The sequence below is a fragment of the Coffea arabica genome, chromosome 11c, assembly GCF_036785885.1.
Source record: "Coffea arabica cultivar ET-39 chromosome 11c, Coffea Arabica ET-39 HiFi, whole genome shotgun sequence".
Taxonomy (NCBI): Eukaryota; Viridiplantae; Streptophyta; class Magnoliopsida; order Gentianales; family Rubiaceae; genus Coffea; species Coffea arabica.
The window spans coordinates 8376010-8448098 of record NC_092330.1 but is presented as its reverse complement, the minus strand read 5'-3'; the positions used below and the strand labels follow the sequence as shown (position 1 = coordinate 8448098).

The 72089-nt window shown below is 38.7% G+C and overlaps 1 protein-coding gene and 2 long non-coding RNA genes across 3 annotated transcripts in view; all 3 read right to left on the bottom strand.

Moving 5' to 3' along the window:
- The window catches only part of LOC140016456 (uncharacterized), a 3522-nt gene extending 1177 nt beyond the window's left edge, over positions 1 to 2345 (bottom strand). Inside the window, exon 1 of the mRNA XM_072069980.1 lies at positions 1 to 2345. This exon is cut by the window's left edge and continues 1177 nt beyond it. Within this exon, the coding sequence (XP_071926081.1) occupies positions 1 to 2345 (2345 nt within the window).
- A 16401-nt stretch (positions 2346 to 18746) lies between these two features.
- On the bottom strand, positions 18747 to 22741 carry LOC113713373 (uncharacterized). The gene is made up of 2 exons (XR_011822876.1): positions 22081 to 22741; positions 18747 to 18928 (listed from the first exon to the last, which is right to left on the bottom strand). It is a non-coding gene; the product is annotated as an uncharacterized lncRNA (long non-coding RNA).
- A 2060-nt stretch (positions 22742 to 24801) lies between these two features.
- On the bottom strand, positions 24802 to 28649 carry LOC140016650 (uncharacterized). The gene is made up of 3 exons (XR_011822857.1): positions 27999 to 28649; positions 25652 to 25707; positions 24802 to 24961 (listed from the first exon to the last, which is right to left on the bottom strand). It is a non-coding gene; the product is annotated as an uncharacterized lncRNA (long non-coding RNA).
- Positions 28650 to 72089: the final 43440 nt, after the last annotated feature.

Sequence of the window (72089 nt, the reverse complement as noted above, 5' to 3'; positions counted from 1 at the left end):
TGTATGACAAACCCTGGAACCCACTGAGCCAGACGCGTTTCATCCCATCCATCCCTAGTAATAAATTCCGAGACAATAAAATGGGGTTTCAGGGAACGATCCACCACCGTCTCTAAAGGCTCATGGAAAACCCACCTATCCTTCCAAAAATCCACAAGGCCTTCCCCTAAAGACCACCTAATGTTCTGCTCCGCCATATGTCGAATGGCCACCAGACGCCTCCAGGTACCTGTTGCCCACTCTACCGAAGCTTCCGCTGGATGGATTCCTTTTATGTACTTGACATGCATGAATTTAGCCCAAATCGACTCTCCAAGCCTAAAACGCCACCAAAGTTTAACCGCGAAAGCCTGGGCCATGTCCTTGAAGGACCGAAAACCCAGCCCCCCTTCATCAATTGGAAAGCACAACTTGTCCCAGGAGGACCAATGAATGCGCCTCTCCCCCTTATTATCCCAAAGAAAGGAGTTACAAATTTTCCCTAACTGTGTAAGTACCACCTTCGGAGTATTTAACACCTGAAGTAAGTACATGGGCAATGATGCTAGTACATGCCGTGCCAAGACTAACTTACCCCCAAAGGAGAGCAACTTAGTACTCCAGTGGCCAAGTCGATCCCGCATTCTCGAGAGAATATCATCAAACAAAACACCCCGTCTTCGACCTTTATATATAGGAGCACCCAAATAGATGAATGGAAAAGCCTGCTTGCGAAAGCCTAGAACCCTAGTCACCAACTGCTCCTGATCGGGCGTAGCCCGCAAGGGCAAAAAGAAAGAGCTCTTGTTGACATTCACCCTTTGGCCTGACGCCGTCTCATACTCCAACAAAAAACCCTTTATCGCTGACAGGCATTCCTCTGAGCATCTAGTGAATAGAAGCATGTCATCCGCAAAAGCCAGATACGGGACCGGGCACCCTGCCGTAGCAAAACACCTGCCGGGTTGCAGCCCCAGCAAGTGTTGCAACCCACGACCCAAAAATTCGGCCACTAACACAAAAAGGCCAGGGAAAACCGGGTCACCCTGCCTAACACCCCTTGAGGATCTAAAGAAACCAGCAGCCTCACCATTCACCAATACTGAAAACCAATTGTTGGACACCAAACGAAAGAACATGTCAACCACCTGCTCCGCAAAACCAAATTGCCGAAGCATGTACAAAAGGAAAGGCCATTCGACCCTGTCATATGCCTTCTCCATATCTAACTTTAACATAAGGTTCGGATGGCGCAAACGCCTATCTAAATCTGCCACCAGCTCCTGCGTCAGAAGGATGTTATCCGTTATCCCCCGTCCTGGTACAAAACCAGTCTGCCACGGGGATACTAAGGCTGGGAGAACCCGTCCCAACCGATCTGAGACGAGCTTAGAAATTATTTTAGAACAGACATTGCAAAGACTAATTGGGCGGAAATCCTTCCATTGCATAGCGCCTGCGATCTTAGGCAATAAAATGATAGATGTGCTAGTAAAACTCCTAGGCAAGCGCATACCCTGGACAAAGGCCTGAACCGCCTCCAATAAGTCAAACTGGATAATATCCCAACAGGCCTGATAAAACCCGGCCCCAAACCCATCTGACCCTGGTGCACTATCAATGTCCAAAGCGAAAACCACCCCCTTTAAATCGGCCATGTCAGGCAGAGCAGATAACATGTCATTGTCTGCCGGAGACACCTGAGGGATCGAGAAAGGCATCACCGGAGAATGCCCCCGCTGGTGTTCCGAAGCGAACAAAGCCGAAAAGAACTCGACTGCTGACTGCTGTATGGCTTGAGTATCCTCCAACCATGTACCCGAGCCATCCCTAATGCGGGCAACAAAATTAAAATTACGGCATTGACGACAGTGGGAATGGAAAAATGCTGAATTAGCATCCCCAACCTGCAACCATTTAATGCCCGCCTTCTGTCTCCAGTATTCAGCCTCCAATGCCAAGCTCCTGGCATAAGCAGCCTTTGCCTCCTCCAACGCTGCTCTGGCCGCAGAATCCCTCTCAGAGTCAAACTGCTCCTCCCGCTGCTTCATTAAAGCCTCGGCCTCCCGGACCTTGCTAAAAATATTGCCAAATACTTGGGAATTCCACACCTGCAGGCAGCCCTTAACAGCCCTCAGCTTATTATAAAATTTCGGCATACCCTCACCCTCCACCGGCACCGCCCAACCCTGCTGAACCACCTCCAAAAAACTCGAGTGTTTCCTCCAAACATTCAGAAATCTGAACGACCGCTTGCTGTGATTCTCATTGTGACAATTAATCAAGAGTGGAGCATGGTCTGACCGGCCCCTGGACAAGTGAGAGACATGCGAGAGCTCATACCCATCCGCCCACTCCTGATTCATTAAAGCCCTATCTAATCTCTACCATACCCTACCATTCGTCCAAGTAAACAACGCCCCATCAAAAGGCACCTCGGACAAACTGCAATTGCCAATAGCGTCATTAAACTCCTCCATGTTCCTGGCATTAGCTGGAGACCCTCCCACTCGCTCTTCCGTATTGGAAATGACATTAAAATCCCCTGCCACTAACCAGGGACCGACACCTTCCCCCGCCAAACCTTCCAGTGCCGTCCACAAATCACGACGACCTACCCTCGAGCACCGAGCATAAACCGCCGACAAATGAATGGAGCACCCGGAAGCGAAAAAAATGTGCATGTGAAGGAGTTGATCGGCTAACTCCCTGAAGCTCAATGACAACTCAGTGAACCAAAACACCCACACCTTATTGTGCAAAGCACCCACCGCCTTATCAAACCCCAGGAACCGACGAACCACTTCCAATTGAGGACTATCCGACATGGGTTCCAGAAGTACCAAAAGTCTTATTTTATTATGTGTGCAGATCTTCTTTAAATATCTAAGCGAGTCTTTGCGAGAAGCCCCACGTATATTCCAAACAACCAACTTAATGGGATTTAACATGAGATCGCAGAGAGTAATAATTTTGAGATTGAAGGCGAACCTGTTTAATAGGAGCTCTCACCGATCGGCCACCCTTGTGCGGAGTTGCATGCCGACCATACTCTGCGCCCTCGGATTGTTCCAACTCGTTCAGCCCCTCCGCAGGACCATCGGACAGCCGCCTATGCAACACCCTTTGAAACTGCTTTAGCTGTTCCCACGGCGCTACTTCGCCCGGAATATCCCCGTACGAGCAATGCCGTCGGTGACCTAGTTTAGCTGGCCGAATCTGGCTCACTGACCTAGAAGGAGTACGGTCAAAATCTTGCACTTCCAAGTCTGATAGCGTGTGCAACACTGCAAAGGGATTAGAGGAAACCGCAACCAAACTCTGCGTCTCCCAATCCTCCGGACCTTGCTCCACTTCCTTTGCATCCCTCGAAGAAGATTCAGGTATAGTAGCAAGCACATCAGCAGCATCCACAAGTGGATCAGTCACAGTACCAACCAATGCCTCCGTTGCTACCGAAACAGAACATGTCGATAGCGCTGGTGCTTTCCGAGCCCAATCCAATTCTTGGCTGTGCACCACCCGCCCCATCGCAGCCGTCGCATTCTCCAGCCCAGAGGGAGCAATCACCTCTGTATCCATCTTGGCGTCAATCTTCCCCTCGATTCCCCGGCCCAAAACCAAGGCGCCATCAGTACGCTGTTGCGACTCCACCTGTTTTGTCAATGTCTCCCGCTGCTGGAGACATTGCCCATTGTTAACCTTAGGCCTATAAACCTCCATTGCCTTCCCTGTCCTCTTACGCAAACCTTTGGGAGGTTGAAGATCCGGATTCCTCCTATAACACTCATCTTCTTCATGCCCAAACCGACTACAGAACCCACAAAACTTCGGCCAGCTCTCATATTCCACATCCTGCCAGAACCCCTCCTGGTCTTCCCCAATCCAAATTCTGTGTGGAGGCTGTTTCGAAACATCCATCTCTATCAGTACCCGCGCGACCGAAGGACGCCGAAGAGCCAATGTCGCCGCGTCAATCTTCAAACAACGCCCTAGCAAACCAGCTAATTTGGCAATATACACTGCATTAAACAAAGGCAAAGGAAGTGCTGGGAGTGAAACCCACACCGGAGCATATGTTGAGTCCTGATGAACTTTGAAATCCAACGTCCACTTTGATAGCAGCATCTGCGCTCCCTTCACGAACCAGGAACGGCGTACAAACAGCCGAGTGTAATCCTCCTCAGTTGACGGCCTGATCAAAACGTGATTCAAATCCAGGAGACCCACCTCACAGGCTCCCTTGAGACCTAACGAAACGAAAAATCCTCTAATAACCTCCATTGGCGGCCGACGAAACGGAAATCTTCCAACCAGTGCATTCTTAAACGGCGTAGAGAGAAGGTGTAAGTCACTCTGGGATAAGCGCAGCGCCGGCTCCCCTCTATGACTCGAACAATAGCCCAGATCTGGAATCCTTGACACCTCCAGGCGACCCGAACCAGATAGCACGTCGGCAAAAGACTTGGAAGATGCTGCACAGCCGGGTACTCCTCCTGTGGCCGGCGGCGGCCACGGAGGACCCTCCATGCAAAAACCCTAAGATACTATATTTAGAAACCTATCTATCGAGAGAGTTTCAGATCCTATGTCTTAAAAAACCCTTTTAGTTATTGGACTAACAACTATCACTTGATTACTTAAGCACAAAAACACCTATTTTAAAACTTTTGCGCAAGTGTCAAATTTTCCAATCTTATTGTATCATTGAATCGATTATTGACTCCAAACATGTATTCACTATTTTTACTTAATGAGCTTCCAAAAATTAATTTTTGAAACAAGTCATTTCAAAAATATAACGAAACTATAAATTCATGTATTTAGGTCTAATGAAGTTAGAAAAGAATATTCGAAATAAATGGGCAATTAAATAGTTAAATAATGCTCAAAATAGAATTTAAAATATTAAATTTTTGAGAGTTCTCACATCCTCTTCCCCTTAAGAAAATTTCGTCCTCGAAATTTACCTTGATTGGTGAACAGGTTTGGATATTCTTCTCGAATTGCTTTCTCGACTTCCCAAGTCGCTTCCTCTAGACCGTGGTTCCTCCAAAGAACTTTCACCAACGGTATCTATTTATTTCTCAATTTTTTCACCTTCCTATCTAGAAGTTTCACCGGTTTCTCCTCATAGGTCAAAGTTTCATCAATTTCAATACTTTTCGGTTGCAAAATGTGAGAGGGGTCTGCATGATATTTCTTAAGCATGGACACATGGGATACATTATGGATTCGGGATAAACTTGGCGGCAACTCCAACTTGTATGCCATATTTCTCACGCGCTGGATAATCTTATAAGGTCCTACAAACCTCGGTTGTAGTTTCTTTCCTTTTCCAGTCATCAAACTTGCTTTCAGAGGTGTAATCTTAAGGAAAACTAGATCTCCAACCGTAAATTCCAAATCCTTCTTCCGATTATCTGCATAGCTGTTTTGACAGCTCTGTGCGGTTTGAATTCTCTGGCGTACCAACTTTACCTTTTCATTAACTTTCTCAATCCAAGGCACTGTAGACGGGTCTAAAATCTTCCGTTCACCTATTTCATCCCAACAAATCGGAGACCTACATTTCCGACCATAAAGCGCTTTATACGGAGTCATTTGTATAGAGAACTGAAAACTATTATTATAGGCAAATTCCACCAGAGTCAAAAACTTACTCCAATTTTTTCCAAAATCCAGAACACAAATTCTCAACATATCCTCAAGAGTTTGGATTGTCCTCTCAGATTGTCTATCGGTCTGAGGATGATAAGTGGTACTGAAATTCAATTTAGTCCCCAACACCTCTTGCATCTTTTGCCAGAACCTTGATACGAATCTCGGGTCTTTATCGGACACAATACTCACGGGGATTCCGTGTAACCTGATAAGCTCATCTAGATATAGCTTAACTAACCTCTCCAATGGATACTTTATGTTAATCGGCAGAAAGTGAGCTGATTTGGTCAGTCTATCCACTATTACCCAAATAGTATCATGGCCTCTTTGTGTCCTTGGTAATCTTGATACAAAATTCATGGTGATATTTTTTCATTTCCACTCAGGTATCTCCAACGGTTGTAAAAGTCCCGATGGTTTTTGATGCTTGGTTTTAACCTGTTGACAAACCAAGCAAGTCTGAACAAATTGGGCAATTTCTCTCTTCATATTCTCCCACCAATATAGACTGTTCAAGTCTTGGTACATTTTATTCCCTCCAGGATGTACCGTAAACTTCGATCGGTGTGCCTCTTCTAAAATCTCCTTCTTAAGTTTCTCATTTTTGGCACCACTATCCGATTCCGAAACTTCAAAATAGCATTCGATCCCAGGTTAAAATCCGACTTTTCTCCTTTTTCAACTTTTTCCGACCATTTTTGTACTTCAGTGTCCTTTTCTTGAGATCCTTTGATACGCTCCAACAAGGTGGAATTCATTACAATATTCCCCAAAATGACCTTTCTCGATTCCAGTCGAGAGTTCCAATAACTAACTGTCTCCAACAAATGGAGTTCCTTAATCATCAACCCAGCCATTTGCACTTGACGATTCAAAGCATTGGCCACTACATTGGTTTTTCCTGGATGGTACTTTATAGTGCAATCATAATTTTCTAGAAATTCTATCCATCTACGTTACCTCAAATTCAGTTCCTTATGTGAAAATAAGTACTTAAGACTTTTGTGATCACTAAAAAGCTCAAATGTCACTGTATACAGGTAATGTCTCCATTTCTTTAAAGCAAATACCACCGCTGCCAATTCCAAGTCATGGGTCGGGTAATTTCCCTCATGCGATTTCAATTTCCTAGAGACATATGCTATCACCTTGTCATTTTGCATTAAAACACATCCCAATCCTTCATTAGAGGCATCTGTGTAAACCACAAAATTATTCGTTCCATTTGGTAGAGTTAATACCGGGGCTGTGGTTAAACGTCTTTTCAACTCCTGGAAACTCTCTTTGCACTTAAGACTCCAAATAAACTTTCCACTCTTCTTGGTCAGCTCGGTCATTGGTCCAGCAATTTTAGAAAAATCTTGGATAAATCTCCGATAATACCCTGCTAATTCAATAAAACTCCGAACCTCAGTAGGGTTTTCCGATCGTTTCCACTTCGAGACAGTTTCAACCTTAGTTGGATCCACTTTAATCCCATCCTTAGAAATTATGTACCCCAAGAAAGTCATTTCTTTTAACCAAAACTCACACTTGCTAAACTTAACATACAACTGGTGCTCCCTTAGAGTTTGCAAAACAATCCTCAAGTGCTTCTCGTGATCTTTCACATTCTTAGAATACACTAAAATTTCATCAATGAAGACCACCACAAATTGATCCAGATAAGATTTAAAAACCCTATGCATTAGATCCATGAAAGTTGCAGGAGCATTAGTTAACCCAAATGGCATCACTGCAAATTCAAAGTGCCCGTACCTCGAGTTAAAAGTAGTCTTGGGTATGTCCTTCTCCAAAATCCTCAATTGGTAATAACCCTGTCTCAAATCCAACATCGAAAATACTACCGCCCCTTGCAATTGATCAAACAATTCATCAATATGGGGCAACGGGTACTTATTCTTAATTGTGACATCATTCAAACCTCTATAGTCTATACATAGTTTTAAACTCCCATCCTTTTTCTTTACGAACAAAATCGGAGCTCCCCACGGAGAATCATTCTCTTTTATAAAACCCCTATCCAACAAGTCCTGCAGTTGCAATTTCAATTCCTTCAATTCAGCTGGTGCCATCCGATATGGTGTATTAGAGATAGGTGCTACTCCCGGAGTCACATCAATCTTAAAAGTTATTTCCCGTTCCGGGGGTAAAGACTCTAACTCTTCATGAAAAACATTTGAAAAATCTTTCACTACAAGCACGTCTTCCAAATTCACCTTATCACTAGGGGTGTTAATAAAAAAAATCAAATACCCTTAAACTCCTTTACTTAATAATTTTCTAACCCGAATCCCTGAGATAAGTGCAGACGAAGCCAATTTACCCCTTACATTCAATTTCAGGGTTGCCTCCTCTAGAATGCACAATTCTACAATCTTTGTTCGACAATTCAACTGGGCATTATAACGGACTAGCCAATTCATTCCTAAAATCACATCATATCCCTTAATGGCTAAACTTATCACGTCGGCCAATAATTTTCACTCCCCAACACAGACTCCATAGTCTCTATACACCAGGTTAGTAGTTAAACTTTTATCCCCAATAGGTGTTTTAACCTCCAGATCATACGGTAACTTAATTGGTTTCAAATCTATCACACTCATAAAATTAGGATCTACAAAAGAATGTATTGCACCCGGATCAATTAAAACTCTAGCTAAACGATGAAAAATTAGAATTGTACATTCAACTATTTCAGTCGCTTCAGGGATTTGTTGATAATCCAGTGCACAAACCCTATCCGGTATTTTTGGTCGACTTCCTTCAGCACTGGTCTGCTTAGAGGTTGACTTTTCTGGTTTCTGAGAGTTACCTCCTGTTTTTGGTGATTTCGAACAGTTGGCGATTTGATGTTTAGCACTACCACAAAACAAACATTTCCCCAACTTCCTCCAGCAGTCATTTTCAGAGTAGTTGGATTTACCTCAGTATCCACAAGTAACTTAAGGAGTTACAGCCGAACCAGTGGAAGGCGCTCCTCTAGCCTGAGCCGGTCTACTGCGACTTCCTCTGGATAAAGCTCCCCTAGAAGCTCCAGTGGCCCTTATTCCTCCCATTCCTCTTCCTATTTTGGAAGGTTGTGCACTCTTACTAGTCTGCCCAGATGCAGAGTTAGAGAAATTCCTCTTTCTATTGTGAAATTCTCTCACTTGCAGTCTTGCACTCTCAACCCTTTGTGCCTTCTCTAAAGCCTTAGTAAAGGTAGAAATTTGGGTTGCGGCCAAACTCTCCTGAATTTCCACATTAAGTCCCTGTACAAACTGTCTAATCCTCTTCCGTTCATTGACTACTAGTTCAGGAGCGTCCTTAGAAAGTTTAGTGAACTTCCCTTCATACTCTGCCACACTAAGGGCTCCTTGTTTCAATTTAATAAATTCATCCTCTCTCTTTTCTTGAATCAAAGGTGGAAGAAACTTTTCATTAAATTCCCTTATGAAGTTCTCTCAGGTCCAAGGGGTTTGAGCTCTTTCCCATTTTCCTTTTATCATATCCCACCAAGTACGAGCTACTCTCTCAAATTGGCAAGCAGCGAAATTTACTCACCTATCCTCAGTGCAGTCTAGGGCGGCGAATATATTGGTCATCCTCTCTAACCTATTCTCTGCTATTTCAGGATCGGGTTCACCAAGAAACTTAGGTGGGTTGAATTTTAAGAACCTCTCTAAGACTCTATCCTCCCCTCTTTCTTGTCCCCCAGGTTGGTTAAACAGTCCAGGACCTGGTCTATCAGCTAAGCGTTCTAGGATATTAGTCATCCTATTAATGGCAGTAGCCACTTGATTACCCTCAATGTTTTTCTGTCCTTGGGTGGGTCCAATTGCCGATCCCTGGTCATCCCTTTGGGGTTGGGCCTGTCTAGTCCCTCGCCCACGATCTCGACCACGTTTTAGTCCTTCCATAATCTAGGCGTGCCTAGTGCAAGAAATAAATCAATTATGCGATGCAAAGCAGAAAGCAGGAACCAATCAAGAAAATATTGAAAATAACAATAATTTACATTCATTAGCATATCAAGTTCACAATTAGCAAGTCATGTGGTAGTTACAAAAAATATAGCACACAAGTGCCACAAGAGTACTTTTAGTCACAGAAGAATAAAGTAAAAACAAGTGCCTCAAAAGCAGGCCACACAGTCATGTAAAATACAATGGTCTCAGCACTTAGCATCACCCCTGCTAATTTTAGTTGTACCAGTCAAAAGGGTCAAAAGAAAAGTCAATCAATCTAGACCTAGTCCACAGTAGGACTATCGGGTGGAACTTTTTCCTCAGGATCTTCCTCAGGATCAGGGCTCGGAACTACCTCCATCGCCTCATCCACCAATCTAGATGTGAGGACTCGCAAAATTTACTTATTTAATCTCCTATTTCTAGCTTATTTAATTATTTATTTGGTCTTTTACTCCGAATATTATTTTCTAAGCTCTTGAGACCTAATTACATGGAAATATAGTTTCATTATATTTTTAAAATGACTTGTTTCAAAAAATTAATTTCCGGAAGTTCGTTTAGTGAAAATAGTGAACACGTCTTTGGAAATCTTGACTAATTGAGAGTACAATAGGTTTGAAATATTGGAGACATGTACAATGGACCTAAATTAGGCATTTTAATGTTTAAATACTCAAGTGACAGTTATTAGTACTATCGTTATAAGAATTTCTCGGAAGTTTCGCGTTATTGCGCTTAAATTGGAAGTACGCGTTTTACGCGCGCGATTTAATTTAGGAACTTTAAACCCTTATTTTGGGACAATTAAGAGTGAATAATAATTTATATGAATATAAGTGCATTAGAGGTTTAGTGTACTAGTGAAACAAACGCAAGAGGAATCGAGCCGAATCGCGCCAAACGCACCCTAATGTGAGTTGACTAATGGGTGATTTGTGGCCACAAGTTATTATCTTCTCTTGGAAGCTAAAATCTGATCACTCTCTCTCTCTCTTGAGCTCCAAGCAGCCGGCCATCTCTCTCTCTCTCTCAACCTCCAAGTTTCAAAATTTCTTCTCACAAAAACCACCACCAAATCATCTCCAAATTCAACCAAACTTGCACCACACTTAGCTTAACACTAGGAGATCATTTTGAGCTGCAAAAGGGTGCTGGAAATCACGGTTTCTTGGAGCATTTTGAGGGCCAAAAATTCTGATCTAGTACATTAAGAAGGTATAACATGATCCATCACCTTAAACTTGATTTATAGTAGTAGATATGCATCTCTAAGTACTTGCATGTAAGTAGATGACTTGATATTGTTGGAAAAATGTGAAAGTGGGCTCTATGAACTCCCACTCTTGGGTTGTTGCTGATTTGATGTTGGATGATGAAATTAATGGTGGTTTAGTGCTTATATTAGTAGATTAATGTTGTATTGTTGGTAGAAAATCAAAGGAGGTGCTTGGAGCAAAAGTGACCGTTTTACCCCTGCCTTGTCCGACCGTTTTCGTGCCAGATTTTGAGATTCTAATGAATTGATTATGTTGTTTATCTATTATTGTAAGTGTGTACAAAATTTCATTGAAAAATAACATGATTTGGTTGGTCAAATGAGTTGATTTCCAAAGTTAGCAAAACTGGAAAATGAATCCCGTATTGCCCAGGCAGTCATTTTGTAACGGCCATAACTCTTTGTTCCGATGTCGAAATCAAGTGCCGTTTGCGGCATTGGAAACTAGACATTCCTAGCTTTCCATCGGTACCAATTTCACATTCTGGTTCCACTTGAGTGAGCCACACCATTCGATTGAATATCACTGTCCTGTTTCGTTGCTCTCCAGGAGACAGGACAGAAATTGCTTCTTGATGCTCAAAAACGAGCTATTTGTGAATGGAATTTGAAAATGGTTTCTTCTGAGAAAATTCAGCTTTAGAAGAGAGCTTTCCAACGCCATCAACCACGCCCAATTCCAAGTTGAATGGAGTGAGTTGTGGCCAAAGTTTGAAACTGCTACAGTGATAGAATTTTCCACTTGGACAGATTTGTAACTAACAATGATTTGGGACTTGTTGTTTTGGAAACTTTGATGTCCGACATCTACCAAACTTTAGATTAGATGTTCCTTGGACTTTGTTTCACAAATAAACCAGATTTGGGTTGGTTGCTTTGGACAAAATGTTTAAAAAGGAAAGAAGAGCTAGAAGACAGTTTTACCTTGGGAAATTTCCTGAACTTTGATGGTTTAGTTAACTACCTTCCCGTGTGAATTTTCAAATGAAATTTGATAGAAGAGTAATCCTCATATGGAGGTTTAATTGTACAAAATTTGGTAATATTCTAAGACCATTTTGATATGCAAATGATGTCACAAAATTCGCTCATCGAATCTGGAAAACTTTTCGTTTTCTCTTAGCCAAATGGTCAAATCTGATTTGGAGAGTTTTATTTCTAGAATTTGGATGTCAATGGTCTTTAAATTGCTCAGTGGATGTTTATGAACTCTTGGTTTCAATAATGGAGAGATTTGGAACTGATTTCATGGTACAAAAAGTTTGTAAACGAAAGAAAAGTGAGAAGGTAGTTTAGCCTTGAAACTCTTCATAAACTTTGGTTGTTTTAATGACTACCTTACCGTGAGAGTTTTTGTACGAAACTTAGTAGAAATGTTGTTCACACATGGAAGATTTAGTGTACCAAGTTTGATGTATTTCTAATGCCAACTTGATGACCAAATGATATTTCAAATCTAGTTTTAAACCTGGAAAATAGCCCAACAGTCTTAACTTTTTCAGCAACTTTGAGGTACTATATCTTGGTGCTCGAAACTCCGTTTCTCGTTCCGCTTGTTTTGTTATACTCTTGGATTGCAACACTAATTGATTTCCAAATTTCAAAGGTTAGTTCAAAACAAGTGAATTTTTCCGAATTTCTAAAGTTGGCCAAAAACCAACTTAAATCTGTCTTGGTAATTCAAGTTACCAACTTTGAGCCAAAATTTGAGTGCCTTTCACTTACATTCGTGGAAAAGTGTCTTCTAAGAACTTTTAGTACTTTGAAAGAGGATTCCAACAGTACCAAGTTTTCCAATTTTGGACTTGTGGAGAGTGAAATATGATTTTTCAAATATTGCTTGTTAAATCTGGAATTTTCTAACTTAAAGGAAACTAAGGGTTTCAAACCCTCCATTTTCCTTCAATATCATTTGATCGTTTTACATTTGATTTCAAAGATGGAAATCAGATTTGTCTTGTATTTTAAAACCCACTTTTGAACCTCGAGTTACACGAACTCTTAGACTCGTCTCTGCGTTAATTTCTTAGATTGTACTAGTGTACAATTTTCCTCGATAATTAGAATGATTTTGAGTGGTAGTTGATTATTGTTTGCTCAGGCACTCGAGGGAATCTCCCAGAGGAACTCGGAGCGGACACCTAAAACGCTTGTTTGAGAACTACTCGCTTGTTTTGACTAGGTGAGTGTTCCATATAGGAATACGTAATTGGAATAAGTCTATGACATGCTTAACCCATGGTCATTAAGTATTTACCACACTCATGCACATTTGAATAATGTATACTTGAATTACTCGACATGAAACACCTGAAGTAGGTATATTTGAACTATTCGATATGAAATGCTTAAAGAGCATACTTATGTGATTACTTGAAATACTAGATATGAAATGTTTGGAGAGCATATTTACATGATGTGTTTAAATGATTAATTATGCTATGGAAGCATAAGTCGGTTGGAGTAAATCTCCTCGACTCTTACGTGGTGAAAGTGAAAAACGGCCAATGGCGGCCTATTGAAATGACATATGTCTACCAATTAACCGTAATTACTACCGTTAACCGTTTACCGTTTACCGTTAACCGTGTTTACTTACCGTTTTCTAATCTATTTGGTTACTTGCTTACTTGGTTATCTGCTTACGTGATCACCAACTTACTTGGTTACTTGACCACCTGATTACTTGATTATCATGAATCACATGTTATATGAAGCTGTCCATCATTATTAGGCGAGTGTGTACTTTACCTCACTCGACCTACTCAAATGATGAATTTTACCTTTTGTCGAATTACTTGGTTACCTGTGCATGTTGTAAGCTCTAAGCTGAACTTGGGCCCTGCCCTTGGTTACTGACCTACTCGAGCCAGGACTGGGCTCGGTCGGGTAGGTTGGAACCCTGGGCCACCGTTTCGGTATACTCGAGTATTACCACTGGAGGGATAAGGCGATGGCCAGACCGTACCGTGGGGATCAGAAGTCATAAGGTGCAGATGACCGACAGAGTTCCACTGGAACACCGTATCCTACCGTATATGTTACCTTGTATCATGATAATTGTTTCATGCTAAAATGCCAACATGAAATCCTGAACTATGCCTGTGATATGCTCCATACCTGTTACCTGACCAATGTACTTATATCATGATACCTGTCTCATGATAAATGTCTCAAATTACTCGTACAATGATTATCACCTCATGATAACATGCCATTGTGCAACCTTGAACCATGCATATGATATACCCAATTTACTTGATTTATTTGAACTGTTAGAGTGTCTTGGAACCTCACTGGGCTATGTAGCTCATCCCACGTTGTGGTTTTCTTTTACAGGGTTCGAGACCAAGGGTGCTCGTGAGTAGTACTAGATTGTTTTCTTTTGAAAACTTTAAGTTATATTATAACGGATGGCTATTGTACCCTTTTCCGTTGGGTTGTATTTAAGCTTGGAAGCTGCATAATTGTAAGTGTGAGATATTTGGAGTACTTTAATTATGCATTGAGGTTACTTAAAGTATTTCAAACTTTTGAATGATGGATTGTAGTGAGTCCTGGCGAGAGCTGGGCAGGCGTCCCGCGGATACCCTTTGGTTCGCCTTAGGGAGAAGTGGGGGCGTTACAGTTGGTATCAGAGTTTAGGCTTCAGATTTTGTAGTGTATCCTAGGCTTAAATGTTTAGGATGCCGGACTGTGGGACTATTCTGAAAGTTAAATGATTTCTTGTAGTGATGAAATTTAGAGCCACTTCACGTGGTCTCTACAAAGGAGCAAGATAGGGCCAAGTGGTGTTTGGTCCTTACTATGTGATTAAGTAAAGACTTAAGTGCCCTTCTAGAAATGTAAGTTGTGAATCATGAATGTTATAGGTTGTAAAACCTTTATCTTGATAATTGGAGGGAATTTGATATGTATGTTGGGTAGGAATCTCGAATGTGGTGATTTACTCTTGGGACCGGCCGGCTCGAGATGTGAATTATCCTATTTTGGATTCTTGAACCCGAGTACTTGGGAGAGGAAAGCAACCATAGGGACTTTATATCTCCATTTGTGGGGAATAAGAATGAATCGATATTTCATGTGAATGGTTACAGGAAAACAATAATTGTTTGGTTAAGATGGTACAATAATTAAGAGTGGAAGATGAAAAATATCGTAACCCAAAAGATCCTTGTGTTGGGATTGAAATCGAGCATGTTAGGGAACGAGAATCGTCTAGTTCCAATTAATCTAGTGAATCTCTACTGGTGATCTTTCATAGTGAGACGATGGGAGTAGAACTTAAGAGTTTGCGCCTTGGAGATGAATGTACTTGTGATAATCACTTGTTTATTTTTGTTATTGACTTTGACTTGGCATGAACTTTACTTGGCCATAATTTGTGTTATGATTTAATGAACTCTAGTTTGTGTTTACTTGCATAGTGATAATGTTATTTATGAAAGTGTCTTCATCCCCTTTAAATGTTGCTACTGGTATATGAGTGTAGTTCAATTTTAACTAAGTGTGAGGGTTATGCATGTGCGTATAGATTAGTTGTGGACATGAAAACTAGAGGACAACGAAAGGGACGTCAACCTAGACAACCCCGAAATGAAAGAGTAGCTAATGGGTCCGATATCGATCAAAACGTTGAGCTAAGTACTGGGAGAGGAAATGACCAGATAGGACAAGTTTTAACTCGCATGACGGATATCCTAGAGCTCTTGGTAGCTCAACAAGGTCAAGGTGTTGGACAAGGAAACCAACGTGGAAACCAAGAGATAGGGGAGGATCGAGCTTTAGAGCGGTTTCAGAAATTCTCTCCGCTCAAGTTTGCTGGAGGGCCTGATCCAGAGGTGGCTGAGAATTGGTTAGAAAATATAAGAAATATATTCGATGCCTTGGATTACACAGAGGAGAGACAAGTCACATTTGCTGTATTTCAACTTGAAGGAGCAGCCCGAGCATGGTGGAATGTTATAAGAAACAAGTGGGAAAGAGATCAAACTCCGAGAATTTGGATAAACTTCGTGCGTGAATTTAATGAGAAATTTCTTCCTCCACTTGTCCAAGAAAAGAGAGAAGATGATTTTATAAAGCTTCGTCAAGGAACTTTAAGCGTAGCTGAGTATGAAACACGCTTTACGAAGTTATCTACATATGCCCCAGAATTGGTGGCTACTGAACGGAAGAGAATAAGACGGTTTATCCAAGGATTAGATTTGGAAATCCAAGATGCCCTTGCCGCAGCACAGGTTGAAACATTTAGTGACGCTCTTGAAAAAGCGCAAAGGGTAGAAAGCACAAAATTTCAACTGAGAGCTTTTCAAAAAAGGAAAAGAGATACATCTGACAGTACACTAGGAAAAAATGGACCACCACCCAAAGTTAGAAAAGAAGTGGATGAAGTAGGACTGTTACTTCCTGCACCACTCATGATAAAGGAACCAAAAGGAACTATGTCACGAGGGACTTCAGTAGGACAAATACGATCAAAGAAAACCTCGCAAGCAAGTCAGGTCACAACACCTCGTCCGACTTGTGGATATTGTGGAAGGACGAATCACACTGAAGAAAACTGTTGGCTAAAGGGACGAAAGTGTATGGGATGTGGGAGTACCAATCATAAAGTTCATGACTGTCCAAGGAGGTATCCACGAGAAACTACTGCTCAACAAGGAAATGGAACTGTTCCTCGACAAGTCAATGGAAGGAGAAACCGACCAATGGCATCTGAAAGAACGCATGACATGAACACACCACACGGTTCAGAGTTGTCTGAGATTACAGAAGGTATGAATTTCGAGGACGAAATTCTTTTAAGGAGGGGAGGTTGTGAGGACTCGCAAAATTTACTTATTTAATCTCCTATTTCTAGCTTATTTAATTATTTATTTGGTCTTTTACTCCGAATATTATTTTCTAAGCTCTTGAGACCTAATTACATGGAAATATAGTTTCATTATATTTTTAAAATGACTTGTTTCAAAAAATTAATTTCCGGAAGTTCGTTTAGTGAAAATAGTGAACACGTCTTTGGAAATCTTGACTAATTGAGAGTACAATAGGTTTGAAATATTGGAGACATGTACAATGGACCTAAATTAGGCATTTTAATGTTTAAATACTCAAGTGACAGTTATTAGTACTATCGTTATAAGAATTTCTCGGAAGTTTCGCGTTATTGCGCTTAAATTGGAAGTACGCGTTTTACGCGCGCGATTTAATTTAGGAACTTTAGACCCTTATTTTGGGACAATTAAGAGTGAATAATAATTTATATGAATATAAGTGCATTAGAGGTTTAGTGTACTAGTGAAACAAACGCAAGAGGAATCGAGCCGAATCGCGCCAAACGCACCCTAATGTGAGTTGACTAATGGGTGATTTGTGGCCACAAGTTATTATCTTCTCTTGGAAGCTAAAATCTGATCACTCTCTCTCTCTCTTGAGCTCCAAGCAGCCGGCCATCTCTCTCTCTCTCTCAACCTCCAAGTTTCAAAATTTCTTCTCACAAAAACCACCACCAAATCATCTCCAAATTCAACCAAACTTGCACCACACTTAGCTTAACACTAGGAGATCATTTTGAGCTGCAAAAGGGTGCTGGAAATCACGGTTTCTTGGAGCATTTTGAGGGCCAAAAATTCTGATCTAGTACATTAAGAAGGTATAACATGATCCATCACCTTAAACTTGATTTATAGTAGTAGATATGCATCTCTAAGTACTTGCATGTAAGTAGATGACTTGATATTGTTGGAAAAATGTGAAAGTGGGCTCTATGAACTCCCACTCTTGGGTTGTTGCTGATTTGATGTTGGATGATGAAATTAATGGTGGTTTAGTGCTTATATTAGTAGATTAATGTTGTATTGTTGGTAGAAAATCAAAGGAGGTGCTTGGAGCAAAAGTGACCGTTTTACCCCTGCCTTGTCCGACAGTTTTCGTGCCAGATTTTGAGATTCTAATGAATTGATTATGTTGTTTATCTATTATTGTAAGTGTGTACAAAATTTCATTGAAAAATAACATGATTTGGTTGGTCAAATGAGTTGATTTCCAAAGTTAGCAAAACTGGAAAATGAATCCCGTATTGCCCAGGCAGTCATTTTGTAACGGCCATAACTCTTTGTTCCGATGTCGAAATCAAGTGCCGTTTGCGGCATTGGAAACTAGACATTCCTAGCTTTCCATCGGTACCAATTTCACATTCTGGTTCCACTTGAGTGAGCCACACCATTCGATTGAATATCACTGTCCTGTTTCGTTGCTCTCCAGGAGACAGGACAGAAATTGCTTCTTGATGCTCAAAAACGAGCTATTTGTGAATGGAATTTGAAAATGGTTTCTTCTGAGAAAATTCAGCTTTAGAAGAGAGCTTTCCAACGCCATCAACCACGCCCAATTCCAAGTTGAATGGAGTGAGTTGTGGCCAAAGTTTGAAACTGCTACAGTGATAGAATTTTCCACTTGGACAGATTTGTAACTAACAATGATTTGGGACTTGTTGTTTTGGAAACTTTGATGTCCGACATCTACCAAACTTTAGATTAGATGTTCCTTGGACTTTGTTTCACAAATAAACCAGATTTGGGTTGGTTGCTGTGACGACCCCACTTCCCCCTAAGGCGAACCAGAGGGTTGGCGGGCCGTCTGCCCAGCTCTCGCCAGGACTCACGCACGCACACTAACCCGGATCCTTCCGAAGAATAACCTAATCTGTTACAAAACAACTTTTCCCAGATAGGATCATCCTTAAATCTACATTAACTTCAGAGATAGCAGTAAAGAAGATAGCCAGTCGACGGCTCTTATACATCTCACGCGTTACCTCTAAGGTATAAGGTCGTACCAATCCGGATATATACTGTCACACACCACGATTACAACCATACAAGCCAAACATAATAATTAGGGTTTAAACATTTTCCAGCTTCAAGTGGCAATCCAAAATAACCAATACGTTTTTCAATTCACAATACAATACAACGGTAAACTGCAGTCTTAAGATTCAAGTACAAATTAAAAGAAATCAGCACTGCTCAGATTTCTCAAACTTCAAGACCTGTCAAGGAAAACAATTAAACGTGGGGTGAGCTAAAGCTCAGTGGTGCCCCAAAAACATGCAATCAATTAAAACAATTAGCACGTATTGATTCGACTGAAGTAAACAAATAGGAAGGCGATAATACCCAAGTGTACCTTAGACTGGTCGAGGGATTCACCCAACGACGTTACGTCCTGAACTTACATTATTATTATTGACTCGTCGAGGGATTCACCCAACGACTTTACGTCTAGCACTTGATTTACTCTTATTGACTCGTCGAGGGATTCACCCAACGACTTTACGTCTAGCACTTGATTTACTATTATTGACTCGTCGAGGGATTCACCCAACGACTTTACGTCTAGCACTTGATTTATTATTATTGACTCGTCGAGGGATTCACCCAACGACTTTACGTCTAGCACTTGATTTACTCTTATTGACTCGTCGAGGGATTCACCCAACGACTTTACGTCTAGCACTTGATTTATTATTATTGACTCGTCGAGGGATTCACCCAACGACTTTACGTCTAGCACTTGATTTACTCTTATTGACTCGTCGAGGGATTCACCCAACGACTTTACGTCTAGCACTTGATTTATTATTATTGACTCGTCGAGGGATTCACCCAACGACTTTACGTCAAGCACTTGGATTCACAAAAAAAATGCTTTACACAAGTCACCACTCGAACGACTAGTGTGGTAAAGTACACACCGCTCACTTCGATGGATCAAAACCAATTTTTGCGATTATCACACTTAAATTCAAGGAAGCACTTAATCATGTAAGAATAGAACAAACAGGGACACTCACCAAGAGTGAAATTCAGATGTCAAATTGGGATTCGAGTTCCACTTCCTCACGATACCCTAAAATAACAAATATTGAAACTATAAGTTTTTACTCCGTTTTTAAGCTTATAGACATTGAGGTATAATTACATACTACTAATTCACTTTCCCTTAGGAAATCAAGAGTCCCTTGGGTTAATACGTGACAAAGTAGAAGGATTGTTTCCTATAGTTTTCATTAAGATACTTTTCCTGAAAAAAATAACTTGTATTACTTTCTTGAAATAAATCGACAAATCTCTTAATATCCACGTTAGGAAGTTACTTTGAACATTTCTTTAAAGCTATGGTTTTTGCAAAATTATTACTAAACTATTTTACCTAAAAATAAGGTTTCTTGCCGAGTAAGTTTCTCAAGCTTTTCACTAAAATTAGTAAAACTCGTATTTTGGAACTTTTCCTATAGTTAACTATCCAAGTGCAAAGCTTAAGGAAAGAAAAGGAGTTAAAATAAGACTTAAAGTTTTCAAAAGCTATAGAACTTATTTACTATAGCTATCAAGGCTAGTTTGAGCTAAAGGAAATTATCGAGTTGGAAAATTTTTAGGCAAAGCACTAGATATGGAGTTTTATAATATAATACTAGCTGGAAAAATATTTTTGATTAATTTGACCACAGTTACTCGAGTTCGCTAAGTCGATACAACTTCCACAGCTCCGATTCCGTTTCGAAATCATAATATGAATCAAAATGTGGTAAAAATCACATAACAAATTACTAGGACTTCGTCAATCATTAGCCTTAAATTTCAACAAGTGCATTTCCGAATAAACTAACATGATCAACCAAGGCTTCATCAATCATTAGCACTTGGTCTCAGCAAACCCAACATAAGCAAGTAAAAGTAAAAGTAAAGCTTCCAAGACATTCCAGCAATTCACTTTCATCACACCGTGGTACTTATAAAGTCATTCAAATGGCCAAGGGCTTCATCAATCATTGGCCCTTGACGACATTAGTTACTTCCAACTACAATTGAATCAAGAATTTGAACCACAAGTAAGATAAAATCTCAATCCAAATTCAAGTTTAGTTTCTCAAAGAAACAGGATATTCATGCAAAACAGTCTACTTTAAACATTCACAGACAGCGATACACATGGAGGAAAAATACGAAATCTCTATAGGTCAAAGGCCTATGATTCTAGTTTCAAATACCACTGACGGCGCCTTAAACGGATTTTCCTACACCAAGATATAAACATTTTATCGAGACTGGTCAGGGACATCCGAAAATCTGGAGTTTCATTTTCCACTAATGAAAAACTCCTTTTTTTTTTTTCTTTTAACACCAACATGTTTTTATTTCAAGCCGTCCATGCATTCCTTATAGATTCCCAAACAACATATTCCAGGCATTTTAACCATTATATTTTCAAGAAAATTTCCAGAATCCAAGTTGATAATTCAACTCAATATTCGGCAATCACAAGAGAATTTCCAGCAATTGTATACTAGCGTTTTTGGTTCCAACTTTATATGTACTAATTGGTTCGTTGCTAAACAAATTGTATATCTTGAAATTTGCATCTCTTATGAAATTCTGAGCCACCATAATCCAAGGAAATAAAATAAATTTCCAGAAACAAATTACAATTTTCCCAACGATATTGAAATTCTGGATCATACCCCTTCGGCTATCACCCAAAATTTCCAGCAACCAATCTACTTTAGTTCGAATTTTTCCTTGGTTTAAGTATGGTATTAGGTACTCAATTCAGCGTTTAAACACTTAGCTAACTAGTTGACATTTTTAACTCAAAAATTGAATTCAATTAGCAACTACAAATTTCCCAAAAATCCAGAAATTCTCCCATGAGCCTCGGTGATCATGCATGAACCACTTTCAAATTTTCCTTTTTATTTTTTTGGTTTAGGCCATCTCATTGCTACATGCACAGCTTAACTGATTAGTTATTGACTAATTAAGCACAGGGATCAATTCAGAGGGTCACATTTAGGCAAGTTAAACTTACATTTTCTGCTCAAGCTCACGGCAACATTACTACATCAAAACAGAATTTCTTATGTTCCTTGGTTCATCATCCGAAAGTTCCAAGTTCCCATGCAAAGCTTTGAACAATTTAATTAGTTAGTGATTAGTTAATTAAACATCACAACAAGCTCAGAATAACAGAGTTTGATCATCTAAGGTAGCATCATTCCAATCAGTCTCGGATGAAGCACTATCGCACATCAGAAAATTTTTGCAGTTTTTGTAACTACCATCCGAAGTCTAATAATCAACATGCAAGATTTTAAGTTAGCTCCAGAACCCTCTAATCAACTCAAACTAGATCAAGAAGTACCTCTGCTAATGCTCCGTTCACGCACGAACAAATCTGGGCAGAATTATTTCCCTAGGCTCGCGACTGGTTTGGGGTTGTCTTGGCTGAGCAGATGGTGGAGCTGTGGTGGTTGTTGCGGCTGGAAAACTGGGTGTAGCTTGCGGATTTCAGCTCTCCTACCTTGCTCCAGCTGCTGATCCGAAAGGGAAATGGTGTTGTGGAGCTGAGGTGAGAAGTTGGATTGTGAAGAAAAGTGGAGGTGGAGCCGCGGTTTTGGCAATGGAGGTAGAGTGCTTGTGCGGTTGTGTGTTGGAGTGGGAAAGAAATGTATTGGCCGAATGTGAGGTGGTGACAGACGGTTATTTCGTGAGGTTGTGAGGGTAATTTTGATCTTTTCACTTGCTCTCCTAATATCCACTCCTAATATCCACTTAAGTCCCTATTTCTAACTTAATCTAATTCCAAAATTTATCCCAAATGTAATTTGAATACTTAATAATATACTAATCTCGCAAAGATTTGATTATCGAGATTTTAACGTCCTAAGTATACTAAGTGTACTTGTAATGGTTTTGTCTAAAATTATCAAATGCAACTTAATACTAAGGTTCCTATTAACTCTTAACATTATTAACGATTAAATTAGCTATCGGAATTCAAAGAGTTTGTTTTTAAGCAATAAAATTACTCTAACTCGAGAAATATTAATTTAGTGTAACAAAACCGAATAATTCAATATTGGGCACAATTATATTATTTTTTTTTTACATAGAAATTATCTTTACACTTTTATTTCAAAACAATTAATTACAATACTAGAATTCAAAAAAGAAATTTAATTCTTAGATCAATGAAATAGTTTACCATCGAAATATGAAGTTAATGTAACAAAACTAAGAAGTTTGGTAGTCTAGCACAATTCTTTTATTTTGCACATAACGTTTATTTCTATGTACTTATTTAAAAACAATGGGACTTAGTGCTAAAATTTATTAAAGAATTAAAATGCAAATAAAATATGCACTGATATTTATATGTATATTTTCAGGGTTCTCACATCCTCCCCTCCTTACAATGAATTTTGTCCTCAAAATTCACACTTTCTTGAGAAACAAATCGGAATACTTTTTCTGTATTTCTTCTTCTTACTCCCAAGTTGCTTCTCCGGAAATCCAAAATTCTAACACTTTTGCTCTGAAATCAAGCTTAGCATGATGATGAGTTAAAAAATTCATTCCTATAATAACATCATAACCTTTTATATCCACTCTGATTAGATCCACTAGTATTTTATGCCCTCCGATCCAGAATTCGCAATTATTATGAGTTAAGCTACTGATTATATTCTTATCACCCATTGGTGTTTGGAATTGAGTTGGTTCGAGAATTTATTTATTTATTTTTTTTTCAACATTATAACAAAGTAGACGTGTAGTCATCAAGTTTCATACACACAATATGAGTCACATTGCACACCAATTTCATACAACTTCAAGAGCCAAACAATTCACGAATACATTCAATATTTTCATACATAACTCAAACTTCAATCTTTATAAACACGAAAGAAAACAATTCAATAATACGCAAATTATTATAACCACATAACTAATAGCTCAACCCCTTAGTTTAGATTCAACTTAACCTTAGTGGATTGTAGATCTACCACGTCTAATATTAAATCGAATAACATGATCATTACTTAAGTACATCAATGACTCTTAAGTATTCTAAATGATCTCAAACATTTCATACATTGGCTTTTCTAATAACCTAACAACTAGTTATCTTTATCCTTTTGGACGTTAGTCCCGAATAGTCCTCCAGTAAAACTTAAGGAACCACAATGTCATCGATAACTCACCTCACATGGCAAATTCGTCAACTTATCTCACCTCAGTTTTAAAGACTCTCCTCAAGGTTTAAAGCTGTTCACAACTGCATAGTTCCTGTCTAAACTACTATTTCACTCAATTCTATGTCTAAACCATTATTTTGGGTAAGAGATGGCATATATTCCATTTACCATTGAATGACTAGTAAAATTATTCATCTTAAGTACAGAATTGGCACTAATCTTCAAGATCTCACTATTGGCTCTTCACTTTTATCTTTCAAAAGCTAAACTTGATACTTTCGGTTCTACTTTTCTGGATTTGATCTCTAATCACATCATAATGCAATATACTAAATTCTTCCAAATTTGCAAATACATCATTGAATGAAATATCTGGTATTCGGGTACAAGAATCCGACAATAGGATAATTTACATCTCAGGCTGGCCAGTCCCAAGAGTAACTTACCTACATTTGAGATTCCTACCCAACATACATATCTAATATCCTCAACTATCGACTTTTGTTTCACACTTAACAAGCCAATCCCCACAGTCCGAGAATCCTTTCCCGGCACGAGCTCGATAAGAGCTCTGATACCACCTGTGACGACCCCACTTCCCCCTAAGGCGAACCAGAGGGTTGGCGGGCCGTCTGCCCAGCTCTCGCCAGGACTCACGCACGCACACTAACCCGGATCCTTCCGAAGAATAACCTAATCTGTTACAAAACAACTTTTCCCAGATAGGATCATCCTTAAATCTACATTAACTTCAGAGATAGCAGTAAAGAAGATAGCCAGTCGACGGCTCTTATACATCTCACGCGTTACCTCTAAGGTATAAGGTCGTACCAATCCGGATATATACTGTCACACACCACGATTACAACCATACAAGCCAAACATAATAATTAGGGTTTAAACATTTTCCAGCTTCAAGTGGCAATCCAAAATAACCAATACGTTTTTCAATTCACAATACAATACAACGGTAAACTGCAGTCTTAAGATTCAAGTACAAATTAAAAGAAATCAGCACTGCTCAGATTTCTCAAACTTCAAGACCTGTCAAGGAAAACAATTAAACGTGGGGTGAGCTAAAGCTCAGTGGTGCCCCAAAAACATGCAATCAATTAAAACAATTAGCACGTATTGATTCGACTGAAGTAAACAAATAGGAAGGCGATAATACCCAAGTGTACCTTAGACTGGTCGAGGGATTCACCCAACGACGTTACGTCCTGAACTTACATTATTATTATTGACTCGTCGAGGGATTCACCCAACGACTTTACGTCTAGCACTTGATTTACTATTATTGACTCGTCGAGGGATTCACCCAACGACTTTACGTCTAGCACTTGATTTATTATTATTGACTCGTCGAGGGATTCACCCAACGACTTTACGTCTAGCACTTGATTTACTCTTATTGACTCGTCGAGGGATTCACCCAACGACTTTACGTCTAGCACTTGATTTACTCTTATTGACTCGTCGAGGGATTCACCCAACGACTTTACGTCTAGCACTTGATTTATTATTATTGACTCGTCGAGGGATTCACCCAACGACTTTACGTCAAGCACTTGGATTCACAAAAAAAATGCTTTACACAAGTCACCACTCGAACGACTAGTGTGGTAAAGTACACACCGCTCACTTCGATGGATCAAAACCAATTTTTGCGATTATCACACTTAAATTCAAGGAAGCACTTAATCATGTAAGAATAGAACAAACAGGGACACTCACCAAGAGTGAAGTTCAGATGTCAAATTGGGATTCGAGTTCCACTTCCTCACGATACCCTAAAATAACAAATATTGAAACTATAAGTTTTTACTCCGTTTTTAAGCTTATAGACATTGAGGTATAATTACATACTACTAATTCACTTTCCCTTAGGAAATCAAGAGTCCCTTGGGTTAATACGTGACAAAGTAGAAGGATTGTTTCCTATAGTTTTCATTAAGATACTTTTCCTGAAAAAAATAACTTGTATTACTTTCTTGAAATAAATCGACAAATCTCTTAATATCCACGTTAGGAAGTTACTTTGAACATTTCTTTAAAGCTATGGTTTTTGCAAAATTATTACTAAACTATTTTACCTAAAAATAAGGTTTCTTGCCGAGTAAGTTTCTCAAGCTTTTCACTAAAATTAGTAAAACTCGTATTTTGGAACTTTTCCTATAGTTAACTATCCAAGTGCAAAGCTTAAGGAAAGAAAAGGAGTTAAAATAAGACTTAAAGTTTTCAAAAGCTATAGAACTTATTTACTATAGCTATCAAGGCTAGTTTGAGCTAAAGGAAATTATCGAGTTGGAAAATTTTTAGGCAAAGCACTAGATATGGAGTTTTATAATATAATACTAGCTGGAAAAATATTTTTGATTAATTTGACCACAGTTACTCGAGTTCGCTAAGTCGATACAACTTCCACAGCTCCGATTCCGTTTCGAAATCATAATATGAATCAAAATGTGGTAAAAATCACATAACAAATTACTAGGACTTCGTCAATCATTAGCCTTAAATTTCAACAAGTGCATTTCCGAATAAACTAACATGATCAACCAAGGCTTCATCAATCATTAGCACTTGGTCTCAGCAAACCCAACATAAGCAAGTAAAAGTAAAAGTAAAGCTTCCAAGACATTCCAGCAATTCACTTTCATCACACCGTGGTACTTATAAAGTCATTCAAATGGCCAAGGGCTTCATCAATCATTGGCCCTTGACGACATTAGTTACTTCCAACTACAATTGAATCAAGAATTTGAACCACAAGTAAGATAAAATCTCAATCCAAATTCAAGTTTAGTTTCTCAAAGAAACAGGATATTCATGCAAAACAGTCTACTTTAAACATTCACAGACAGCGATACACATGGAGGAAAAATACGAAATCTCTATAGGTCAAAGGCCTATGATTCTAGTTTCAAATACCACTGACGGCGCCTTAAACGGATTTTCCTACACCAAGATATAAACATTTTATCGAGACTGGTCAGGGACATCCGAAAATCTGGAGTTTCATTTTCCACTAATGAAAAACTCCTTTTTTTTTTTCTTTTAACACCAACATGTTTTTATTTCAAGCCGTCCATGCATTCCTTATAGATTCCCAAACAACATATTCCAGGCATTTTAACCATTATATTTTCAAGAAAATTTCCAGAATCCAAGTTGATAATTCAACTCAATATTCGGCAATCACAAGAGAATTTCCAGCAATTGTATACTAGCGTTTTTGGTTCCAACTTTATATGTACTAATTGGTTCGTTGCTAAACAAATTGTATATCTTGAAATTTGCATCTCTTATGAAATTCTGAGCCACCATAATCCAAGGAAATAAAATAAATTTCCAGAAACAAATTACAATTTTCCCAACGATATTGAAATTCTGGATCATACCCCTTCGGCTATCACCCAAAATTTCCAGCAACCAATCTACTTTAGTTCGAATTTTTCCTTGGTTTAAGTATGGTATTAGGTACTCAATTCAGCGTTTAAACACTTAGCTAACTAGTTGACATTTTTAACTCAAAAATTGAATTCAATTAGCAACTACAAATTTCCCAAAAATCCAGAAATTCTCCCATGAGCCTCGGTGATCATGCATGAACCACTTTCAAATTTTCCTTTTTATTTTTCTGGTTTAGGCCATCTCATTGCTACATGCACAGCTTAACTGATTAGTTATTGACTAATTAAGCACAGGGATCAATTCAGAGGGTCACATTTAGGCAAGTTAAACTTACATTTTCTGCTCAAGCTCACGGCAACATTACTACATCAAAACAGAATTTCTTATGTTCCTTGGTTCATCATCCGAAAGTTCCAAGTTCCCATGCAAAGCTTTGAACAATTTAATTAGTTAGTGATTAGTTAATTAAACATCACAACAAGCTCAGAATAACAGAGTTTGATCATCTAAGGTAGCATCATTCCAATCAGTCTCGGATGAAGCACTATCGCACATCAGAAAATTTTTGCTGTTTTTGTAACTACCATCCGAAGTCTAATAATCAACATGCAAGATTTTAAGTTAGCTCCAGAACCCTCTAATCAACTCAAACTAGATCAAGAAGTACCTCTGCTAATGCTCCGTTCACGCACGAACAAATCTGGGCAGAATTATTTCCCTAGGCTCGCGACTGGTTTGGGGTTGTCTTGGCTGAGCAGATGGTGGAGCTGTGGTGGTTGTTGCGGCTGGAAAACTGGGTGTAGCTTGCGGATTTCAGCTCTCCTACCTTGCTCCAGCTGCTGATCCGAAAGGGAAATGGTGTTGTGGAGCTGAGGTGAGAAGTTGGATTGTGAAGAAAAGTGGAGGTGGAGCCGCGGTTTTGGCAATGGAGGTAGAGTGCTTGTGCGGTTGTGTGTTGGAGTGGGAAAGAAATGTATTGGCCGAATGTGAGGTGGTGACAGACGGTTATTTCGTGAGGTTGTGAGGGTAATTTTGATCTTTTCACTTGCTCTCCTAATATCCACTCCTAATATCCACTTAAGTCCCTATTTCTAACTTAATCTAATTCCAAAATTTATCCCAAATGTAATTTGAATACTTAATAATATACTAATCTCGCAAAGATTTGATTATCGAGATTTTAACGTCCTAAGTATACTAAGTGTACTTGTAATGGTTTTGTCTAAAATTATCAAATGCAACTTAATACTAAGGTTCCTATTAACTCTTAACATTATTAACGATTAAATTAGCTATCGGAATTCAAAGAGTTTGTTTTTAAGCAATAAAATTACTCTAACTCGAGAAATATTAATTTAGTGTAACAAAACCGAATAATTCAATATTGGGCACAATTATATTATTTTTTTTTTTACATAGAAATTATCTTTACACTTTTATTTCAAAACAATTAATTACAATACTAGAATTCAAAAAAGAAATTTAATTCTTAGATCAATGAAATAGTTTACCATCGAAATATGAAGTTAATGTAACAAAACTAAGAAGTTTGGTAGTCTAGCACAATTCTTTTATTTTGCACATAACGTTTATTTCTATGTACTTATTTAAAAACAATGGGACTTAGTGCTAAAATTTATTAAAGAATTAAAATGCAAATAAAATATGCACTGATATTTATATGTATATTTTCAGGGTTCTCACAGTTGCTTTGGACAAAATGTTTAAAAAGGAAAGAAGAGCTAGAAGACAGTTTTACCTTGGGAAATTTCCTGAACTTTGATGGTTTAGTTAACTACCTTCCCGTGTGAATTTTCAAATGAAATTTGATAGAAGAGTAATCCTCATATGGAGGTTTAATTGTACAAAATTTGGTAATATTCTAAGACCATTTTGATATGCAAATGATGTCACAAAATTCGCTCATCGAATCTGGAAAACTTTTCGTTTTCTCTTAGCCAAATGGTCAAATCTGATTTGGAGAGTTTTATTTCTAGAATTTGGATGTCAATGGTCTTTAAATTGCTCAGTGGATGTTTATGAACTCTTGGTTTCAATAATGGAGAGATTTGGAACTGATTTCATGGTACAAAAAGTTTGTAAACGAAAGAAAAGTGAGAAGGTAGTTTAGCCTTGAAACTCTTCATAAACTTTGGTTGTTTTAATGACTACCTTACCGTGAGAGTTTTTGTACGAAACTTAGTAGAAATGTTGTTCACACATGGAAGATTTAGTGTACCAAGTTTGATGTATTTCTAATGCCAACTTGATGACCAAATGATATTTCAAATCTAGTTTTAAACCTGGAAAATAGCCCAACAGTCTTAACTTTTTCAGCAACTTTGAGGTACTATATCTTGGTGCTCGAAACTCCGTTTCTCGTTCCGCTTGTTTTGTTATACTCTTGGATTGCAACACTAATTGATTTCCAAATTTCAAAGGTTAGTTCAAAACAAGTGAATTTTTCCGAATTTCTAAAGTTGGCCAAAAACCAACTTAAATCTGTCTTGGTAATTCAAGTTACCAACTTTGAGCCAAAATTTGAGTGCCTTTCACTTACATTCGTGGAAAAGTGTCTTCTAAGAACTTTTAGTACTTTGAAAGAGGATTCCAACAGTACCAAGTTTTCCAATTTTGGACTTGTGGAGAGTGAAATATGATTTTTCAAATATTGCTTGTTAAATCTGGAATTTTCTAACTTAAAGGAAACTAAGGGTTTCAAACCCTCCATTTTCCTTCAATATCATTTGATCGTTTTACATTTGATTTCAAAGATGGAAATCAGATTTGTCTTGTATTTTAAAACCCACTTTTGAACCTCGAGTTACACGAACTCTTAGACTCGTCTCTGCGTTAATTTCTTAGATTGTACTAGTGTACAATTTTCCTCGATAATTAGAATGATTTTGAGTGGTAGTTGATTATTGTTTGCTCAGGCACTCGAGGGAATCTCCCAGAGGAACTCGGAGCGGACACCTAAAACGCTTGTTTGAGAACTACTCGCTTGTTTTGACTAGGTGAGTGTTCCATATAGGAATACGTAATTGGAATAAGTCTATGACATGCTTAACCCATGGTCATTAAGTATTTACCACACTCATGCACATTTGAATAATGTATACTTGAATTACTCGACATGAAACACCTGAAGTAGGTATATTTGAACTATTCGATATGAAATGCTTAAAGAGCATACTTATGTGATTACTTGAAATACTAGATATGAAATGTTTGGAGAGCATATTTACATGATGTGTTTAAATGATTAATTATGCTATGGAAGCATAAGTCGGTTGGAGTAAATCTCCTCGACTCTTACGTGGTGAAAGTGAAAAACGGCCAATGGCGGCCTATTGAAATGACATATGTCTACCAATTAACCGTAATTACTACCGTTAACCGTTTACCGTTTACCGTTAACCGTGTTTACTTACCGTTTTCTAATCTATTTGGTTACTTGCTTACTTGGTTATCTGCTTACGTGATCACCAACTTACTTGGTTACTTGACCACCTGATTACTTGATTATCATGAATCACATGTTATATGAAGCTGTCCATCATTATTAGGCGAGTGTGTACTTTACCTAACTCGACCTACTCAAATGATGAATTTTACCTTTTGTCGAATTACTTGGTTACCTGTGCATGTTGTAAGCTCTAAGCTGAACTTGGGCCCTGCCCTTGGTTACTGACCTACTCGAGCCAGGACTGGGCTCGGTCGGGTAGGTTGGAACCCTGGGCCACCGTTTCGGTATACTCGAGTATTACCACTGGAGGGATAAGGCGATGGCCAGACCGTACCGTGGGGATCAGAAGTCATAAGGTGCAGATGACCGACAGAGTTCCACTGGAACACCGTATCCTACCGTATATGTTACCTTGTATCATGATAATTGTTTCATGCTAAAATGCCAACATGAAATCCTGAACTATGCCTGTGATATGCTCCATACCTGTTACCTGACCAATGTACTTATATCATGATACCTGTCTCATGATAAATGTCTCAAATTACTCGTACAATGATTATCACCTCATGATAACATGCCATTGTGTAACCTTGAACCATGCATATGATATACCCAATTTACTTGATTTATTTGAACTGTTAGAGTGTCTTGGAACCTCACTGGGCTATGTAGCTCATCCCACGTTGTGGTTTTCTTTTACAGGGTTCGAGACCAAGGGTGCTCGTGAGTAGTACTAGATTGTTTTCTTTTGAAAACTTTAAGTTATATTATAACGGATGGCTATTGTACCCTTTTCCGTTGGGTTGTATTTAAGCTTGGAAGCTGCATAATTGTAAGTGTGAGATATTTGGAGTACTTTAATTATGCATTGAGGTTACTTAAAGTATTTCAAACTTTTGAATGATGGATTGTAGTGAGTCCTGGCGAGAGCTGGGCAGGCGTCCCGCGGATACCCTTTGGTTCGCCTTAGGGAGAAGTGGGGGCGTTACACTAGAAGCATCAGTCAAGATGTTGGAAGCCCAACTACGGACCTCCTCTCCCAACCTAGTGAGTCGAATCCTAGTACTCTGGAGCTTCTCATACATAACTGCAGATGTGGCTACCTCGCCCTCTAGGACCTCCTCGAACTCCACAATCCTCTCTCCCTGAGTGCTAACCATTTGTCTAAACTCGTCCACCTCTGCCTGTAAATCCCGGTTAAGATCCACCAATTGACGACGCTTGTCGTCCAAGGCTAGTACAAGATGGTTCGGGTAGGCAAAGGTTATCCAACACGCGCACTAAGGGCGCCTACTAGCAGGGGAGTAACGCACACGAGCTCCCCCACCAAGAGCTCGATAGTATATAGACCTAAGAGACTCTACATAACCATTGGCATGGCCATTCCCGTTAGCTGCCGGAACTTCATTTCCGTTTTCCATCCCTGCAAATAATAGCACTTTTCGGATTAGAAATTTAATCACTACCTAGTTCAGAAGTCATTTATGCATGCCTAATCCGATCACTAGTATGCCCCAAGTACCACTTAAGGTATAACTTAACTATCCGGTCTCAGGTCTTAAGGGTAGAGTATCTAATATGTCTCCTATATAGATCTCTAACCTAGCACTCTGATACCAACTGTAACGCCCTCATTTCTCCCTAAGGCGAACCAAAGGGTATCCGCGGGATGCCTGCCCAATTCTCACCAGGACTCAAGCAATCACCATTCAAGCTTATAGCGGTGCTAGAAATCAACAACTAGAAAAAAAGATACATACAATTAATGCGGAAGCGTTCAAGTTTAACGAGATATAACAATCATCCAATCCTTACATCAGGTTTCCATAATACAATCCAAAATATACAATATCTCAAAAATCTAGACAAAAGAGTTGGAACCCTATTACAAGAGTACACAAAAGAGAAATTCCTCCGAATCTCACTCTAAGCCTAAATCCTGTTAATCAAAACAAATCTATAGGGTGAGCAAAATGCTTGTGAGGCCAAGAACACACATGCAAGCACATTGTTCAAGTAACAACCCCAATTTAACAAGTAAAGCAACAATATTACAATAAATAACAATCCGAACGGAAAAGTAAACAGAAACAATTCAAAGATATCGGAGCTCTCAGGAGTGTGAGGACTTGCAAATTCCTTATATTTTTTCTTTAAAATTCCCTTTTATTTGGAAATTATCACTTTATAATAGCCCTACTACCCAATCACCCCACAATAAGTGCAAATAAACATAGAATCAAGGGTTTTTCCTTTCGTTTTCAAGTTATCGTAACTTAGGATTTTTACGCCTTTTCGTAGTGTAATTATTTGGTACGGAGTGTGTATCATATTTAGTGGTTTAGAGTGAGTTTTAGATGATATTAAATGTGTGATTAGAAGTGATAATAATAAGTTAGTGAATTTTAACTTCAAACCTTAATATACGCGATTGAGGAAAAACGGTTGGAACCGACGGGTACCATTTGTTATCGAGTGAGTGCGCCACTTGAACACTACTTTATTGCCTTAATCTTCTCATTTTGTTTCAGCTAATTAACTCTCAGAATATGTCTTAGATCAGCCACAATTTTTGACCAAAAGAAATGAGGTAAGTCAAGAAAAGCCAAGTGTCACAAACCCATTGGAAGTTGGACTTGACCAAGTCTTACTTAACTTTATTAAACCAACAATTGATCCAAATCATTTTCATTTTACCTTCTAGTGGCCGGCTGTTTTGAGGGGATAAAGTAACAGAGAAAAACAAAAAAACAAAAGCAAGGAAGAAAGGTTGGATGTTGGACCTTTGACCAAGACTAGTTTAGCTTGATTTTGTACTTGTATGACTTTGAGTCTATTGAACAGCTATTGAAATGAAATCATTTTGTGTATGCCTTTGGGACTGATTGAGGAAAAAAATGAAGCCATAAATGGCTGGAAAATAGGTAAATACAAAAATTTACGGTCGAGGACTAGGTAGATACACTTGCGACTTGAGTAAGGCTTGAGAGTGAATACCATTTGAACCATCTAGGATATTTGTGCCTTCTTTTCTCACAGTATATAAGTTAGATTTCGGCCGAACCTTGTACCCTTGGAAAAATAAAATTTACGACTAATAAAAAAATACGTTTTCTTTGTTTTTTCGACTCAAATGGAGATTTCAAAGTTTTACAAGCGAGTATAAGTTTTACAAATATTTTACTCATGTCCTTTAGTTTAAATGTACTCTTTTCACTTCCAAAACTATACTTATCCTTTGTACTAATAGTTACTCAGATTTTCTTTGATTCACCTAAACTTTGGATGATTTAACCGTAATATTTTTCCTTGGTTATTATTAGGATTCCTTGGTGATTGAGAGTATTATCCGGAAGGATACTTTGGACGTTATTTTGCTTAAATAGGTGAGTGTTCTTTGTACGTTATGTTTTCAATGATTATGTGGATTGTTGTGACTATGTGACTATTTGTGAATATTTGATTAAATGTTAAATATTTTCTGTAGACACCAAATTTGGAATAATTTTATGTAGCATCTATTTCATGATTGTCATTTTAGATTGCTTGCATTTTAGTTCGTTATTGTGTGTTTTGCACTTTTAGTTGTTATGATATTTTAGTTTTATTCATTTTCGCCCTTTTAGTTGACCTATTTCATTTGCTATTTATTCTTATTTATTTTTAGCTTTAGTTTTTAGTTTTAGCTTTTAAGTTTAAGATTAGCATAGAAGTTTTTAGAAAAAGAAAAGGAAAACATCAAAAAACATGTTTTAGTCATTTTTGCTTTTATTCAATGCTTTCTTGAAAGAAAAAAAAAGAGGAAAAAGAAGAGAAATTCAAAAAAATAGGTTTTAGTTGGCTTGGAAAAATGGAAAGAAAGAAAAAGGCTACGGAGGTTTTAGGTTGGCAGCTGAGAAACAAGAACCGAGTGTTCGTGAGGAGCAAAGGCGGAGGAGAGAAAGGGCTACGGGTAAGGAGAGAAAAAGGGCTTCGGTGAAGAAAACAAAGCATAGGAAAACTGCAAATTGAAGGAACCAGAAACGAATCGCAGATTTTCCTTGGCTCCCGAATTCACCATCGTCACCGACACAGCTGGGTAAGCTATTTGTCTGCCTTCAAATTCCAGTGTTAACTACGGATGACTGAAGTTCTTGGCTGTGTTTTTAGAGCAATTTATTTGGTGGAATTCCTATGTTGTTTCTGAAAAATTGCTGCTTTGTGTGTCGCTTGAGTTGCCTTGAATTTTTCAAATCATGTTGCTGCTAAAACATAAAGCCATCTCTGCCTGCTTTCCTTTGCATTTCATTTGACCATCTTTGGGTTTATGCCTGGGTTCTGTCGTGCGGAAAAGATGAAATCCTATGTTTGTTGGGGCTGATAAACCCGTAGGTTGGGCCTGGGTTTGGGAGAATAGAAGTGCCGGGTTCATTACATGAACTTTTTCTTTATGCACGCCTGTTTTGTGTCCTGTCTTCGTTATTTCATCTCTGGTTCTGTGTGGAGACCCGTTGGGTAACTTGTTTTGGCCTTTCAAGTACATGAAACAAAAGGAGTTTTCGCTGTTTTCTTGCATTTCTTTGCACATTTTGCTCCAGAATTTCTGTTTGACAAACACTAGTTGACTGAGTTGATGTTGGTGAATCATGTTAGAAGATTAGGATGGTGTCACTTGTTTAGAATCGCAAGTTATGTTTCTGTTTGACACAAGTTGCAGAAACCTACGCATGATTTCTTCTACAATGAGCTTAAAGCTCTTGGTCCTGTTGCAGCAACATGGGTCAAATGTTTGCTGTTTTCTTTTTCCGCTGGTCTAAATTTTGGAGTTTACGATTTCATTTGGATTTTTGGCTAAGTGCATCTTGGACATGTCGGCTGCAAGTTACATTTTCTCTGTTGAGAATTGCATCTCCTGCCATAGTAGTGAACCAAATCTGGAAAATTGCAGCAAGCTTTGATTGCAGAATGTTTCTTTGTTGCTTTGCATGAACTCCTTTATGAATTAACAATAGTTTTCCTTCTATGACTTTGTTTGCTTGGATTATGGTAGTTGTGCAGTTGTTAGTTAGTTCAAAGCTAGGAAGATTGATTAAGAATTTGTCTAATCTATTCTTGGTTGCCGAGACTTCAAAGTTTAGGAAGCAAAATTGAAAAAGCTTGCTGCACTCTATCTTCTTTTGCTGTTTTGGTCTTCATTCCACCCTTGATGATCAGCTCCCTTTCTTGATTCAATCATATAATGAAGCTGCATGTTAGTGGATGATGGATAGGTAGGATTTTGGTGTTGAATAAATCTGGTTTGCACGATTGAAATGGAAAGAAAAGCTGCGGCTGGAAAAATCTGCTGAATGCATGAGCTACCTTCTGTCTTTGCATCAGTTTTCTTCTATATTTGAGTTTGTTTGAATTCTGAATGTGTGTGTTATGATGTTTAGATTAACTTTGGATGTTGTTTGAAAGGATTTTGATCAAGTTAGTGTTAAGGTTGACATATGTTTGCCGAAAATGGAAGCTGCACTAATGGTTTGGCTGCAGAAAGCTTTGGCCGAAATGCTTGATTGCAGAATGCATTGTTTACGTTTGTTGCATGAATCTGCATGGAAAGTGTTTCCAAAAATTGCTCTTTAACCCCCCCAAGTCCCCTCTTGACTCACTATGACCCAAGTAATTGGAACATTTAATCAATTTGATCCTTCTAAGTTTCTCTTTGTGCCACAAAAGACCAAGCATGTTTTAGTATCTTGTAATTAAGTCCTAAAATCATTACAACTTCAATCATTGTTGGGCTCTTCCTTTATTTTTGGAATCTTTGAAGTGCTTAAACGATTTATTTGGACTTGAATGTTTGAGTAATGCTTGTTTTGGATCTTTAGTAGATGCTATATTTGGAAATTGAACGGGTTATTCCGTTTTCTTGGTCTTTAAGCATTTTTTGAGCTCATTCAAATTGTAATTAGGAGAGATTTGGTGACTTTGTTATACTTTACTATTTGAGGTACCTTGACCTTTTTATTATTTTGAAGCCATTTTTCTTTCATTTGGACACCATTCCAAGGGGGCGGTATAATCTCTTTTATCTTTTTTTGTTTCTCTTATGTGACTCAACGTGCTAAGTGAATGGCATGTCTACTTTGCTTTCCTAGCTTTTCTTTAATGCCTTTTACTTATGTCATTTACTTTTTATTTTCATTAAGTTATTCTTATAGTGGGGTATGTGTACACCTCTTGGCTTGTAATAGATAGGGCGTAGCAAGTAATTTGGTCCATTTTCCCTTTCCCTTTTGTTTTAGTTAGCAAATGTAATGGTTGCATGCCTATGTGTTATATGTTAAATGCTTTATTAGGATTTTGCATCTAGTCAAGCATGCTAAGTGTTATGTGCTACGTGTTTATAAGTGATTCGCATGTCTACTCGCTTTTTTAGTAGTATAGATGAATGGAATGGATGAATGTACGTCACCACACTAGTCCAACGCTAGTTGTGGCTTCTTTTATCGTTTCCACTAGTCCAACGCTAGTCGGAATTCATAGAATGGGCTAGTCCAATGCTAGACCCAATAGGTTCTTTTTTCCTTTTTTCATTAAGTGCATGATCACCACATATCACGCATTTTTCCTTAGTTTGTCATTTGGTATGTTCCTCAAACCCCTTCCCCTTCATTTTAGGACTTGCATCTCATGCTAGTTAGGGTTCATTTGCGTGAAAATCCCTTCCGATAAGGGAAACGAGCGAGTGTGGCTACTCGATAGCCTTAGCACGCTAGTTTCGCCTTCTAATCAAAGGGAAAATCGAAGTCGAAAAGTTAGGAGTCAACCCCCGTACCCGACTTGTTGCATTCCTCTAGGGTCATACTTTCATTTTTATCACCTACATACTATTTTAACCACATTTTTTCACATTTCTTAAACCATACTTTCTCACTACATTTTTCTCATCACGTGCTCAATTTCACCTCACAAATGGAATTCCACCTTACCTTATATATCTATTATTCTATTTTTACACACTTGCACACAAAAAACATTTGAATTTTATACAATTTCACACATGCACCTTTTTATACATTCGCACACTTGCACTTACATTTCTTGCATCTTTCATACACTTTCACACTTGCACACTTAAATTTGAACTCTCATTTGCATTAATCGACCTCTATGAGGTTTTCCTTTGTTGGCCGCCACAATTCATGTGGTTTGGGACCAAAAGCCTCACAAGAGACATCGTAGAATTTAGGATTGCATTTTCCTTTCCGTTTTGCATTCATATAGTCATATCCAACGTGCAATACATACATTGGGTAGAAAATTAGGAAAGGTAAGGTTAAGTCGCGCAACTAGCCTTGGCTAGGTCAAAGGGGTGCCTTGGATTCTATCCTTGCCTTCCCCTTTGTCAAACGTGACTCCCGAACCTTTTTCTTTGGCTTACGTGGATTAGGAGTCGTTTTTAAAAGGGTTTTACTACTTTGTCTTTAAAAAATTATTTTTTAGGTGACTTGGTACACCTTAATCATTACCAAGTGGCGACTCCAATTTCTCATTCAAAAACCCTTTTAAAAACTATTTTTTGGGTCAAATCGTCGCTTTTTCCCAAGTCCCATTGAGACCCATGTCTTTTCAACTCACAAAAATCATTCTCCAATCACAATTGAATCAAAAACATCTTTCTCAAACCATTTTATTTATTTATCAAAAAATGGGGCGCGACAGTTGGCGACTCCACTGGGGATTTCCTAAGTGGGTCCAAGCATTTTGACTTAACCATTCGTTTCCTTTTTCTACCCTTTCTATGCATGGCATGTGGACATTAGGATTGCATTTTTCATTTTTTAGGACCTTTTGTCTTATATACGTAATCAAACCAATCCCTCGACTCGCGAATGTATGTTTGAATGAATGTTTATTTGTTATCTCGCGCTTGCATTGCATTTTGGGAGGTATGGGTCACCCTAGAGCCTCGCGTTGGTTCTTGACCCTTCCCCTCCAAACGAGCACTAGCATACGAGCATACGCTTTACTTCTCTTATCCCTTTTATTTTTCTTTAGTGGCTTGTCACGCCACTCCACCCTATTAGGATTAGGTGACTCACTTGGACATGTGATCACGACACGATGTGTGTGTAGCATGTTCCAATGGGTCACTCAATCTTCCGCTTAAAGCTATTGGTTGATAGCCTTTAGCTTTTGGTCGAAGATTGAGGTTTTGATAGATTCACTCAAACACGTAGCCGTGACACGATGTGTGCGTAGCGGTGTTTGGGGAATCGCTCGAGCCACCGACGAAGAACTTTGGGATTGATGACCCTTGGTTTCTAAGTCTGAAGGCTCGGGGGCCTATGACCTATCGAGTCTAGATGCATTAGTAAGCCAAGCCTCATGCATCCATATTAGAATTGCCTAGGGTAGAGTCAGCCTTATCCTGAACTAGGGACACTATTCACGAGGGGAGGGGTCCAACCCTTTTCTCCCTTTTTATTGCTTTATTTCTTTGTATTGATTTTGTTGTTACAATGTGTTATGTGTTTATCTGGCTGAACTAACCTTTCTTGGTTTTATGTCCCCATTGCATTCACAAACCCTAGCAAATAAGAGGTCTGGCATGACCTTCTTTTAGAACCTACCCTTGTAGATAGGTTATTGCACGTTTAAAGATTTTGGTATATTGCATTCATAGATTAATAATTGCATAGCGTTCTAAGCCTACCTTGGCGTATAAAAGGTCCTTTTAGGTCATGATTTCATTTCAAATTGCATGTTTTATCGCTTTAATAACTGGCATCATGCATAAACCCTAGAAGGGAATGCCATTTAGGGGATCCCGTGTTAGGGGATAAGCCACCTTGTGTTTCGGATACTTAATCCAACGAGACTTGCACGTTTACATTTTGTACCATCCAAAGGGGTAGTGCACAAGGTAAGGTAGGATCCAATCATTTTCATAGAGTGATTTTTGGAATATGAACGTCTAATAATCACTTTTTGACCATTTTATCAAAGTTGGTAAAAATCCCTTGCGTGAAGGACATTAATTTGAAGAAATTCACAAATGATTCCTTCTATTGAGACGATAAATAAATTGAGGCCAAATCGTGATTTTAGAAGGCTCATAGACTATTTTTTTGAAGCCACCAATGGCCGGACGATTCAATCGATCCATTTTTGTCAATTCATAATCAATTTTGAATAAACCATTCATTTGACTAATTTACCCTTTTTAGGGTCATTCGGTCAATTTTTGAATAAATCATCAATTCATTTGACCAATTTACCCTTTTTAGGGTCATTTGACCAATTTACCCTTTTTAGGGTCACCTGGTCGATTTTGAATAAATCGTCAATTCATTTGACCAATTTACCCTTTTTAGGGTCATTCGGCCAATTTTTGAATAAATCACTAATTCAATTTCATTCATTTGATCAATTTACCCTTTTAAGGCAATCTGGTCAATTTTTCGATTTCATTCAATTCATCCGACCAATTTCATTTTTTTAGGATAATCTGGTCCATTTTGAATAAAATTCTCAATTTCATTCGATCAAATTCCTCTTTTAAGAGGATGCGGTCAATTTTGAGTAAATTTTTAAAATTTCACCGAATTCATTTGACCCGTTTCCCTTTTTAGGGTAATTCGATCGATTTAAATAAATGGTCAATTTTATTTGACCAATTAGGGTTTCAAGGTCGGATTTCGAATTGAGAAACCTAATCAATTTTGAGAAAAACATCCATTGCATCCAGCTATTTGATCAGTTGGAATTTTGATCCGCGTTTCATTGAGAAAATTTGTCAGCAAATTCCAATCTCTTCGATAGGAAGTTCGTCAAGGTCAAACATGTGCGTTTTTGCAAAATCTTGTATCGATCAAAAGTGATCAATCCTTTCGAACGTTGACCTCATTTTTAACAAATGACTCTTGCTATTCCAATTGATCGAATTTTTCAAAATTGTTTTTCAGTCAAGGAGTTGATCAGATCCATCAGGTATTGTATAGTGCCTACTCTAGCGGATTGCATTTTCATGCTAGGCCTACCCTTGGCACAAAAAGGGTTCCCCCATAGGACATGCATCCGAATTTCTTGGATATCTACTAACTCTTGCCTTTTTCTCTTTCTTTTCTTTATTTTTATTGTAATAACTAAGCAAGGGTTAAATCTAAAGGCAATCATTTCAAAAATTCTCAGGTAATATTTAAACATAGCTTCTCGTCGAAGCCCTATCATAACACGATCCCGTAGTCAAGCTCAGAGGAGTCGTGTAAACATGAGTTCACAACCGGAACAAGCAGATAGGTCTACTACTACCGCTCAACCCGAGACTGCAAGTTTGGGGGTTCAGTTGACTGAGATGCTTACTAAGTTTGATGAAATAGCATCTGAAATGGCAGCGCAAAAGAAGTTAATCGACGAGCTCGTTAGTAGCGGAGTGCAGCCCGAACTGGCGCCCATCAAACAATCGGAATCTGAACCATTTGTCATCCCTCCGACTCAAGCCACTGTTGCTCCATCTTTCCCTATTCCAACCGAAGGAACTTTCACGTACCCCACCATACATTTGCCATACACTTACCCTCCTGATCCTTCATTTTTCCCCGCTTACTTGCAAGGTCCACAACCCCAACTTACTTCAAACATACCACCAGAGCTACATACTTTCTATCACACTGCTGCTGAGCCATTCCTACCTGACCATATCGTTCAAACCAAGCCAGAAATGGGGGAATCTTCCGCTCCCATTGATATAAAGCTGCTCAAACGCCTGGACCGTTTTGATGAGTTTATGAGGAGGAGTCAGGGTTTGAACAAACAAGGAGTGCTGGACTATGATGAACTTTGCCTTTTCCCGAATGTGCAATTGCCTGAGGGGTTCAAAACTCCAAAATTCAACAAGTATGATGGAACGGGCAATCCCAAGACACACCTCCGATTGTTCGCCAATAAGTTGGGTAGGCCAACAGATGATGAAAATCTGCCTTTGAGGCTATTCCCAGAAAGTCTGGAGGGGGATGCACTCGACTGGTATTCCAAGTTGAAACCCGAAGAAACGAAGACCTGGCTTGACTTGTCCAACGCTTTTGTAAAGCAGTACGAGTATAATTGCGAGCTGGCTCCAACACGAACCACGTTGGAAGGGACAAAGAGGAAGCCATCTGAAGATCACAAGACTTATGCCAAGAGGTGGAGGAAAATAGCTGCAAAAGTCGAGCCACCAATGATTGAGGACGAAATCATACGCGCTTTCATTAAGGCACATGATCCGCCGTACTTTGAAGAAATTTTCCGCATGACTGGATGCTCATTTGCTACAATTGTTAACAAGCTTGAGGAATTTGATGATTTCGTGAAAGCGGGAAAGATTGTTAATGTGTCTGCCCTCAAATCACAGTTGGATGCTTTGCAAAGCCAAGGTAGTAATGGGGGGAAGCAACAATTCCAAAAGAAAGAGGGGGAAACTGCTTTTATCTGGAATCGAAACCCTGTTCCAATTCCCAGACCTCGACAATACCCTACCTACTCCAACCCTTACCCTTACTATTCAAACCCTCAGCCTGTTTATCACATTAATACCCCTCATCCTCGACCTCGACCAAATTACCCAAACACACCTACAACACCATTTCATATTTCTCCACATAGTTTTCAAACTAGACCTCGCTCTCCTTATCATCCAAGACCCACATTACCCGTCAACCATAATCACAACTATCAACAAACTGCTGGCACCCAAGACCCGGCTCGATATAGAACTTTTACCAATTTAGGCCGGCCCTTGGATCAACTATATGAGCAGCTCAAGGCCGCAGGGAAAATTGGTACAATACCTCCTAAAGCCTATGCTAAAGGATTTCCTCCTGACTATAATCCTCAATCTTTTTGTGCCTATCATTCGGGAGCACCTGGCCACCCAACTACTGATTGTAGAGCACTTAGACAGAAAGTCCAAGAAATGATCGAGGCCGGGGAAATATTGATTAGAAGAAGTACAGAACAAGGACCGAACATAAGTACAAACCCCTTTCCCAAACACAGTGACACCTTTGAAGCATCCACCTCCAATGACGAAATTTGAAAATCTTGAAGGAGCTCCGCACAATTTGGATGGCTGATTATCCTCCATCTCAAAGGGAATTTCGATGAATCTAAGGGTTTGTCATTTACTAAAATTCACGAAAACTTTTTCTTGCATATGTGAATAGCTTAACGAAAGCATCTTTTGCAATTGAGTTTTGTCTTGTTTCTGCTTTGATTTGAAGTTTCATGAAATGCACAATTTGTTTTATTTGTTTATTTGATTATTTTCCTGAATTTTTGTTAATTCTTTGAGATGGCCAAAGATGAAATTATTTGATCCTTCGATATTACTGTTCTGGAATCTGATGTAGCCCTTCATTGAAAATCCCTTCATTAAAAATCCTTTCGTTGAAAATCCCTTCCTTGGGAGAGCCTTCATTGAGAAAACCATTGAAAACCCCTCCATTAAAAAATCCATTCATTGAGAAATCTCTTCTTTGAGAGACCCCTTCATGGAGAAAGCCTTCATAAAAAGAAAAAGCCTTCATTGAGAAATTCCTTCATTGAGAAAATCCCTTTCCTGCCAGGTTGTAAGCTGATTGGTTAAAGCAGTGTCATTAACGATTGATTCTGATTAATGAAAAGCAGTTGAATGCTATGTGCCATGACCAACGTTGTCAAAGCGCATGACCTATGTTCATAACAAAAGGATCCGCCACCGATCTTCTGAAAAAGGAAACAAAGTGCTAAAGCGATGAAAGACGAAGTCGAAGGCAAATTTGCTTCAAATTGACAAAGCTTACTGGGTGTTCAAAGGAGAGATGGAAGGACAGACATTCTCTCAACCTATCAACTCGGATATGTGTAAGATGTTCTTTATTTGATTATGCAAAGTTTCTTTTAGGAAATCATGCAAGAGACGAGGCAAAAGTCAGGCCATCTTCCTTTCCAATCAAAACATTTCATCCCTAGTCGTCCCTTTTGAGCTATCAGAACAATAATTTTCGTTTGGCAACCCCTGAGAATTGCAAACCCCACACTGGGGCAAATTCATTTTGAAAAATGATCAGAAAGAAAAGAAAAACCCCACACTGGGGCAAATTTATCTTTGAAAGAGATCTGAGGAAAAGAAAGAACCTCATACTGGGGCAAATTTGTTTTGAAAGAGAGATGAAAAGGAAGAAAGAACCCCACACTGGGGCAAATTTAGTTTTTGAAGAAAAATGCAAAAGAGAAGAAAATGCAATGGAAAATACGAAGAAAGAAAAATCCAATCAAACTGGGGCAAATCTTCCTCGGTTTCGTTCAAAAATTGGAGATAATTTCAAAATGATGCAATTTCAGGTTATTTCACACATTTCATCAGACCTGCTTTCAAGCCTCAATTTTTCTTGAAAAACACCCCACCTAACCTCATTACAAAAGCCCAAAAGTCCTGGCTTTCGTCACTTGCTGCATTTCTATTAGGGATTTTGCTAATCAACTGGCAAGTGATGTCCATAATGCCTTCGCCTAATCTTACAAGGGAAGCGCATTTTACTGATGTCAGCAATCTTCAGTTCATACTCCTGAGTCGATTATGGTTGAGTTTTTCCATTGTTCCTTAGGTGAAAACCCACAAGGGCACCTCAAGAGAGAAGAAAAAAGAGAAGAAGAAAAAAAAAAAAAAAAAAGAAAGAGAAGAAAAAAAAAAAAAGAAGAAAGAGAAGAAAAAAAAAAGAAAAAAACCAACAAAAAGGGTGGGGGGCAACCTTGGTGAAAACCCGAATGGGCGCCAAGGTAGGTTTCTGCAATGAGCAAGCACAAAGAGGAACAACTGGTGGTTTGGTCCATTTAGATTTCTTCTCATTTTTGTCATACCTCTGGCAATATTGAATTCCAGAACAAGGATATTCAGAGATTCAAATATGACATCCGTTGGCTAAAGCCGTGTCATTTTGTAAAACATTTTTTTGCAAATACATTCTTAGGAAACTCATTTTTTCCAAATTACTTGCATTCATGGCATTTTTGTAGAATTTAAGCACAACTGTTAGGTGTGCATTCTTGTGCATATTCATTTTTTACATGACATGTGAATTTTCTTGCATGCCTCATTTTTTTTTATCATTGAATTGTGGTGAATGACAATCCCCGTGGTTTATTGCAAAAAGCATGCTTGGATTCAGTCATCTTTTGGGAACAGTTGAAATTCAGCCAAGCCAGCTACACAGACTTCACAATATAGCAAAGCACATACCTGGTCAGTTTGAAAATCGGAAAAGCCTCAGGGTGAGAAATCCAACTCAATCGGCTCTCGCAGCAAAAGTTAATAAAGGCGTTGAAAGACTCATGTTTACACGATTCTCGAAGGAAAACGGATCAAATGGTGGTGGCAATTTCTTTGTTTTTTCTCTTTCACAGGAAAAATTGCATGCACAGATGAAAGTAATCACACATCGCACTGGAATTGGTGTCGGGAAGAGTCCCCAGGTGAACAAGGGCAGATTTGAAAACGTTGCAATCAAATTTGATCAAAAGATGCAGCGACATGGCGATATCGAATCAACTATGGACTCAAATTGCAAAAAAAATTCATCCAACTGGGGCAAATTTATTATTGAGAAAAATAAAATCAATCAAAAATCAAAAATCAAATCAAATCAAATCAAACATAAAAAATCATCATCAGAAAAGTCGAAAAATCAAATCAAGTCCGACCTCGGCAGGCTCGGGTTTTATCCCACTGACCGCTTTTATTTTCGTTTGGCACGGGTTTTATCCCTCCGACCTCGGCAGGCTCGGGTTTTATCCCGCTGACCGCTTTTATTTTCGTTTGGCACGGGTTTTATCCCTCCAACCTCGGCAGGCTCGGGTTTTATCCCGCTGACCGCTTTTATTTTCGTTTGGCACGGGTTTTATCCCTCCGACCTCGGCAGGCTCGGGTTTTATCCCGCTGACCGCTTTTATTTTCGTTTGGCACGGGTTTTATCCCTCCCGCTGACCGCTTTTATTTTCGTTTGGCACGGGTTTTATCCCTCCGACCTCGGCAGGCTCGGGTTTTATCCCGCTGACCGCTTTTATTTTCGTTTGGCACGGGTTTTATCCCTCCGACCTCGGCAGGCTCGGGTTTTATCCCGCTGACCGCTTTTATTTTCGTTTGGCACGGGTTTTATCCCTCCGACCTCGGCAGGCTCGGGTTTTATCCCACTGTCCGATTATCAAAATCATTTTATTGCTACGGGAACTGGGTTTGTCCCGTCAGTAAGCATCTCATTCTCATTGCTATTGGAGCTGGGTTTGTCCCGTCCGTGAGCATTTTCTTCTCCATTAACCGTGGGTTAGTCCCACTAGTGAGCATTTCTTTTCATTCGCCATTAACCGTGGGTCAGTCCCACTAGCGAGCATTTCATTTGCATTATTAACAAACATGAGTCAGTCCCGTTAACACTTCATTTCACTTCTTTCACTTGTATCATCAATTAACATGGGTCAATCCCACCAACACTCCATTTCACTTCAATTCACCCGTTTAAATTCTGTTCGGGTCAGTCCCGTTTCGGGTCAGTCCCGTTTAAATTCTGTTCGGGCCAGTCCCGTTTAAATTCTGTTCGGGTCAGTCCCGTCTAAATTCCTGTTCGGGTCAGTCCCGTTTAAATTCTGTTCGGGTCAGTCCCGTTTTAAATTCTGTTCGGGTCAGTCCCGTTTAAATTCTGTTCGGGCCAGTCCCGTTTAAATTCTGTGCGGGTCAGTCCCGTTTAAATTCATGATCGGGTCAGTCTCGTTTAAATTCTGTTCGGGTCAGTCCCGTTTTAAATTTCTGTTCGGGTCAGTCCCGTTTTCAATTCTGGTTCGGGTCAGTCCCGTTTTATTTTTCATGTTCGGGTCAGTCCCGTATTAGAATTCCTGTTCACTGGAATCTTTTGCAGCCCAATAACACAGGTAAGTATTTGGTGTCTACTTCTTTGTCTCAAGTTTTTTCAAAACTCAGACAAAGAGGGGCAAACTGTAGACACCAAATTTGGAATAATTTTATGTAGCATCTATTTCATGATTGTCATTTTAGATTGCTTGCATTTTAGTTCGTTATTGTGTGTTTTGCACTTTTAGTTGTTATGATATTTTAGTTTTATTCATTTTCGCCCTTTTAGTTGACCTATTTCATTTGCTATTTATTCTTATTTATTTTTAGCTTTAGTTTTTAGTTTTAGCTTTTAAGTTTAAGATTAGCATAGAAGTTTTTAGAAAAAGAAAAGGAAAACATCAAAAAACATGTTTTAGTCATTTTTGCTTTTATTCAATGCTTTCTTGAAAGAAAAAAAAAGAGGAAAAAGAAGAGAAATTCAAAAAAATAGGTTTTAGTTGGCTTGGAAAAATGGAAAGAAAGAAAAAGGCTACGGAGGTTTTAGGTTGGCAGCTGAGAAACAAGAACCGAGTGTTCGTGAGGAGCAAAGGCGGAGGAGAGAAAGGGCTACGGGTAAGGAGAGAAAAAGGGCTTCGGTGAAGAAAACAAAGCATAGGAAAACTGCAAATTGAAGGAACCAGAAAGGAATCGCAGATTTTCCTTGGCTCCCGAATTCACCATCGTCACCGACACAGCTGGGTAAGCTATTTGTCTGCCTTCAAATTCCAGTGTTAACTACGGATGACTGAAGTTCTTGGCTGTGTTTTTAGAGCAATTTATTTGGTGGAATTCCTATGTTGTTTCTGAAAAATTGCTGCTTTGTGTGTCGCTTGAGTTGCCTTGAATTTTTCAAATCATGTTGCTGCTAAAACATAAAGCCATCTCTGCCTGCTTTCCTTTGCATTTCATTTGACCATCTTTGGGTTTATGCCTGGGTTCTGTCGTGCGGAAAAGATGAAATCCTATGTTTGTTGGGGCTGATAAACCCGTAGGTTGGGCCTGGGTTTGGGAGAATAGAAGTGCCGGGTTCATTACATGAACTTTTTCTTTATGCACGCCTGTTTTGTGTCCTGTCTTCGTTATTTCATCTCTGGTTCTGTGTGGAGACCCGTTGGGTAACTTGTTTTGGCCTTTCAAGTACATGAAACAAAAGGAGTTTTCGCTGTTTTCTTGCATTTCTTTGCACATTTTGCTCCAGAATTTCTGTTTGACAAACACTAGTTGACTGAGTTGATGTTGGTGAATCATGTTAGAAGATTAGGATGGTGTCACTTGTTTAGAATCGCAAGTTATGTTTCTGTTTGACACAAGTTGCAGAAACCTACGCATGATTTCTTCTACAATGAGCTTAAAGCTCTTGGTCCTGTTGCAGCAACATGGGTCAAATGTTTGCTGTTTTCTTTTTCCGCTGGTCTAAATTTTGGAGTTTACGATTTCATTTGGATTTTTGGCTAAGTGCATCTTGGACATGTCGGCTGCAAGTTACATTTTCTCTGTTGAGAATTGCATCTCCTGCCATAGTAGTGAACCAAATCTGGAAAATTGCAGCAAGCTTTGATTGCAGAATGTTTCTTTGTTGCTTTGCATGAACTCCTTTATGAATTAACAATAGTTTTCCTTCTATGACTTTGTTTGCTTGGATTATGGTAGTTGTGCAGTTGTTAGTTAGTTCAAAGCTAGGAAGATTGATTAAGAATTTGTCTAATCTATTCCTGGTTGCCGAGACTTCAAAGTTTAGGAAGCAAAATTGAAAAAGCTTGCTGCACTCTATCTTCTTTTGCTATTTTGGTCTTCATTCCACCCTTGATGATCAGCTCCCTTTCTTGATTCAATCATATAATGAAGCTGCATGTTAGTGGATGATGGATAGGTAGGATTTTGGTGTTGAATAAATCTGGTTTGCACGATTGAAATGGAAAGAAAAGCTGCGGCTGGAAAAATCTGCTGAATGCATGAGCTGCCTTCTGTCTTTGCATCAGTTTTCTTCTATATTTGAGTTTGTTTGAATTCTGAATGTGTGTGTTATGATGTTTAGATTAACTTTGGATGTTGTTTGAAAGGATTTTGATCAAGTTAGTGTTAAGGTTGACATATGTTTGCCGAAAATGGAAGCTGCACTAATGGTTTGGCTGCAGAAAGCTTTGGCCGAAATGCTTGATTGCAGAATGCATTGTTTACGTTTGTTGCATGAATCTGCATGGAAAGTGTTTCCAAAAATTGCTCTTTAACCCCCCCAAGTCCCCTCTTGACTCACTATGACCCAAGTAATTGGAACATTTAATCAATTTGATCCTTCTAAGTTTCTCTTTGTGCCACAAAAGACCAAGCATGTTTTAGTATCTTGTAATTAAGTCCTAAAATCATTACAACTTCAATCATTGTTGGGCTCTTCCTTTATTTTTGGAATCTTTGAAGTGCTTAAACGATTTATTTGGACTTGAATGTTTGAGTAATGCTTGTTTTGGATCTTTAGTAGATGCTATATTTGGAAATTGAACGGGTTATTCCGTTTTCTTGGTCTTTAAGCATTTTTTGAGCTCATTCAAATTGTAATTAGGAGAGATTTGGTGACTTTGTTATACTTTACTATTTGAGGTACCTTGACCTTTTTATTATTTTGAAGCCATTTTTCTTTCATTTGGACACCATTCCAAGGGGGCGGTATAATCTCTTTTATCTTTTTTTGTTTCTCTTATGTGACTCAACGTGCTAAGTGAATGGCATGTCTACTTTGCTTTCCTAGCTTTTCTTTAATGCCTTTTACTTATGTCATTTGCTTTTTATTTTCATTAAGTTATTCTTATAATGGGGTATGTGTACACCTCTTGGCTTGTAATAGATAGGGCGTAGCAAGTAATTTGGTCCATTTTCCCTTTCCCTTTTGTTTTAGTTAACAAATGTAATGGTTGCATGCCTATGTGTTATATGTTAAATGCTTTATTAGGATTTTGCATCTAGTCAAGCATGCTAAGTGTTATGTGCTACGTGTTTATAAGTGATTCGCATGTCTACTCGCTTTTTTAGTAGTATAGATGAATGGAATGGATGAATGTACGTCACCACACTAGTCCAACGCTAGTTGTGGCTTCTTTTATCGTTTCCACTAGTCCAACGCTAGTCGGAATTCATAGAATGGGCTAGTCCAATGCTAGACCCAATAGGTTCTTTTTTCCTTTTTTCATTAAGTGCATGATCACCACATATCACGCATTTTTCCTTAGTTTGTCATTTGGTATGTTCCTCAAACCCCTTCCCCTTCATTTTAGGACTTGCATCTCATGCTAGTTAGGGTTCATTTGCGTGAAAATCCCTTCCGATAAGGGAAACGAGCGAGTGTGGCTACTCGATAGCCTTAGCACGCTAGTTTCGCCTTCTAATCAAAGGGAAAATCGAAGTCGAAAAGTTAGGAGTCAACCCCCGTACCCGACTTGTTGCATTCCTCTAGGGTCATACTTTCATTTTTATCACCTACATACTATTTTAACCACATTTTTTCACATTTCTTAAACCATACTTTCTCACTACATTTTTCTCATCACGTGCTCAATTTCACCTCACAAATGGAATTCCACCTTACCTTATATATCTATTATTCTATTTTTACACACTTGCATACAAAAAACATTTGAATTTTATACAATTTCACACATGCACTTTTTTATACATTCGCACACTTGCACTTACATTTCTTGCATCTTTCATACACTTTCACACTTGCACACTTAAATTTGAACTCTCATTTGCATTAATCGACCTCTATGAGGTTTTCCTTTGTTGGCCGCCACAATTCATGTGGTTTGGGACCAAAAGCCTCACAAGAGACATCGTAGAATTTAGGATTGCATTTTCCTTTCCGTTTTGCATTCATATAGTCATATCCAACGTGCAATACATACATTGGGTAGAAAATTAGGAAAGGTAAGGTTAAGTCGCGCAACTAGCCTTGGCTAGGTCAAAGGGGTGCCTTGGATTCTATCCTTGCCTTCCCCTTTGTCAAACGTGACTCCCGAACCTTTTTCTTTGGCTTACGTGGATTAGGAGTCGTTTTTAAAAGGGTTTTACTACTTTGTCTTTAAAAAATTATTTTTTAGGTGACTTGGTACACCTTAATCATTACCAAGTGGCGACTCCAATTTCTCATTCAAAAACCCTTTTAAAAACTATTTTTTGGGTCAAATCGTCGCTTTTTCCCAAGTCCCATTGAGACCCATGTCTTTTCAACTCACAAAAATCATTCTCCAATCACAATTGAATCAAAAACATCTTTCTCAAACCATTTTATTTATTTATCAAAAAAATGGGGCGCGACATTTTCAATGATTTTTAAAATGAATGTTTGCTAGGCGAGTGTGTACTTTATCACACTCGACCTAAATGAATGCGACATTTATAATGATTAAATGATTAAATGCTACTTGTACATGAATGTAAGCCGTTTGGTTGAACTGGGCCCTTGCCCTTCGTTGCCGGTCGACTTGAGCCAGAAGCGGACTCGGTCGGGCGATTGGTAACCCTGGAAAAAAATTTGGTATACTCGAGTATTACCTTTGTGAGAACCCGTAAAAACCCTAATCTTTTTCGAGGGTTTTATTTCCTTTAATAGCATGTTTTCTGCATTTCCTGGCTTAGGAAATTTTCCTGAGGAATTTTTATGAGTAATTATAGTTTTTAAATGATTTTTCTAGCCTTGGAGAGTTTTTGGAAAAATTAAGAATATATAATGGACGTGGGACCCACTAGTGCGAAAAGTTCGGAAAAATTCGGCCAATTAGGTTAAATTCCGGATACTGTGTAAAATTTATCGGGTGTTAAGAGATAAGTAGAGTGTGTGAAATGATTGATGTGAGAGAGAAAAGAAAGGATAGGAATGCATTAATGAGGTGCCAAGTGCCATGGTATCATTGGATAGGATTTAAGAGTTACTATTCCAATTTTTGACTTTTTTTACCAAAAGGTTAAATATCTTAAAAATTGCTCAAAATTCACTCATTTTTACTCCTCCATGGCCGGCTCTCTTAAGCTCAAGAAGAAAGAGGATTTCTTCAAATTTCAAGCTCCCAACTAGCACAAATCATCCAAACCACTTACCTAAATTAGTTTCTACTCCATATTATCCTTCCATTAGGTGCTAGTAAGTTGATTAGTGAAGTTTTCTTGGAGAGTTAAGGTGTCCTACAACTCCCTCTCTCTTGTTTACTTGGTAAATGGTATATGAACTCCCTCCTATACTTAATGATGGTTAATTGGTGCCTAGTGGAAGTGTAAGGTCCCGGTGCAACCCAATGAGTACAAACAAATTCACAATGATGCACAAGGATATATCAAATTTAAGCACAATAAAGAAAACTTAATTAAAGAGAAAAGATAAGAAATGCAAACCAAATATCGAACCAATAGCCTCTTCAATTGATGGCGATGCTAACCAAGATGTACAAGTGAAGGCTCACTCCTTCCTCACCCCAAACACTCTTTGGTTGAGCCAAGGAGTTTTACAACAATTCTAGTTAACCCTCAATAACCTACACTTGAAAGATCACTCACTCAATTAAGAACTATTTTATACAAATGAGGTAACTTTCACCAAGGTTTTACCACTCCAAGTGATTGGTTCACCTTCACCAAGGTTTTACTACTCCAAGAGAGTAACCTTCACTTGAGCAACCTCACAACCCAACTTTCCCAACCCCTTATACAACCAACAAAGAATCTTTCTACTCAAAAATCTCACTTGTAAGCTTGTATTTTGTGTTGGCAAAAGTCTAGTGTCTTCTTGTGCTTTGGGGTGTTTATAGAAGGTGAGAAATGGCTCCAAAAGGCTCTCCAACGGTCAAATATTAAATGCTATCAAAACTAGCCGTTGGCCTGTCGGACGTCCGAACCACCTGTCGAACGTCCGAACCCTGCGTCCAAACCACCTGTCCGACGTCCGAACCCTGCGTCCGAATGTCGTCAGAGAGTCATCAAATCTTTGCGAAATTTCTCGGACGTCCGATGCGATCGATGTGCGTCCGAGGCGTGCGTCTGATCCTTCCGGACGTCCGATAGCTTCCTTTCGGACGTCCGACATGAGTGCCCTGTTTTTGCTTCTTCTTTTGTGCCACAAGAATCTGTTCTAACAAATTGCTCATATAAAAACATTAGCCCAAATCTACATTTTGGTTTGTTAATCATCAAAACCAAGGATTGATCGACCAAGGTCAACAGGAAGCTAAAGTGATGGATTATGTGAATTATTTCTTGATTTGTGATGAATTGGTGAAGTTTTTATTTTTTTGAGGAATTTTCTGGTTTAATGTGATCATGGTGTTGTGGTTGTTTATGATGGTTGATAATGAGGGGTTATGACTCTAGTGGATGTGAATTGTTGATAATTGCAACCAATTTTGGATTTGGATTGAAATGTGAAATGTTAGGGTTTCAAAACCCCCTTTTCTATCCGGTTTTGTATCTCAGGCTTAGAGGCCCAATTGGCCTTTGCTCAAAACATGAACGTTGTAGGTAGTGATGTGGTTGAGGTGCCTGTAAAATTTCAGGTCATTTGGAGTGGTGTAGAGTGAGATATGGCGTTTTTACTGTGGCTGTTCTGGGTTGATCAGGATGGCAGAACTGAGTTTGTATTTGGCTATTTTGACTGGAATTACTTTGGATTTGGATGTTGGTGTCTTCTGATGAAATGTAGCTGGATGTCTTAGCTACCATATGCCTTTGGAATCAATGCATTTGGACCTGTATAGACTGAGTTGTACGAATTACAGCATAGTGTGATTTGTAAACCTGCAATTATGGTTCTGGTTTGGTATTCTGCATTTTTGACCTAGTTGTGCTAGGATTTGGACTGAGTGGCCTTCTACATTGTTGTAGCCCTGTCTTTTAGCTTCGATATGGTGGATTTTACACCCTCATCCGATAAGCGTAGCGCATTTTGTGCCATTACCGCATTAGGAGGCCAAAACTGTTTTTGTTGTTGGGTCAAATGAGTTACATTTCCTGATTTTCTGGTTTGCTATAATGCTTGTATATGTTTGTAAAACCCTATTGGGGTTGTGATTGACATTGATTTATGACTCGTTATCGAGTCTCATTGTACTTGCTTACGTGTTCTAGGGCGTGACAGTGGTTCACGACATTCTCCTGACGGAAGTGCATGAAATAGCACTTAATTGATTGGTGAGTATACTACTCACTTAATTGTTACAATGTGGCTTTGTATATGTGAATTTGATGCCTTGAAGGCTTACTTGGCTATCGGAATTGAGAGAGGTGAGGGTGTACTTGACCGCCCTCACCCCTTGTGATTTCATTCATGACTGTTTACTGTTATACTGAAATACTGCACTGGCTATATGAGATATTGAATTGCATTCTTGGAAAACTGATTTGGTGTCGTTTGGATGAATATCCAACGGCCTTACTATATCACTGAGCCCAACCCCGTTAGGTAGTCAATTGGATCGAGCCGGCGAGGACTTGGTCGTGAAAATTGTCATGCCACGGGGACTGTACTGAGGAACCCTGTGGTAATGAGACTCTTGGTTCCGGTATACTCGAGTATTACCAAAAACTACTGAATTGGAGTGCGGGCCCGATTGGGGTATGTTGGGTGGAAGGAATGGAAGTGAAGTGAGGTCTACGATCGTGTATTTCTAAACATTGACGGAGGGTCAATGAGGTTGGATCAAGATTGCAAGCGTGGAAAGGGGCTCTTGAGAGCCGTCCGTATCCTTTCACTGATTTGATTTACTTCTTATTTGCATACTTGAACTGAACGGTTATGCTTATGTGATCTTAGTTGCTATGATGGTTGTATTCTCACTGGGCACTTAGCTCACCCCGTTTCTTTTGTTTTCCTTACAGGAATATGACTCTTTTGGAATGAATTTTGTTAAATGGTTGCCGAATGAACTAAATGATTGCCTCTTTTGTATTGTATATAAAATGGGACCCTAAATGTATCATTAGGGCCTTTTTCGCTTTTGTTTTGGCAACCCACATACGTAGTGACCTTTGTATCACTTTTAAATGCCATTGTGGCTTGTAAATGGTTAATATTATGTTGTATGTGTATTTCGATGTTTGGTTGGGTTTCGGACGGGTCGATTACTATTCATGGCCGACTCTGGATTTCATTTCTTTTATCTTGGGTTATTTTGCCCTTTTGCCTTGTTTGCGCGCATTATAAGTTTCAGAACGTGATAGATCGCTTTATACTGCACCGTTAATCCTGGCGAGAGTTGGGCAGGCAGTCCGCTAACCCCTTTGGTTCGCCTTAGGGGAAGGTGGGGCTGTTACAACCTTGTAGTCTGGTGGAGCCTGGCCAATGTCCAGGAGGGGGTGAATGAAATGAATGAACGAATGTCAATGCAAATGAGGGGTTTTACTTACAAAAATGCATTTTCAAATGATTGGAGGAATAAGGGAATGAAAGGAGAATGAATGAACGAATGAATGAATGGCTCCTTGTGAGCACATATCCTTTTAATGAATGTATTATTAACGCTTTCTATTATAAATGTTTCTTGAGTTATTGGTTATCTATGGTTAATGCATTGGCTTTATTGTTTGATTATGTGTTCGGAACCTCACTGAGCTTTTAGGTCATTCCTTTAGTTTTGTTTTCCTTAACAGGGGAAAGTGAGCGAGGACGAGAGTTCGGTATAGACTAGCCTAGACTAGTTTCTGATTTTTGTAATGGTTCTCGCCCTACCTTTTGGCACGGGTTGGATGTATGAAGAATTGAGAACTTTTGTATATTTGATGTTTGTACTCCCTTTTGAGCTAGCAATGTATATAAGTTTTGTTTTAAGTTTTGAATTTTGTTATACGAATTCTTGTGATTTTATTCTGATTTTGATTGAGGTATGACTGAGTTCCGGCGAGAGCTGGGCAGGCGGTCCGTCGACCCCTTTGGTTTGCCTTAGAGGGAGGTGGGGCTGTCATAGTTGGTATCAGAGCCTGCTTCGCGTGGTTTCTGTCGGAGTGAGCTTGGGCTAAGTGGTGAATAAGTATGAAGGATTCAGTGCTCGTTGAGCTTAAGCTATGGAGTCATGAATTGTTATAGGCCTTAAATCTTTCTCCCGGTATTTGAGGACAATTGATAGGTACGTCGGGGAGGAATCTCGATTGTAGATAGTTTACTCTTGGGACTGGCCAGCTCGAGATGTGAATTATCTTATTTCGGATTCTCGTGCCCGAGTACTCCAGAATTGAAGCGGTACTAAGTGCTTGAGACTTGCAGTTTGGGAACATTAACAGGCTTTGTTTGACTAGAATGAGTACAAGAGGTCAACGGATGTTTAGTTCGAGTAGAAAGTGATGCGAGAGACCGAACGGGGTTATCTTAACTGCATATGGGATGACATATCGCTTTTCTTTTGATTTGCCTTGTAACATTACTACATGACTTTTGTTTGTGGTATGTTACCTGTGTAATATTGATTACTTTTGATTATCTGTTGAAGTTGATATGTCTCTTGGCGTATATGTTGTATCATGTCGTGTATATGTTTGTTTGTATAATTAGTGTGTTGGAATTTGTTATTTTAGTCAATTTACCCCGTTTATCCATTAAATTACTTTTGGAAAAGAAAAAAGAGAGAGAGGGAGAGAGAAAAGGGTATGGAAGGGAGATGTGGACGTGGCCGTGGTCGTGGCCGTGGTCATGGCCGTGGGACTAAGCGAGCCCAAGAGCCAAGAGACGAAAGGGAAACAACAGCTGAGCCAGAACAAGGAACGAGGGTTGAAGCCGGGGACCAAATGGCGACGGCTATACAACAAATGACAAATATTTTAGCAAGATTGGTGGACCAACAAAGCAAAATGCCTGTGAATCAACCCCAAAACCCTGAGATAGGAGAAGATCGGGCTCTTGAGAGGTTTAAAAAATTTGTATCTCTGAAATTCCTTGAAGGGCCTGACCCGAACATAGCTAAACAGTGGCTGGAAGCCATTATCAACATCTTTGTAGCTTTGAACTATACCAAACAAAGACAACTGAACTTTGCAATATTTCAATTTGAAGGACTGGCCCGAGCGTGGTGGAACGTGATTAAGGCAAAGTGGGAACGAGAACAAACCGTATGGACATGGGCTAACTTCCTAAGGGAATTTAACGAAAAGTATCTCCCACCTTTAGTCCAAGAAAGGAGGGAGAATGAGTTTATTAGATTACGCCAGGGAACCCAAAGTGTGGCCGAATATGAAACGAAATTTACCAAATTGTCTAAATTTGTTTCCGAATTAGTGGCCACGGAACAGAGAAGGGTGAGATGATTTATACAGGGATTGAATTTAGAAATTCAAAAAGCTCTAGCGGCGGTTCAGGTTAATATTTTCACGGAAGCCCTTGAGAAAACCCAAAGAATTGAGGCTGTGAAAGCACAGATAAAAGCCTCCCAAACTCAAAAAAGAGGTGCACTTGCTAGTGTGACTGAGGAACCAAGTGAATCGATAGCACCTTCCAAAGTGCAGAAAGTGAACCCTTTATCCTGCCTACCATGGACATTAGGGGCGTTAGATGAACGATCTACAAAAGAAAGTCAAGTAGGCCGTGGGGAGATTTCTCAAAAAAGCCAACAAGTGGCTTATTCCTTGACTTGTGGCTACTGTGGAAAGGCCAATCACACTAAGAGTGATTGTTGGAGGAAAGGGCGGAAGTGTTTGATTTGCGGAAATGGTGACCACCAGGTTAGCAACTGTTCGAGGAAACAGTCACGTGAAAGTAGTACTCAGCAACCAAAGGGCACTAAATCAAAACAAGCAAATGAAAAAGGGAACCGAACAAAAGTACCGGCAAGGGTATATGCCTTAGACAACCAACAAGCTCCTAAGCCATTTGAAGGTAAAAATTTCGAGGACGAAATTTTTTTAAGGGGGAGAGAGTGTGAGGACTTGCAAATTCCTTATATTTTTTCTTTAAAATTTCCTTTTATTTGGAAATTATTTGGAAATTATTACTTTATAATAGCCCTACTACCCAATCACCCCACAATAAGTGCAAATAAACATAGAATCAAGGGTTTTTCCTTTCGTTTTCAAGTTATCGTAACTTAGGGTTTTTATGCCTTTTCGTAGTGTAATTATTCGGTACAGAGTGTGTATCACATTTAGTGATTTAGAATGAGTTTTAGATGATATTAAGTGTGTGATTAGAAGTGATAATAATAAATTAGTGAATTTTAAGTTCAAACCGTAGTATACGCGATTGAGGAAAAATGGTTGGAACCGACGGGTACTATTTATTACTGAGTTAGTGCGCCACTTGAACACTACTTTATTACCTTAATCTTCTCATTTTATTTCAGCTAATTAACTCTCAAAATATGTCTTAGATTAGCCACAATTTTTGACCAGAAGAAATGAGGTAAGTCTAGAAAAGCCAAGTGTCACAAACCCATTGGAAGTTGGACTTGACCAAGTCTTACTTAACTTTATTAAACCAACAATTGACCCAAATCATCTTCATTTTACCTTCTAGTGATCGGCTGTTTTGAGGGGATAAATTAAGAGAGAAAAACAAAAAAAAAAGCAAGGAAGAAAGGTTGGATGTTGGACCTTTGACCAAGACTAGTTTAGTCTTTATCTTAGAAGCAAAATTGACTACAACAATTCATTCTTTTCTTATCTCTTGACCGACCAAGATGCTTCATTTCAGCCTCCATTCTGCCATTCCAGCCGTGAGTGAAGAAAGGAAAAGAGAGAAAGAAAACCATTTCATTTCATCTTGATTTTAGCTTATTTGAGTGAGAATTCAAGAAATCTAGGCCGATTAACTCATAAATTGGAAGCTTGGGAAGTTTAGGGAACTAAAAATTTCAAGGGGAAGTGAAGGAGAACACTAGCAAGCTCTGGTTTTGAGGTAAAATGGCTGACCACTCTTTTCTTTTTTCCCTTAATCATGTTGGAGTTGTTTAGTAACTTGTATTTGTGATTGTGATGCTTAAATCAAGGGAATTTGGATGATTGGAGTGATGCATTTGAGTTAGGGTTTGAATGATTCCCTTCTCATACTTGTTGTATGGACGGTAGATGATGTACATAAGCTTGTATAAGAGGTTGTGGCAGTGATTTAAGCAAGAAATGAAGAGATTTCCCTTTTAAACCCCAAATTCCAGATTTCAAGAAATCTTGTTTTCAGTTCTGCCTGTTTCTGTTTGCCTATGATAGAGGTTGAATTAGACTTAGCATAAAACATGAAAGTTGTAGAAAATAATGTTTTATAGTTGCCTACAAAATTTTAGCTTAATCAGAGTACTATATCGTGTGAAAATACAAAAATACCCCTGACTGCCATAGGTAGAACTTTAGGGACAATTTTGATATTTCACCAATCTAACTGTGCCTGTTCACCCTGATGCATACTGAATTAGCTGTTATCCAAAACATGAAAGTTATAGTGCTATGTCTTAGGTTTCCAACACCCCTGGAATCACCTCGATTGGACTTTGTTAGCCTGAGTTATTGTCGTTTAAACATAGTACGGTTAACTGACCTGTTTGTGTGATTCTGGTTCCGTAATTCAAAATTTTGGCCTAGATACACTACGATCTGAACTAAGTAGTCTTCATGAAAGTTGTAGCTCTCTGCCTTAGCTTCGAAATGGTATAAATTCACCCCAATCCGATAAGCGTAGCTTCGGTTGTGTCCGTTACACAAAACAATGTCAAATCTGCCTTTTGCTAAACTTCATTTCCGCACATGTCCTTAGCTTGATTTTGTACTTGTATGACTTTGAGTCTATTTGTTATTCTTGGTTTTGATGATCACAAAAGTTCTTTGAAATGTTTATACAGACTAAGAAAGTGAACACTTTGATCAGGCCTGATGGAACAAGGAAAGCATATGTTTGATTGACTCCAGTCTACGATGCTTTGGATGTGGCAAACAAGATTGGAATAATATAAATGAATCTAGTCATTGTTTTGTTCCGATCAAAGATACTGTCTTTTAAGTATGTCAATTTTGTTAGTCTTGGTTCTTTGAAAGGTTTATCTAACTTTCTTCAAATATAAGTGTTGTTGTCTATCAAAGAATCAGGTACGAATATGTCATGAAATGCAAAACAACCAAAAGAAGAAGCAAAAACAGGACACTTATGTCGGACGGCCGAAAGGAATCTGTCGGACGTCCGAAAGAATAAAGAACATCAAGAAGGAAGCTCTGTCGGACGCTCACAAGGAAGTATCGGACGTACGGAAGGATCGGACGAACACCTCGGACGCATATCAACCGCATCGGACGTCCGAAAAATTCCAAGATGACTTGCCAACTCTCTGCCCACGATCGAACGCTGTACTGTCGGACGATAAGAACGCATCGGACGTCCGAACGTCAACTTGGCTGTTTTTCGGACGATTGGATCGGACGATGATTTGATCGTCGGACGTCCGACAGCCCCAACGGCTAGTTGACTCTTCATCTGCCTTCTATCCGTTGGAAGCATTGATGAAGCCCATCTCTGGTTCCCTTTAAAAACAAACTGATCTGAACCAAGCAGGGACTTTAGCACACTTTGTTTACAAGATCTCAAGAGATATTTTAGCTAGAAAATAGTCTCCAAAGCAAGATTTGTTTTAAAGTGGTGTGAATTTCTTGTGAGCATTTCTTTTGTGGTTGAAAGGATCTTTAGTGTAGCTCTGTTGAGGGTTTTCTGAGTGATTGTAAAACTTCTTAGTTTGACTAAGTGAGGCTTAGGGCAAGGAGGAAGTGCTCCCTCCATTGTACATCTAGTTGATTGTCTTTCATCAAAGAGAAGTTGCTCCTCCTAGTGTTTGGTCTTCAAGTTTGAGGATAGCTTGGTAGACACTTGGTTTGATTCCCTATCTTACTTTTCTGTTTAATAAAATTCTCATTGCTTATCTATATTTATTTTTCTGATTAATATTGCTCTTATCTTCTAATCTACTTGGTTGATCATTGCTAGAAAAAAGGTAAATCTTTATTAAAGAAAAAGTGAATAAATTTGGTTAAAATTTTAATCAACCCAATTCACCCCCCTCTTGGTTGTCTTTGGGACTTACAATTGGTATCAGAGCTTGGTCTCCTTGAGATTAAACTCTAACGGCTTGGAGTAAAGATGACAATCAGTCATGCTATGTTTGTTGAGGGGCAATCTGTTACTAGGCCTCCCATGTTCAGTGGCTCCAACTATGTTAGCTGGAAAGAACGGATGATTATCTTTTTGCAATCGATTGATATTGAACTATGGTTTATTGTGAGTGAAGGACCGCATGAAGCTAACTTTCTTGATGCAGATACAGGGTTGCTTCGGCCAAAAACGAGAGCTGAAATGAATGCTCAAGATAGAACTAATCTCACATTGAATGCCAAGGCAATGAATGTTCTTTATAGTGCCCTAGATTCAAATGAATCAATTAGAGTAAAAGGCTGCAAATCGGCCAAAGAAATGTGGGATAAACTAAGAGAATTCCATGAGGGTGGTGACAACGTGAAAGAACAGAGAAAGGCTATCTTGGTCACAAAATATGAATCGTTTAAAATTGAACCTCTTGAGGATATTGACAAAATGTATTGCAGGTTCACTGACTTGATCAAAGATCTCGAGGTGTTGGGCAAAGAGTACACCTTGGGAGAGAAGAACAGGAAAATTCTCAATGTGTTGGGCAAAGAATGGGAAAATAAATTGACTGCAATAGAGGAGGCTAAGGATTTAAGTTCTGTGCCTATTGAATCTATCATTAACTCACTAACCTCTTATGAGTTGAAACTGAAATCTAAAGTGCAGGAGGAAGAGGATGCTAGAGCAAAGAGAAACATTGCTCTAAAGACTACTCAAGGTGAAGATGATCCAGCTCACCTGGATGATGAAGACTCGGATGGTGATGATAATGATCTTGCTCTCATCACCAGAGGCTTCAAAAGAATCTTGAATAAAAGAAAGTTTAGAAGGGGAGGACCTAGCAATCAATTCCAGAATCAGCCATCTATCGCAAAGTACAAAGGAAAACAAGATTTCAACAAGAAACAATTGGACAAATGCTTCGAATGTGGACAGATTGGACACTATGCAAACGAATGCCCCATGAAGAAGATGAAAGATGGAAAAGCTGATCGAAAGCCAAGATTCAACAACTTTCAGATTACTTGGAATGAATGCAACTCCGAAGGGGAAGTTGAAGAAGAAGAAGAATCAGCTCAAATGGCCTTCATGGCTATTGGAAATAATGAGGAAAAAGGATCAAACAAGTCCAAATGGTTTATTGATAGCGGCTGCTCAAGGCACATGACCGGTGATCCCTCTTTGTTCATAAAGCTGAAATCAAAATCAAGTGGAAAGGTGACGTTTGGTGATGATGTGAAAGCTAAGACAATTGGAATAGGTGATGTTGGTAAGGATGGTGAAACATTTGTTCAAAATGTGCTCTTAGTTGATAACTTGGGTTATAACTTGTTTAGTGTTAGTCAATTGTGTGATAAAGACTTGTATGTGTTGTTTAAAAAGCATGAATGCATTGTACTTGATTCCAAATATAATGTTGTGTTCAAAGGGAAGAGGTTTAACGACATATATATTGTGGTTCTTGATAAAATTGATTCTTCTAGCTTAAAATGTCTTAAAGCTTCAAATGAAGATCCTTGGTTGTGGCATAGAAGACTTTGTCATTTTAATATGGATTTACTAAAGGAAATTTCGAAAAAGGAGTTGGTTAGAGGCTTGCCAAAAATCAGTTTTGAAAAGGACAAGATATGTGATGCATGTCAATTTGGGAAGCAAACAAAAATTTCTTTTAAACCAAAGATATGTGTATCTACTTCTAAACCTTTGGAACTCTTGCATCTTGATTTATTTGGTCCCACTCAAATTACTAGCTTGGGAGGTAAAAGATATTGTTTTGTAATTGTTGATGATTATTCTAGATACACTTGGGTGATATTTCTTGCTCATAAAGATGATGCTTTCAAGAATTTTACTTCATTGTTTGCTAAAGTACAAAATCTGCTTGGGTTAAAAGTTGTTAGGATTAGAAGTGATAATGGGACGGAATTCAAGTATTGTGGTTTTCCAGAATTTTGTGATCATAATGGTATAACACATGAGTTTTCTATTGCAAGAACTCCACAGCAAAATGGTGTTGTAGAAAGGAAAAACAGGACTCTCCAAGAGGCTGTTAGAACTATGTTGAATGAATGTAGGTTGCCTAAATATCTTTGGGCTGAAGCGGTAAACACTGCATGTTATGTGATGAATAGAATACTCTTGAGACCTATTTTAAAGAAAACTTCTTATGAGCTGATTTTTGATAAGAAACCTACGGTTGGTTATTTCAAAGTATTTGGTTGTAAATGCTTTATTTTGAATCTAAAGGAACATCTTGGTAAGTTTGATAAAAAATCTGATGAAGGAATATTTTTGGGGTATTGTGAGAATAAAAGAGGATATAGAGTTTTTAATAGAAGGACTCTTGTAATTGAAGAAGCTATACATATAACATTTGATGAAACCAATGATGATAATTTCAAAAGTTTGTGTGAGGATGATGATGTAGGTGTTCGAGAAGGAATGGAAAAGCTATCAATTGGAAATGAAGGAAGTTCTAAACCAGCAGCAACTGAAATGGAAAATGAAGTTCATAATGATCAAGAAGAGGAAGATGAAGACAAAAATGATGATCCACTCAAAGATCTTCCCAAGGCTTGGAAATTCAGCCAAAATCATCCAAAAGAGCTTATAATTGGTGATCCATCCGAGAAGGTAAACACTCGTTCCTCATCTAGAAAATTGATTGACAATTTTGCTTTAGTTTCTCTTTTTGAACCCAAAAATATCAATGATGCCTTAAAGGATGAAAACTGAATTTTGGCAATGCAAGAGGAACTTAATCAATTTGAGAGAAATGAAGTTTGGACACTTGTTGATAGACCTCAAAATCAACCTATCATTGGCACAAAGTGGATTTTTAGAAATAAGTTGGATGATAAAGGTGTTGTTGTAAGAAATAAAGCCAGATTAGTTGCTAAAGGATATGCACAAGAAGAAGGAATTGATTTTGATGAAACATTTGCTCCCGTAGCAAGATTAGAATCTATTAGAATGCTTCTTGCTTTTGCATGCTTTAAAGGCTTCAAATTGTTTCAAATGGATGTTAAAAGTGCTTTTTTAAATGGTTTTATTGATCAAGAAGTATATGTGGATCAACCCCCCGGTTTTGAAAATACAAAATTTCCAAGTCATGTGTTTAAACTATCTAAAGCTTTATATGGTCTAAAACAGGCTCCTAGAGCTTGGTATGAAAGACTAAGTGGTTTTTTGATTGAAAATGGTTTCAAAAAGGGTGTTGTGGACACCACACTTTTTACTAAGCAAGTGTTGAATGACCTTCTTATTGTGCAAATATATGTTGATGATATTATTTTTGGTGTTACTAATGAGTATCTATGTAAGGAGTTTTCCACTACTATGCAAAGTGAATTTGAAATGAGTATGATGGGAGAATTAAATTTCTTCCTTGGACTTCAAATACATCAAGTTCTTGAGGAAATTTTTATAAATCAGCAAAATATACCAAGGAATTGCTGAAAAGGTTTGGCATGGAGGACTCAAAGCAAGTTGGAACTCCAATGTGCACTTCTACAAAGCTTGACAAAGATGAAGAAGGTAATCATGTGGATGAAAAGCATTATAGAGGTATGATCGGAAGCTTACTCTATTTAACCGCAAGTAGACCTGATATTATGTTTGCTGTTTGCTGTTTGCTTGTGTGCTAGATTTCAATCTTGTCCAAAGGAATCACATTTGAATGCTGTAAAAAGAATTTTTAGTTATTTGAAAGGTACATTAGACTATGGTCTTTGGTATGTTAGATCTAATGAGTTTGCACTATATGGTTATTCGGATGCTGATTTTGGAGGTTGTCGTGTGAATAGAAAGAGTACTAGTGGAATTGTCATTTTCTTGGAAATTGTCTAGTCTCTTGGTTTAGCAAGAAATAATGTGCAATCTCTTTGTCTACAACCGAAGCAGAATATATTGCCGCTAGTGCATGTTGTGCTCAACTTTTATGGATGAAGCACATTTTAAATGATTTTGGATTGTTGTATGACTGCATGCCTGTATTCTGTGATAATACTAGTGCTATAAATTTGACCAAAAATCCTATTCATCATTCTAGGACAAAGCACATAGATATAAAGCATCACTTTATTCGTGATCTTGTTCAAAAATGTGAAATATGTGTAAATTATGTTTGTTCTAAAGATCAATTTGCTGATATTTTTACAAAAGCTTTGCCATTAGATCAGTTCATTCATCTAAGATCAAAATTAGGAATAATCGAAAAATTATCTTAATTTTTTTTGGGTTTTCGGACGTCCGAAAGAAGATGAACGGACGTCCGATGATGTTCTTCAGCCATTTTCCAGATTGCGCCTGTTCGGACGCATCTGTCGGACGCACAACTTCGTTCGGCCGTCCGACAGTGCAACGGATCAATTTTTTAAACAACTTTCTTTCTCATTTGCTTCAGACTCTTCCTATTCTATTTTCTCTCGGACGAAAACTCTCTCTTCCCTCACTCTCAAATTCGTACCATTTTGAAGCTCTCATTCTCAAATTGACTCAAACAAAACTTTTTCTGGCTGATTGGGATTCATTTCTCCTGATCATTTCACCGAATCGCATAACATTTCACAAATTCCCAAATTTCCCTCAAAACCCTACTCTTTCATAACTGCTCTGACAACTCTTGATCAAAGCCTTTTTGTTCCAAAATTTGTGTGCGATTCACTTCCCTACTGCTGTGTGCATCATTTGCATCCTTCATTCCACACATTTCGCACAATGGTGAATCTAAGGGGAGGAAAGGTTACTGCCGGACGCAAGCTTCCGCTCAGGGATGAGGATGAGGATCTTCCTACTGTCAAACGGACATCCAAACGCTTCAAAAGGGGAGCTATCAAGAGTCAAATGTCACGGCCTACACCACAACCCTCCACTCAGCCTGAATCTGGACAGGGAACATCTTCTCAACCGCCTCCAAAATCAGCCTCACTCCCCACATTCTTTGATGATGCAGCAAAAGACAAACACTCCTGGATATCCCAGAAAGGTGTCATTCCTCAACGTACTATAAATTCTTCTGAATTTCGCCACATAGGTTTAGATTCCATTCTGAGTCTATTTGCTTTCCAGAAATGGTCACATCTCATTTCTATGCCCAATGTTTACTATCCTGAAATGCTGTATCAATTTTTTGCAAATCTTAGGAAAGGCACTGACCAAACTGAGATCATGTCCAGGGTTAATGGGGTAGAAATACTTTTTGATTCTGAAATTGTGAATTCCATTTTAAATACTACCATTGAACGTGGGTGCAAGGATAAAATTGTAAATTTCTTTTCCTATGAAGAGCACCCTAATGCTGACAATCATTTTGATGGGGCTAAAATGTTAACCTACTTTAAAAGAAGTTTTTCCTCTCCTGCTGAGGCCAAATTGAATGACCTTACTCCTGTGAATTTAATTGCTTTTTCTATCATTTCAAACTTGCTTGTGCCTACTGATGGCCATAGAACTGATGCAAACAAAATGGAGTTGTACCTCTTTTACTGTTTTCGAGAAAAAATTCGCATTGATTTTGGTTTTGTCATGTGCAAATTCTTACTCCGCTATACCACTGATTCTCGAAGAAAATTATCCTATGGAAAGTTTCTTCAAAAGATTTTTGAGTTTTACAAAGTTCCTATTCTAGGTGTTTGTCCCAAAGAAGCATCTTCTTATGCCTTTACCAAAGCATATTTTGAAAGGAAAAATCTTGTTTTTAAAGATAATCTGTGGGCATATAAGGGGGCATCATCTAGTGAACAGAGGTCTAAGACTGTACATGATCCTTCATCCATTTCACTCACTCCCATTCACCCTAGGAAGTCTGCCACTAAAGTATCTTCCTCTTCCAGTGGTGAAGTAATCGAACTCTTTCGTGAACTCAAACAGCATGTTCTTCTTCTAGAACATGGTCTAATGCTCACTATGTCCTCTGAGCAACAAACTACCTTCCTAGACAAAAAGAATCTCCTGTTTCCCCCCCTGTGGTTGAGGAAGTTTCCCATGACAAAGAGTCACACCCCACTGATCCAAGTTCATCAATTCCGGACCCTGGTTCATCAACCCCTGTGACTCCTCATGGCACTTCCACATCAGATAAAGGCAAGGCACCAGTTGAAGAGGCTGCTGAAGATGATGAAGAAACTGAAGAGGAGGATCTCTCCCAATATCAGCTCTCTCGGAGGACACTTGGATCCACTTAGTTCATCATTTAGGACATTTGCATGTTGTTTGTCTCGTTTATGTGTTTGTGGTATTCAACAATGAATATGTAATGTAATGGATATTTTAAGTTTCTTTTGGTATGTTTTGATGGATGTTTAAGTTCTGTTTTGATGGATGTCTAAGTATTTTGATGGATGTTTGTTTGTCTATTCTGATTGTGTGAATGTAATGAATTGCTTTTGGTTTGATGAATGTGTTTGTGGATACGATGGAAGTGATTGATTACCCTTTTGTGATGACAAAAAGGGGGAGAGAACTGGATTGATTGGTGTTGATTGATTGATGATTGGTGATGTTGGATATGTTGGATTGATTGTTCAAATTTGGTTTGGCTGATATGCTTAATTGTCATACTTTTGGGAAATTGTTTAACTCGGATGGGCAGCCAAGTGAGGGGGAGTTTTTCAAAATTTTCAAAATTTTATGATTCACTAAATAAGGGGGAGTTCTTGAGAAAGGGGGAGCTTATACTGCAATCATCAAATTTCATTTCAAACTTTTGTTTTGTCATCATCAAAAAGGGAGAGAATGTTATTCTTGGTTTTGATGATCACAAAAGTTCTTTGAAATGTTTATACAGACTAAGAAAGTGAACACTTTGATCAGGCCTGATGGAACAAGGAAAGCATATGTTTGATTGACTCCAGTCTACGATGCTTTGGATGTGGCAAACAAGATTGGAATAATATAAATGAATCTAGTCATTGTTTTGTTCCGATCAAAGATACTGTCTTTTAAGTATGTCAATTTTGTTAGTCTTGGTTCTTTGAAAGGTTTATCTAACTTTTTTCAAATATAAGTGTTGTTGTCTATCAAAGAATCAGGTACGAATATGTCATGAAATGCAAAACAACCAAAAGAAGAAGCAAAATCAGGACACTTATGTCGGACGGCCGAAAGGAATCTGTCGGACGTCCGAAAGAATAAAGAACATCAAGAAGGAAGCTCTGTCGGACGCTCACAAGGAAGTATCGGACGTACGGAAGGATCGGACGAACACCTCGGACGCATATCAACCGCATCGGACGTCCGAAAAATTCCAAGATGACTTGCCAACTCTCTGCCCACGATCGAACGCTGTACTGTCGGACGATAAGAACGCATCGGACGTCCGAACGTCAACTTGGCTGTTTTTCGGACGATTGGATCGGACGATGATTTGATCGTCGGACGTCCGACAGCCCCAACGGCTAGTTGACTCTTCATCTGCCTTCTATCCGTTGGAAGCATTGATGAAGCCCATCTCTGGTTCCCTTTAAAAACAAACTGATCTGAACCAAGCAGGGACTTTAGCACACTTTGTTTACAAGATCTCAAGAGATATTTTAGCTAGAAAATAGTCTCCAAAGCAAGATTTGTTTTAAAGTGGTGTGAATTTCTTGTGAGCATTTCTTTTGTGGTTGAAAGGATCTTTAGTGTAGCTCTGTTGAGGGTTTTCTGAGTGATTGTAAAACTTCTTAGTTTGACTAAGTGAGGCTTAGGGCAAGGAGGAAGTGCTCCCTCCATTGTACATCTAGTTGATTGTCTTTCATCAAAGAGAAGTTGCTCCTCCTAGTGTTTGGTCTTCAAGTTTGAGGATAGCTTGGTAGACACTTGGTTTGATTCCCTATCTTACTTTTCTGTTTAATAAAATTCTCATTGCTTATCTATATTTATTTTTCTGATCAATATTGCTCTTATCTTCTAATTTACTTGGTTGATCATTGCTAGAAAAGAAGGTAAATCTTTATTAAAGAAAAAGTGAATAAATTTGGTTAAAATTTTAATCAACCCAATTCACCCCCCCTCTTGGTTGTCTTTGGGACTTACACTATTGAACGGCTATTGAAATGAGATCATTTTGTGTGTTCCTTTGGGTCTGATTGAGGAAAAGAATGAAGCCATAAATGGCTGAAAAATAGACAAATACAAAGGGCGTGCTGCCCAAATTTACGCTCGAGAACTAGGTAGATACATTTGCGACTTGAATAAAGCTTGAGAGTGAAAAGCACTTGAACCATCTAGGATATTTGTGCCTTCTTTTCTCACAGTATATAAGTTAGATTTCTGCCGAACCCTGTACCCTTGGAAAAATAAAATTTACGACTAATAAAAAAATACGTTTTCTTTGTTTCTTCGACTCAAATGGAGATTTCAAAGTTTTACAAGCGAGTATAAGTTTTACAAATATTTTACTCATGTCCTTTAGTTTAAATGTACTCTTTTCACTTCCAAAACTATACTTATCCTTTGTACTAATAGTTACTCAGATTTTTTTTGATTCACCTAAACTTTGGATGATTTAACCGTAATATTTTCTCTTGGTTATTATTAGGATTCCTTGGTAATTGAGAGTATTATTCGGAAGGATACTTTGGATGTTATTTTGTTTAAATAGATGAGTGTTCTTTGTACGCTATATTTTCAATGACTATGTGGCTATTTGTGAATATTTGATTAAATGTTAAATATTTTTAATGATTTTTAAAGTGAATTTTTGCTAGGCGAGTGTGTACTTTATTGCACTCGACCTAAATGAATGTGACATTTATAATGATTAAATGATTAAATGCTACTTGTATATGAATGTAAGCCGTTTGGTTGAATTGGTCCCTTGCCCTTTGTTGCCGGTCGACTCGAGCCAGAAGTGGACTCGGTCGGGCGATTGGTAACCCTGGAATAAAGTTTGGTATACTCGAGTATTACCTTGTAGTCTGGTGGAGCCTGGCCAACGTCCAGGAGGGTCCAGGAGGGGGTGAATGAAATGAATGAACGAATGTCAATGCAAATGAGGGGTTTTACTTATAAAAATGTATTTTCAAATGATTGGAGGAATAAGGGAATGAAAGGAGAATGAATGAACGAATGAATGAATGGCTCCTTGTGAGCACCTATCCTTTTAATGAATGTGTTATTAATGCTTTCTATTGTAAATGTTTCTTGAGTTATTGGTTATCTATGGTTAATGCATTGGCTTTATTGTTTGATTATGTGTTCGAAACCTCACTGAACTTTTAGCTCATCTATTTAGTTTTGTTTTCCTTAACAGGGGAAGGCGAGTGAGGACGAAAGCTCGGTATAGACTAGCCTAGACTAATTTCTGATTTTTGTAATGGTTCTCGCCCTACCTTTTGGCACGGGTTGGATGTATGAAGAATTGAGAATATTTGTATATTTGATATTTGTACTCCCTTTTGAGCTAGCAGTGTATATAAGTTTTGCTTTAAGTTTTGGATTTTGTTATACAAATTCTTGTTGTTTTATTCCGGTTTTGATTGAGGTATGACTGATTCCCGGCGAGAGCTGGGCAGGCGGTCCGTCGACCCCTTTGGTTCGACTTAGGGGGAGGTGGGGCTGTCACAGTTAATTTCCACTTGCTTTGCCAATGTCATTCGTATACTTTCCCGCGATGACACTCCGTCAACCGGGTCGGTATTTCCATTCTGTAGATTACCACTTACTTCCCTCTGTCCACCGTGCATCTCCCGGGCCCGCAAGACATTTATAAGGCGATACTCCACGAGTATGCCAAGCAAGACCTCTCATTAGATCGAACTTATTTATCTAATGACTCGCCAAGGTTCCCGACCAAACTCATGCCGGCTCAATTCCAATGTCGGCCTATGAGTTTGTGTGAGGCCCCAGTTCGTACTACGTTGATATATTCATTAATTTGGCGGTAACGTTTGGTTTTGGGAGTATTTCGAAAACCCTAAGTAGGAATTAAGATTTAAACCCTAAGTTCCGGTTAAGATTGAAAACCCGTTTTTTTCTACATTTTCTGTATTAGAAAATTCCCCAGATAATTTTTATGAGCAAATATAGTTTTTAGATGATTTTTCTAGTATTAGTTAGTTTTTGAGAAATTAAGAACGTATATCGGACGTGGGACCCACTAGTGCGAAAAGTTCGGAAAAATTCGGCCAATTAGGTTAAATTCCGGATACTGTGTAAAATTTATCGGGTGTTAAGAGATAAGTAGAGTGTGTGAAATGATTGATGTGAGAGAGAAAAAGAAGTGATAAGATTGCATTAATGGAGTGACAAGTGTCACACAACCATTGGTTAGACTTTGTGGCAACTATTCACACTTTTGACTTTTGACCAAATTGAGTAAATATCTTGAAAAAATTGCTAAAAAATCACCATTTCCTCCTACTCCATGGCCGGCTCTCACTTGGACAAAGAAGAAGAAACTCTTCAACAATTTTAGCTTCCATTTAGCTCAATCTTCCAAAACCATTCACCTAAATTAGTTTCTACTCCATAAAATCCTACCACTTGGTGCTAGTGAGTGCTTTGGTGAAGTTTTTGTGGAGAGCTAAGGTGTTCTACAACTTCCTCTCTCTTGTTTACTTGGTAAGTGGTATATGAACACCCTCCTATATCTAATGATGTTGAATTTATGCCTAATGGTGGCTATTGTGTTAGAAATTGTGGTTTATTTCATGGTTTGGAATGATTGGTTGAGTTTTTATTTTTATTTTTGGAATTTTCTGGTTTCATATGATCTTGATGGTGTGGTTGTTTTTGATGGTTGGTAATAAGGGGTTTTGGCTCTAGTAGGTGCATTTGATAGGAAATTGCAATCAATTTTGAATTTGGAAGAATTTCTGGAAAATTAGGGTTCTTGGTTGAACATTCTGTCCGAAATTTTAGGTCATAGATAGAGGCCGAATTTGACTTTTCTCAAAACATGAAAGTTGTAGGTATTGATGTGTTTGAGGTGCCTGTAAAATTTCAGGTCATTTGGTTTAGTGTAGAATGAGATATGACGAAATTACTGTAGCTGTTCTGCTTTGGACAGAATGCGAAAACTGTACTGGTAATTGGCCATTTTGATTGGAATTGGTTTGGATTTTGAAGTTGGTGTCTTCTGATGAAATGTAGCTGGATGTCTTAGCTAACATATGCCTTTGGAATTTCGGCATTTGGACTTGTATGGACTGAGATATACCGATTACAGTTTTCTGTGTTTTGCAAACCTGTTTTGGTAATTCTGGTTTTCGTATTTTGCATATTTGACCTAGTTGTGCTAGGATTTGGACTGAGTGGCCTTCTACATTGTTGTACCCCTGTTTCTTAGCTTCGAAACGGTGGGTCTTACACCCCCATCCGATAACCGTAGTGAATTTGGTGCCATTACCGCATATTG